This window comes from Sciurus vulgaris (genome assembly GCF_902686455.1).
Source record: "Sciurus vulgaris genome assembly, chromosome: 2".
Taxonomy (NCBI): domain Eukaryota; kingdom Metazoa; phylum Chordata; class Mammalia; order Rodentia; family Sciuridae; genus Sciurus; species Sciurus vulgaris.
The window spans coordinates 181,423,027-181,495,115 of NC_136462.1; the positions used below are offsets into that span (position 1 = coordinate 181,423,027).

At 40.7% G+C, this 72,089-nt stretch overlaps 2 protein-coding genes across 3 annotated transcripts; one reads left to right on the forward strand and one right to left on the reverse strand.

Annotated features, from left to right (window-relative positions):
* Nucleotides 1-2,739: 2,739 nt before the first annotated feature.
* Nucleotides 2,740-28,834, reverse strand: LOC306654524 (ER degradation-enhancing alpha-mannosidase-like protein 2). 2 transcript variants are annotated; one of them, XM_079128235.1, is made up of 11 exons: nucleotides 28,630-28,834; nucleotides 28,292-28,402; nucleotides 26,247-26,286; nucleotides 22,678-22,783; nucleotides 18,210-18,335; nucleotides 15,791-16,002; nucleotides 13,505-13,646; nucleotides 11,902-12,026; nucleotides 8,651-8,795; nucleotides 5,498-5,619; nucleotides 2,740-3,303 (listed from the first exon to the last, which is right to left on the reverse strand). In XM_079128235.1, exons 1-11 carry the CDS (start codon nucleotides 28,734-28,736, stop codon nucleotides 2,806-2,808), a joined length of 1,734 nt encoding a protein of 577 aa, XP_078984361.1. In that variant the 5' UTR covers nucleotides 28,737-28,834; the 3' UTR covers nucleotides 2,740-2,805. The 2 variants fall into 2 exon arrangements, with proteins under 2 accessions (XP_078984361.1, XP_078984362.1); XM_079128236.1 differs by lacking the exons at nucleotides 22,678-22,783; nucleotides 26,247-26,286 and having other exon boundaries at nucleotides 28,630-28,820.
* A 20,712-nt stretch (nucleotides 28,835-49,546) lies between these two features.
* On the forward strand, nucleotides 49,547-55,750 carry PROCR (protein C receptor). The gene is made up of 4 exons (XM_079126504.1): nucleotides 49,547-49,823; nucleotides 51,899-52,156; nucleotides 52,944-53,228; nucleotides 53,478-55,750. Exons 1-4 carry the CDS (start codon nucleotides 49,754-49,756, stop codon nucleotides 53,591-53,593), a joined length of 729 nt encoding a protein of 242 aa, XP_078982630.1. The 5' UTR covers nucleotides 49,547-49,753; the 3' UTR covers nucleotides 53,594-55,750.
* Nucleotides 55,751-72,089: the final 16,339 nt, after the last annotated feature.

Below are 72,089 nucleotides of genomic sequence, written 5' to 3' on the forward strand. Positions count from 1 at the left end.
AATCAAGAGAAAGAAAAGTCACAGTTAATGGATGTACAAATAAAAATGAGCTAGGACAACTTTATGCCAATGCATTTACAGAAAAGTACAACTTCCTAATACAGGAAAGAGGATGGATTTTAAGAAAGAACTCTTGGAGAAGCTGATTGGTATGAAGGGTGTTCCTGCATGTTGGGGTGAGCTGGCCTTGGCCACAGAGAAGACCTGGATAATGGGAAATTCTGTAGTCCTAAGAGTAGTCAGAACTAATGGTGGTTGTTAGTTTGCAGGTGATGTAATTTCCCCCCACCATCCTTTGCTTCCATTGAGACATGTTAAAAATTACGGCAGTCCTCATCTGTGTATCCTGAGGCTTGCCTTTGAACTGCAGAAAATGATCAGCAACTGGATGAACCATAGCTCATGGGCACAGAGGAGGTGGGTAGAGAAAGCCTGACAAGGACCCTGGTTAAAAGTCACCTTAGCTATTGAGGGAAACGGTTGATTAAGGACTGGGACAGGATCGGTACCAGAGGAGCTTGGAACAACTTGCTATGTAAAAAAGCAAGAAACTATCAAATTCTATTGGATTGTGTTAATGATTCAGGACTAATTCTATGAGAGGCTTCCACTGGCCAGAAATTGGACAATTTCAGCCTTGGTAAGGATAATAATTTTAATGGTCTGAAAACCATCAAGTAGGTTTTTTTTGTTTTGTTTTTGTTTTTGGTACCAGGGATTGAACCCAGGGGCACTTAACCACTGAGCTTCATCCCCAGCCCTTTTTAAATATTTACAAACAGGGTCTCATCAGGCGTGGAGGTGCATACCTGTAATCCCAGCAGCTTGGGAGGCTGATGTAGGAAAACAGAGTTCGAAGCCAGCCTCAGCAACTTAGGGAGGTCCTAAGCAACTCAGTGAGACCCTGTCTCTAAATAAAAAATTTAAAAAAGGGCTGAGGATGTGGCTCAGTGGTTAAGCCCCTCTGGGTTTAATCCCCAGTACCAAAAAAAAAAGGAGATAGGATCTCACTAAATTGCTGAGGAGCTCACTAAGTTGCTGAAGCTGGTTTTGAACTTGGGATCCTCCTGCCTCAGCCTCCCAAGAGGATGGGTTTACAGGCGTGCACCACCACATCCGGTCATCAAGCAGGTTAAAGCCAAGAGTTTGGAGTACTTAAAAAACAAACAAACAAAAGCACACTTTGTTGTCACTTTTGGAAATTTCTAGGGAAACTTACTCATTATTTTGGAAAGTAGTAAATAAAGAATCAAGTTTTTATCCTGGCTTTCCTGAATGAACTCTACCTCAAGGTATCCAAATGGTTGCTGAGGGAAATTCTTTCTTTAAAGAATAGTCTAGCCAAATCTGGGTATCATTATTTTCTAAACTCTATTGAAGATGAATATGAGCAATGATCAACCTATAATCCCAGTGATTTAGGAGGTTGAGGCAGGAGGATCATAAATTGGAGGCCAGCCTTAGCAACTTAGTGAGACTGTCTCAAAATAAAAAAGGGGATGGTGATATAGCTCAGTGGTACTGCACCCCTGGGTTCAATCCCCAGTACCAAAACAGGGTAGGAGGGAGGCTGTAATAGAGACACCCAGACCTCATGTGCCTCCTGACTGAAGTTCCCCACAAAGATATGAACCATCTGAATCTGATAACACCTCTAGATCTTAATATCAATTTACTAGAAATAAAACAAAAAACAGCTCTACCTATGCAGCATTACAGGGATGTAATTAGTGAAGTCCATAATATGGGCAATATATAGGATAAGCAAATCAGTTTCTTCAACAAACTGTAATGAAAACAGGGGAGAAGTGGGAAGGGAGGGAGGAGGGAGACAGGAAGATAGAGAAGAACACCTATAGAGTAGAAGACATTGCAGAGATATAGTATCTAATTTCAAATATATGAGCTCTGCTTGGATCCTGATTCAAGCAAACTACAACACAAATTTATAAAACAAAAAAATTTGAGCATTAATTGGATATTTGAGCATTAATTCTTGATTTCTTTGGGGATACATTATGAAATACTTCTATGGATAAAATGATACAATGTTTAGAATTCTAAATAATCTCATGCAGATGTAAATGAAATAAAGTTGACCATGGGTCTACCACCTTTGAATGGATTTGCTACAGTCCGGTGATAAGCCTTTGAGGGATTACTATCCTGTTCTCTCTTCTGTTTTAAAATTTTCTGTAAAATTTTACATAATTAAAAGTTTAATGACTCCTGTCCTCAGGGAGGCCTTCCCTACCAATCCACCTAAGGTACCTTAACTTGCCCCATTATTAGTTAGCATAGCACCCTATCTGCTTCATGACACTTAGTTAATGTCACTTTATATATTTACTAGTTAATTTTTCTCTGGCAGAATTTAATTTATAAATTTAGTTTATGAATAAAAATCATTTGCCTTGTTCACTGCTTACCTTCTGGTTTGTCACTGGCATCCAAAGCTGCTTAAATCTTTGCTGACTGAAAGAACAGATGGATAGAGGGACGGCTAATGGGCAAAAGCACAGTTTGGGGGCAAGAACTGACAAAGAAATACTTCTGTAATAGCACCCTTCCCAAAGATACCAGAAAAGGGGGACTGAACTATCAACCCCTGGGCCTTTGCAGCCAGCTAACTTAGGATTTAGTTATTTCTCTAATTAAGAAAAAATAAACTAGATTTACAATCGTCGTTAGTCACAAGCCTTTTCTTTGAGTGAAAATAATACAATATGAAAAACACAATAGCCCAAAGCAGATTTATTACTATAGTTTAGTTTCAAAAAATAAAAATAAAAAATCATCCAGTGGTTATGAGGAATCGAGGAAAACCTGTCCCAGCAACGCCAACTTGGAGGTAAAGGGCTGACTGGGGCAGCTGAGAAGTGAGATCTTTTGCTTGCTGGCCTTCTTCTCCCTTGCCTGGTCATGGTTTTCAGGTGAGGACAATGTTCCTGGCCCTGCTGGTTCCCAGAGCCCTGAACTCATCCTCTTTTTCTGAAATCTTGACCTATTCCGTTTGAGGGAGTAGAATTCTCTCATCAGGTCTTCCACTTCCCACTGCTCCTCCTTCAGCCTCCAGCAGCAGTGCAGGGCAGCGGGGTCAATGGGGTGTGCTTCTGTGTTGAAGATGTAGCCCCCGGCTCCCAGGATGCACTCCCCATAGGGGGTTATCACAGCATCAAAAGTGGAGCCATTGTTGTGGATGAAGTTGGTTGGGTCAAAGAGAAGGTAGAGGTATTTCACAGTCTCAGCCAGGAAGAAGGACTCCATGCGATTGTCTAGCTTGTGGTCTCGAAGATCTTTGATCTGCCACGTGGGAGAAGGAGAAAAGTCAGATGGCACCATAGTTTGGTAGTAAGGGTCAAGCGACCCTCTTTAAGAATTCCTACTGGGTCACTAAGCAGCTGAGGGACTTTAGGTGACTCACATAGCTTTTCAGAGCTCACTCTTCCAAGCCGCTCCCTCCTCTCACCTGGATTATCACAATGGCTTCCCACTGGGCTCCCCGCTTCCATCCTTACCCTACATTATACTTGTATCATGAGTCTTACTTCATGCAACTCCTCTTCTTGTAACCCTAGGCCGGCACCTCATTTCATGCGGGCTAAAAACCCAAGCCTTACCATGCCTGCCAGGTCCTTCACGTTAGGTTATGAGATTTGATTTTAAAAATTTTAATAAAAAAATAGATACTCTTCCCAGGTTCCCTCATAGCCAGTTCCCTCACTTCCTTCAGGTCTCTGCTTAGATGCTGCCTCCCCAGGAAGGTCTCCCTGATCTTCCTACATGACAGGATAATCTCCAGTGTCCTGTATCCTGCCCTGGCGTAATACCCCATTGTTAAAGTGCATCATCAGTTATTTAGATCCTCCCTTGCTGGGCATCAAGGTAGTTACCAAGTTTTTGCTATTGTAAATAACTAACAATGAGCCTATTTTAGAAAATTTCAACTTGAGTTTACTGCAAAAGATGAGTAAGATGACTTGCTACAAACATTTATTTTTAGCTTCTCAGAATTAGCAAGCATTTAAACAAAACTAATTTTCAGTGTACAACTATCTTACACAGAAAAACCTGTCTCTATGGATATATGCACCAAGACTTATTTTCTTGCCTTGTTTGAAAAGATCAGATGCCTCTTCCCATCATGCACCTTGGAAGACCTCCAAGAGGCTTCATTTACTTGGAAATAAACCTAACATTCCTAAGAAAGCCCCAATAGGCTTTCACAGAACAACACTATGGAAACCAAAACATACAACTGTTTTATTTTCTCCCTAAGCATATAGGCCTTCTCTGTCAAAACGGGAATTCATATTTTACTTACAGAATATAATCACATTATAAATTTTGCAAAAATATATATATGTATGTATTTTTAAATCTTATAACTCCATATGAACTCTGTATATTTTTCAGGAAATTTTTCTTCCAGACTATTTTCCTAAACATCTATTTTTATGTGTCTGTAATGATTATTTATATATTACCTGCTGGGGTCCTATAAGAGTATGTGACCCAGCTCTCACCTGTGACCCTTTCAATCCATTCTCCAAACAGCAACTAGAGTGATAGTTCTAAAATGCCAATCTGATCATGGTCCTGCTCTGCTATAGAGCCTACCATGGCTTCTCCTTCCAAACTGACCCAAATTCAAGTTTTTTCCCATGGCTTGTGTGAGGCCTGCTGTGATACAGTCCCTGCCTCCCTCTGGGACCTTCTTATGGACCCACTTTTCTCCTTGTTCACCCCACTCCAACCAACATTGGCCTTTCTGTCTCACAGATATGTTCACTGTTTTTCTACTAAAATGTAATCTCCACTGGAGCAGGAGCTAGGTCCTTCTGCACCACTATCACCCTTGGGCCTAGTGAAAGACACTCAATAAGCATCTGTGAGACCAGCAGGCTTGTTTTGTTAAAGGGCCCCAGGTTTGAATACAAGGCTATGGATTTTCCTTCTTAAAATCCATTTTATATAAACTCTCAGAAAGCGTTCCAGGAAGGTCACCACAGTGGCACACATCTACAATCCCAGAGACTCAGGAGGCTGAGGCAGGAGAATTGCAAGTTCAAAGCAAGTCTCAGCAATTTGGCGAGGCCCTAAGCAACTTAGTGAGACTATGTCTCAAAATAAATAAATAAATAAAATGAACTGGGGATGTGGATCAGTGGTTAAGTGCCCAGTACATAAAAAGAAAAAAGTAAACTTTCCAGGAAACTTACATTACAAAGTAGCTGATTCAGACAGGCAAGGATCTCTGGTGCAGGGGAATGCCAAGGGCATGGGGTCAAGACCCCTGGGAACCAACCCTGGCTCTACCTCCCCTAGCTGCATGACCATTAGCAAGGCTCTTAGCTTCTCTGTTCACTAGTTTATGTTCATCTCCAAAGTCCCCTCCAGTACTTATATTCCAGCATTCCCAAAACTTCACCCTTAAAGAGGCTCTATAACAGCAAGGGGAGATATTTCCCAATTGGTGGGCCCAGGAAGCACTTACTGTTGCAAATCCGCACTCCACCTTGCTGATTTTTTCAATGGACTCCACAGCATCTCTCCCAAGTTCTAAGAGGGTGGGATCCCCGGTGGCACGATACAGGTACATTGCACTCTCAATGAGCTCTGCAAAGTCCAAAGCAAACCTACCTCACCCAGTGGCTGAGCAGGCATGGCTTGGGGCCTACTCAGAAAAGGCAGTGAAGGATTACTCCCCTCTCTACTTTGTCCATAGAGCCCCAACTAAGAGAAACATGGGATATCTTACCCAACTGAGAGCTTACATGGCCAAAGCTGGAAGTTTAGTGGAGACCAGTATAAGGGTGACCATGAACTCCCGCCCATATAGAGAGCCATATACAACCAGAATATGAGAGAGGAATGAAATTATAACTTTTTTTTTTTTTGGTACTGGGGATTGAACTCAGGGGCACTTGACCACTGAGCCACATCCCCAACACTATTTTGTATTTTTATTTAGAGACAGGGTCTCACTGAGTTGCTTAGCACCTTGCCATTGCTGAGGTTAGCTTTGAACTTGCGATCTTCCTGTTTCAGCCTCCTGGGCCGGGAAATTACATCTTTTTTTTTTTTTTTTTTAGTATTTTTTTAGTTGTTGATGGACCTTTATTTTTATTTGTTTATATGTGGTGCTAAGAATCAAACCCAGTGCCTGATACATGCTAGGTGAGTGCTCCACCACTGAGCCACAACCCCAGCCCCAATTACATCTTGATTAAGCTATTTCTTTCTGTCACTCACAGCCTAACCTAATCTTATATTAAAAAAAAAAAAAAAAAAATTCTAAGGCCCCTGCTGAGTCAGGACAGACAAGAAGATGAAGGTTAAGATATTTAAGTAGTAACCTTCGACCTACCAAAGATGCAGTCCCTGATTCACTGTGCTCAGAAGGTGACAATCTTGCCCTATCCTACCCCATAAGGGGAGTGTGATGTTCAGACATGAGCTCTATTCTGAGATAGATATTAGCCAACAAAAGTGGATCCAGGGGCTGGGGTTGTGGCTCAGTTGTAGAGCACTTGCCTAGCATGCATGAGGCACTAGGTTCAATTCTCAGCACTACATATACATAAATGAATAAAATAAAGGTCCATCAACAACTTTAAAAAAAGTGGATCCAGATGAGAATATTTATTCTGGAAGGCAAAAAAAAAAAAAAAAAAAAAAAAAAAAAAACCTCAGGAAAATGTATATATTGTTTTCAAATACCTGAATACCTGAATAACTATTTTGGAAAAGAAAGATTTGACTTCACTGAGGATGGCCTCAGTGAGTAGAAGCTATAGCTCAAAATGCTTTTCTCCTTGGTCACCCATTTTTCTTAGAGGAAGAACTACTCTTCCTCCTCCACCAATATCTCCCCATCTTCTCCTTTCCTGTTTCCTCCTGAGCTCAATCAGCACGGCCCACCTCCCCAGTCTCTCCTACATTGCCCTCCCTCCACAGGGAGACAATTGATAATCCAATTGATAATTTTCTAAGATACAGATGGGGCACACTTACTGGCAGATGAACACACAGACAGAAAAGACAGCGCTGTCATGGGAGGCTTCCCTTCTGCTTCCAGCATCTGGCTGGGTCAGGGCCATTCTTGTTTTCTCTTTCTCACACATGGATCTAAGTATGCTAGCTATTGCTTTACCTTCCTGTACATAATCTGGACAACTCTGGAGGAGGGCGACAGTCTGAGACTTAGATTTGGCCTGTGCAGGAGGTGAAGTCCTCAGAAGCCATTAGGCTAGGCTCTGTGCTCCCACACTGGCGATCAGAGGCATGAACCAGAGTGCAATGCACTGGCCTGTCTAGTTACAAGGTTGTATCTTATCTCCCAGGGCTATTGTTTTGGGGAAGGAAGGGTGACTGGTCTGAGGCCCTCCTGAATTCCTGGCAGTGGCGCCTTACTTTCCACTGGTGCCTTCCTGCCAGCCTGTCCTGCAAATGGAACAAGGTGGCTTCTGTATGTAGTGAGCTTCCTGCTGCTGGAGGCAACTAAGAAAGGACCAGATAACCACTTGATAGGGCTACTGTAGGAGGATTTCAATTAGAAGACATCTCAGATTCCTCTAACCCTAAGACTGCACAAGTCTACATTTTACATTTAGTCCCATACTGATCATTTCCTCTATAGGTAATGCTAGATATGAAGGATACTTTCTCTTAAAATAGTTAATAAACAAATAAATAAGGACTGGGGTTGTGGCTTAGTGGTAAAGTGCTTGCCTTGCATGCATGGGGTCCTGGGTTTGATCCTCAGCACAACATAAATAAATAAAATAAAGATATTGTGTCTATTTACAACTAAAAATTTTTTAAAAATTTAAAAATAAATATATAAGTAAATAAATAAAGCAAGCCATGACAACAAATGCATGAGAAACACCAAAGAGCAGTTTCTGAGGATTCTGAAATGCCTGATTTGCCCTTTAAAACTGCTATTTCACTCCTGCATCCTCCCAAAGTCCAACAATAATCACTTGAGTTAGAGGAGAAAGGAGCTGGGGCAGAAGAAGGCAGAATGGGCAGAAGTACAAGGAAGGCCTATCACATGGCTCAAAGGCAATTCAGGTGGAAAGCTGTTAACATAACCTACACTGGGGTGGGATGACCGTGCTGACTAAGCTTCCTGCCTCTGTACCCCTTTCCCTCCTTTCTCAGTATTTAACTTTCCTGCAGTGAATCAGAGGACATCAGAGATGTCAAGAAACTTAAGACAATGTTCAGCGTGTGGTCCCTTCCTTGATTCTGAGCTGCCAAAGGAGAGTGGGACAAGACTAGATGATGCGTGAGGTCCATCTCAAAGTTCTACCATTCTACACTCTGGAAGCATAATTTGCTCAACCCACTGACTTGGGAAGTTTGCACCAGCTTCTGAAATCCTGACGGGAGAAGCCCCAAAGGAGGCAATCTGGAAATTTCCCCTCTCTCTGCTTCCCTGAGTTTGAAAGAGTCCAGGAGCCCTGGGTTTAGACAGCCTACCTATCAGTGTCTATACCTGAAAATATGGGGGTGAATAACTCCTAGTAGGAAAATCACCCAGAGCTACTGGATCAGATGGGAAAAAATAGCCTTGCAAGAGCTTATGAGGGATCAGGGTGTGAGGAACCAGACCCTGCCATGGGCCAGAGATGCTGCTCACCTGGTCGAAGTGGGTAGCCCTCTCGCTTCTCCACTGTGTATCCCTGAGGGATGTTGTAGAATTCTGGGAGCCCCCCAAACTGCTTCCATACAGTATAGTAGTTGAGGAAGGTCCTCATGGCATTGTCAATGTCCCCAATGAGGCTCTGTGGGAGAGATGTGGTGGTCAGGTGGAAAAAATGCCAGCCTAAGAATCCATAGACAAAATCCCACATATAGTCAACCTCAGGGAAAAGACAGTACAGTCTTTGGGGCAAAAAAAAGTCATTAACCAAACCCCAAGTCTGCTACTATCTCACTTTGTAGTCCTGAGCCAGACAGTTAACTTCTCTGAGTCTCATCTGTAAGATGTAAAATTCGACACTTATCTCATGCATTGTTGGGAAGAACTGAGATTATATATTAAGTCCCTGAACCTACCAGCAGTTTTTATTTTGACAGCTAGTTCAAAATTCTGAGGGAAGGGCTGGGGATATGGCTCAGCTGGTAGAGTGTTTGCCTCACAAGCACAAGGCCCTGGGTTCAATCCCCAGTACAGCAAAAAAAAAATTCTGAGGGAAAAGGTTGGCTGTGCTTTCACCCTGACCCCACAGCCCATCAGCTGACCATTCTTAGTAGTTTCTTATGTAACTTTCCAGAGTTTCTTTATGCAAACATAAGCAAAAATGAGCATGTTCTTTTCCCATCACTAAACATAGCCTAAATTAGGCATACTATTTTATACCTTCCTTTATTTATTTAACAATGTATCTTGATTTTTTTCCAGGTAAGTACATAGAGAGTGCCCTCCTCTTATCTATATAGTTGCATCATATTCTATTTCTTTTTAAAAAATATATATACATATATGTGTATATATACATAAGTATATATATATATATATTTTTTTTTTTTTAATTTGTTGCTGGACCTTTATTTTATTCACTTATTTATATGTGGTGCTGAGAATCACAACCAGTGCCTCACACATGCTAGGCCAGGGCTCTATCACTGAGTCACAACTCCAGCCCCCCATATTCTATTTCTCAGACCAAAATTTAATCACTTCCTTATTAACAGCCATTTGGCTTGGTCTGATCTTTTGCCATGTGCTGTAACAATCAATTGCTGCAATAAATACCTCTGTACATGTGTCATTTCAAATATATGCAAAATATATCTGTAAGATAAATTTCCAAAATTAGGATTGCTGGGTGAGAGGATATGTGCATTTGTAATTTCTCTAGCTGTTGTTAAGTCACTCGTATTAATATAAGTTCATAGAAAAATAGCTGATGTACCCTATGTAAATTTATGATTACACAAATGGTATGCCTTAACTCCATGTGCAAATAGAGAAACAATGCTCCACCCCTATTTCTTTGCCCTTCTAATATGAGCTTAAGTATCTTTGCTTCGGAGGGGCACCCCAAATACCCTGTCTAAAGCACGTCCCCATGTGGTTTCTTCTACCTCAGCTTCTTGATTCCTACACTGCAAGATATTACTGTATGTGTGTTTAAATTTTTCTTTGTGTCTCCCCCTCATAAACTTCATAAGGACGTGGCTGAAAAACAGTAGGCATTCAAATATTTGCTGAATAAAGCCAGGCACAGTGGAGCATTTCTATAGTCCCAACTACTGGGAGGCCAATATGAGGCCATCTTTGAACCCAAGAGTTCAAGGCCAGCCTGGGCAACATAGAAATCTTATCTCATTTAAAAAAAAAAAAAAAAATGAATGAACAAATTTAACATCTCTAAACTACTTCATCTGTGAAACATTTACCTCAGTGCATTGTGATGATTCTGTGTAAAGTAGCTGGCAGGACTTTGGGTGTGGTGGTGCACACCTGTAATCACAATAACTCAGGGGGCTGAGGCAGGAGAACTGCAAGGTCAAGGCCAGCCTCAGTAATTTAGCCAAGGCTCTAAGCAACTTTAAAACATTTTACACTTCTATGTATATACAACTTCTGTTACAGAGATGTATGATCAATAAATGCTTTCAGCATAAAACATAATAATTACGAAAAAATTATCTTGGGGGAACAGAATGAAAATATGAATTCAAGGAAAAAAAGAATGGCAAGCAATTATTTAAAAATCTTAAAATTAAAAACATGCAAGGGGCTCCATTGTTTTTCAGAATTCTTGTAGGAAACACTCAAGCAATAAAATTCAAAGATCTTAGAAGAGCAATACCAATGTTTGATTTTATTAACCTGTTATTTCTGAGACTTTCCCCATCTGTAAAATAAGAAAATTGGCTAAAAATACACAATTAAGGACTGGTTCAAGAATCACAATCTAGCTTGTATGAATATGTAATAATAAACCTCATCATTATGTACAAGTATAATGCACCCATTCAAAGTCTATCTATTCAATGGAATATATGCAGCTTTTTAAAAAATAAAGTAAAACTGATCCATATGTATGAATCAAAAATGATCTACAAGATACAGGTACCAGAACCGGGGCTATGGCTCAGAGGTAGAGCGCTTGTGTAGCATGTGTGAGGCACTAGGTTCGATCCTCAACACCACATATAAATAAAGGTCCACTGACAACTAAAAAAAAAAAAATTTTAAAGAGAGACATAGGTAACAAAGAATATAACATGTTCCTATCTATGTAAAAAAAAAGGAGGATATAAATATATACATTCTGATGTTTATGGGTTTCTGGAAGGAGTCATAGAAAACAGAACAGGGTCAATGGGGTAAGGGTCCAACATTTACTTTTCACTGTATTCCCTTGTGTGCTTTTCAAATTTACTGCCATTCATTGCATTATTACCTTTCTTAAAATAAAAAACAATCAAACCCACCTAGACTATAACCTATTTTGGTACAGGAAATATCTGGCATACCTAGTGGGAAGATTCAATGCTCTTCCAGCAGTAACTCTATCGGACTGTGGGGAAAAAGCATGAGCAGGCCCACTGTCAAGAGGGAAGAAACCTGACAGAAAGGACCCTGGAGAAACGGCTGTCACCGGGTTTGGAAAGACACCGTCTACATTACTTAGCTGGAACGACATACCATGGCAACCTTGAAGTTCAGTTCCTGACACCTCCGCGCTCCCCTCGGAAAACTCAGCTTGGCAGAATTGTGCACCTCTCTAATTCACTCTAAGTTTCTATTCCATCCCTGTCCACCCACCAATAAAAACGTACTCAAGCAACTGAAGGAACATATTTGACATGTATCAAAATGAGCTTGTTTTGTCATTCTAAAGAAAAATGATCATCATCTTTGATCATTCCTACCTGAAGACCAGGCCAGTAGGCCTCCAAGGACTGGAAGACTGGCATGGACACAGTCCCCTTGTACATCTGCACCCACAGGTACCAGTCATCGAAGCGGGTGTAATTCCGAATGGCTTTGTTATACTCTGTACCACAGGAAATGGGATAATGAACACATGAGTGATTAAGAAGACAAAAGGCAGGCTGGACAATGGAAGTGCGGACTCACACTTCAGGAGATTATATGATGGCTTAGCCTCAACGGGGACTAGGATACAGTATGGCAAGCAGACTACAAAGAAGCAAGGGTGTAGAGTCAAACATTCAGGCTCAAATCCCACCTCTGGCTAAATTTATCACATGCTAGCTGTGACCTTGGGCAAACTTTCCCAGCTTAAGCCTCAGTTTTACTACCTGTTAAAATTGGGAAAGAAATGTTACATACCTTGTGGGATTTTCCAGACATTTATTCACTCAAATATTCACTGAGAACCTGCTAGGTGAGCAGTGGTCAACAAGACAAAGTCCAGCCCACATGAAGCTGACATCCCAGTGGGAACCTGAATTTATACTCCTTCCCTAGATTGTAAATCCATGAGCCCTAGAACTTTTTTTGTTCAGTGCAGAATCCCCAGCACTAGGAGGATGCACAATAAATATGCACAACAAATATTATCTGAATGAACAAAGTGCCAAATACATATGCAAATATATGAGTTAACCTAAAAGAGTGATATAAGAATTAAATGAAATAGTCATGTTCAGAGTTTGACTGCTTGGCACATTTATGGTACCCAATAAATATTTGCTGAACAAATGAACAGTGGCTATAGTAATTATTACTAGGTGCCCGAGAATTCCCTAAGACCATTATTATTAGTGGCTAAAGACTTGGAGGGTAAATGCATTTATTCAACAGGGATTCATCTCTTACCTGCCTCATGCAAGGGCCTGGGGGAAACATAAAGAGGAAGAAGGCATGGGCTCTGTACTGAACTCTTAGACTGGTAATTGCTGATGATAGCTGCCTGCCAGAAAGGTGCTGAAGGCTCTATATTCTGAGGAAGGATAAAACTGTTTCATGGGCAAGGTGACATTTAAGCTGGGCTTTGAAGGGTTAATAAAATTTGGAGGCATGAGCACAGGAAAAATATCCAGGCCAAGGAAACAGTGTTTATAATGGCCAGGGGATAAGAAATCCAGGCCATGTACAGAGAACAGCATGGTTTAACTGGTTCTTGTAAGAAGGCATGAGGAGCCAGGCATGGAGATGCACGACTGTAATCCCAGCAGTTTGGGAGGCAGAGGTAGGAGGATCATGAGTTCAAAGACAGCCTCAGAAATTTAGCATAGGCCCTAATAAAATATAAAAATGGGCTGAGGATATGCTCAGTCATTAAGCATCCCTGGGTTCAATCCCTGGTTCAATCAATCAATCAGAAGGCATAAGGAGGTGCAGTAGGCAGCAAGTGGGAGGTCTGAGTCCATTGTGCCTTCAAATGCACACTCAGGCATTCTGAATTGATTCTGGAGGCACTGGGGAATAATTAATCAAAAGTATACAAATAAACCACACATCAATAGGAAAAGTCATGAAAAGGCCCCCTTACCCTGCCCTGTTTACCTAGGAACATGGCCATGAGCTTCCTATCCTGAAGCAGGATGGCTCCTTTCACCAGGTATTCAAAGTAGGAATCCACACCAGCCCCGATACCTGCATCCTGGGCCACCCATTTGCCAGTGAGCACATCGATGTGGTTGCCAACCTGGGAGAGAGACATGTGGTTCCAAGGGAGGGCTTAAAACCAAAGAAGGATGTATCTACCCCTCAGTGCCCAGTGGGATGCAAGCCCTTCTTGGAGACACAGAGGTAACAGGGGAAGGCGACAAGGCTGAACCATGCATGGTCAGTCTTCCTGCACATCTGTACAGAGGAGAGACATCTCATGCACATTTATGAGGATGTAATTATACACACTGGGCCAAAAATGAAAAAGAAAAATGATCTGGAGTGTTTATGCCCTGCCCAGAGTGTGTGAGATGAGAGATGAGAACTTGCTGTTCCTACGATCTGTGTCAGACTTCAGAGCACTTGGCCTGTGATGCCAGTGTCTAAAGACATGACACATTCTTCATATATTTCATAAATTAACTCAGGAAGGAAAGAAACTGGGCAGCTGGAGGATAGGGGTCAGAGGGAACTTTACCAATGTCTCTGGGTACTTTTACTGGATCCTTTGAATTTTGAACAATGTAACTGTAAAGTCTTTTTAAAATAAATATTAAAAGATTTAAAGGAAGAAATGTATTTTCATAAAATTTAGACCCTCCAGAAAGTAATAACTTTGTCAAATACTCAATCAAAAAGAAATTATTAAGTATTCTATGTTAGTTTGGGTTCCCCCAGGGGCAGACCCTCAGTAAGGGAGAATAAAAACAGCTGATATAAAAGTAAGTCCCTGAAAATACCAACAGAGAAGGAAGGAGGGGGCAAGGGAATCAGGAAAGGGGACACAGCCCATAATGGCTGAGTGATGGAGCAAGTTTCCACCATGGGAATTGGAGCTCAGTCCTTCTGGGGAGCTTTGGGATTCAGTGTAGAGAATATGCCTTGAAATGATCTCACCCAAAGGCAATGGGTGGGGAATGGAATATTTATCCACAAACTTCCACCAGTATCAGTCACTGGTTGAGAACTGCCCCAGAACAGCATTAAGTTCCAGTACTTCCAGCCAAGGCAAGCAAAGAAGGCTCCAGGCACCAGCAAAAGCCTGCCAGCAAAGGGATAGGACTAATGGCTGCTAGAAAACAGGTCAGTGTGCACAGAAATGAAAAGGGCCAAGGCAGGGCATCAACAGAGTTCACTATGGTCCCAGGGCTGGAGAAAACACTGCCTGTGTTGGACTAAGGGTTGAACTCTAGGTTCCCAGAATGGCACCTTCCTAAGGGATTTGAGAAATTTACTCACACAAGCTCCATATTTCAAGCTGACTCAGCATTAGATTTTTCATAACTTATATTTGAATCACTTTCAAACACAGTCTTTAGAAGTCACAATGACTCAGCAAAGGAGGTATTACTGTTGAAGTAACTGAGGACCAGAAAGGTTAAGCGACTGGCCCAGGGTCACAAAGTTTTGATTTAGCATGGCCAGAGCTTGAATCTAGTTCTGTCTAAATCCAGTGTTCTTTCCTGGATAGCTTTGGCTCAATTACTATTAGGTTCACTAGAATATCCTGTTAAGGAGTTGAAAACCATCTTAGTGATCATCTGGTTCAAAGTGTGTTAAATTTCCCGGTGTTAATCGGAATTAGAGGGGAAAGGGAAGTCCTGGAGTCAAATAAGTTTGGGAAATGTGAAGTCAAATCAATTACTTTACCCCTGGATTTCATGACCTTCATTCTGCTCATGTTCATTGTTACTTTTGCAATAGAGGGTACCATATTTAAGAATCACATAACTTAATTGACTGGGAACCTTTTTTTTAATCAACAGAACCACCATTCAATATTTCTTAACACTGGCATTCTAAGAAACACAATTTTATAAATATAGATAGACACCAAAAATGAGGGCCAGATGAGCTGATGATCTATTGATCTATGGTCACTAAGTAAGTCAGAAGCATGAAACATATGACTCCCTAGAAATCAGAGAAGTTCAAGGGCTCAAGCTTAACACAGTCCCTACCCCAAGGCAGAGGATATGCTCTCAGGCTGTTTTCCCTTCTGTGCCAAAATATGAATGGCAGATTTGGTCTACTTTTGGTGTCCAAAGCCCAAGTCCTGGGCCACTCCCAAGGTCACCCTAATTTCCCCCTGGCTTAACTGTAACTTGTTGCTCACAGACCTCATAAACGGGGGCTAAGTTGGCAGACTAACTCACAGAGGAAGGGCAGCAGCTGACCTACCAGTCCAATATCTGACCGGCTCTCCCAGAGGCGCGTCAGGGCTACTCTGGCCACATCTTCGAACACAGGGTCACCAGTGAGGCTGCTCAGGGTGGCAAATTCCACAATGAAGGTCCCAATCCCTGCTGTACAGGTGACAGGGGTCTCTCCAGGGTTCACTCCATGAAGCAGGTTCACTGTTCCATAGGGCATGCCAGTGGGGGTCTGAAAGGCTAAATAATCAGAAATGTATGACTCAGACAGAAGAAGGTTTTGAAGCAGACAGAAGGGATGGTTTTGAAACAGGCCTGAAGCTTGAGACCTCAGTCAGCCCTTCCCTCTTTTTCTCCTGGGTGATCTGCTAAAGTGTGAACAAGAGAAGGATGAATGTCACAACTGAAGGACCCTAAGCAGCCACCTAACCTAGATGCTGTCAAACACTGCTCTGCACAATTCCCGGGCTCCTGTCTGTGATGAGGGCATGGGTGAATTGTGCTCCAGGTTGCCACACTCCACATATCTCACTTCAGAGAGAGCAGCTCTACTTTACTTTATTATTATTTTTCACTATGCCTTCCAAGGCTAGGCAGGTAACTCAGGGTGAAGCAGGCAAGGTTTAAGCTACAGGGAGGAGTGGGGCTTGTGTCCCATGGACCAGAGTATGCCCCATCAGAAGCCTCTCATAAATGTTTTAAAACACTACTTTTTAAAATTTTTAAAAATAGATCAGCTGATACTTAGAAGCCCCAAAGTTGTGAGTTTGAGATCCCTGTTTAAATAATTATTTAAATTATTTTTAAAAGAGAGAGAGAGCTGGGTGTGGTAGCACACGCCTAAAATCCCAGTGACTCAGGAGGCTAAGGCTTTGAGGCCAGCCTTGGCAACTTAGTGGGACCCTATCCCAGATTAAAAAATAAAAAGGGCTAAGGATATAGCCCAGTGGCAAAGCATCCCTGTGTTCAGTCCCCAGTACTCAAAAACTAAAAAATGAAACAAAACAAAAAAACCCATGAGAGAGTTTGACCCTCAATTTGCAGGTGGGGAAAATATGCCTGTAAAGAAGTGATTCAGCCAAAGGTCACACAGGAAAGTCAAACAGAGCTGGGCTGGGAATACCTGCCCTGACTACCCTGACAGCCCCAGCCCAATGCTCTGCCCACCCCACACTGTGCCTTCTGATTCAAGGCAAGAACTTGACAAGGCAGAGATTTCCTCTTAAGGCCAAAAGGTCAAACAATTACAGAACAGCCTGCAGGTCACCAAACCTTGAGCAAAGTTGACAGGGTCCAGCAACCTTGTCATAGACAAGAAACTTGTTTCCTGGCAGGCACAAGCAGCAAGCAGGGAGAACGACAATCACAAGTAAGAAGGACCCAAAAAAATATTTTAGGAAAGAAAGGAAATTAGAAAGTAACAAAATCCTCCTTCTTGACCTAAAGGGTAGATATACTGGTGCTTTCTCTATAATTAATAAATATGTATTTTTGAATATGTATATTTCTGAATGAAAAAATTTTTAATGACAAAAAAAAAAAAAAAAAAAAAAAAAAAAAAAAAAGGCAACTTCCTCTAGGGATGAATCACACAGGACATGATGTTTGCAAGGAGACACTCAGGCAGTGAGCCATAGGCCATGAGTGAGACCCGAACCCAGTTCACCCTCTCAAGCATGAGAGGCAAGTGTTGCATACAAGGGACAAATGAGATGGTCAAGGGGCTGGTGGAAAGCACACTGTGACGTGTTTGGGTGTGAATAGTCCTAAGACCACGCCCTGAAGGGAACACAGTGTCCAGCTGACGATGCTGCCAAGCCTGGTGTGGCTGCCCCACTGGAATCAAACACTGAACTTGGCCTGCAGCCCTGAACATAGTGTAGCCATAAAACAAACCCCTCTTGTTTCAGTGTTTGAGGTTCTCTAGGCACTTTCTCCTGTCTGATCTTATTTTGGCCTCCCTGAAACCCAATGTGGTAGGGAAGCAAGAATGATGACTTCCAGATAGAAGGGAAACCGAACCATGGAGAGGAAGAGTAGCTTGGTCAAGATGCTGGCTGGCTGAGTCGATCTAGAACCCATGGCTCCTAATGCTAGACCACAACTCTTACCCAGAGCTCTGGTATTCCAGCAGCATGTGGGCCTGGGAGGGGGGTGAACGGGCTGGCATGAAATAAGGGTAAGAACCATCTAAGAGCCAGGCTAAACCTCAGCCCATGCCTGTAAACTGTAATGAGGTCAGCTCATCCATCCTGAGCTGGCACCCCAGCAAGCCCTGAAAACACCCAGAGAGCTCCTGATTTCTATGGTAGATGCTCAGGGGTAGGAATATACAGTACTTGAGTAAAAAACACCAGGATGTGATTCAGCATTGCCACTCTCATCTCCAGCAAGGAAGGCGGGGCCTACTGGACTTCATGTTTCCCCCATCTCTGTGTGGGTCTTACCTGGGAGGAGTTTTCGGGCTGCCTCTTCGGCCATCCTCAGGAGAGGTCCAGAACAGGGCCATCCGGCTTCCACTTCCACCCCAGCCTTCCTGGACAGCAGATGAGCAGATAGGAGTCCTCCTACCACTACGGATGGCACAAAATGCAAATGTCACAGGACTAGGACCAGTCTTTGTCTTGTGCAAATTAAAACTAACCACTCTGGTGGGGTGAGTCATTGGGAAGGGGTTAAGGCCACCTAGTCCATGAGTCCAACCCTTAGTCCCAAATATCTGCATAGTGTGAAGGTCACAGTTTCTTTTCTTGGTGGGTCATGAAAACAAGGGTCATCTTTTGAAGTTCCCACTATGCACCAAACATAGTGTGCTGCCACCCCCTCTTCAGATGAAGATACTAAGATTTGGAGAGGCAAAGTGATTATCGCTAGGCCACCCATTTAGTAGGATATAGGGCCAGGTCTGCCTGATTCCAAAGTCCAAGCTCATTCTACTTTGTTACTCAGTCTCCCAACTGCCTGTCACACCTTGGGTGATGAGAAAAAAGTATTACCTTAATCTCATTAATTTATCTATTTTGATGTACTATGCAATATTTAGGACTCATAAAAAGACACAGAGGTTCTATTTCTAGAAATATGGCTAAACAGATATCAGGAATGGCCCCCTGACTAATCTCTGACCTTGAACTTCAGTCTTCCCCTCCTGAGAGAAGGGGGAACACAAGACAAAGGCAGGACCTGGCCAAAGTGGAAGTCACATAAAGTTGAAACTTGAAAGACGTGTGTAAGTATGAATTAAAAACAGACCCTGCATACCTTTCCTAGTTACATAAGGAAAATTAGATGCCTCGAATCTTGGTGCTAAGTAAAAGGAAAGGGGAAATTTTTAAAGAAAAATATCAAAAACCAAAAAAAAAAACAACAAAAACATCTCATTCATAGTTTTACAATCTGAATTTACACTAACTGGATAGTCTGGAAAACCTCAAACCATTAGCATAAAGTGGGTTTTAGTAGGTAGTAACTCCAGCCACATGGCAGAAATCAATAGAAACTGTATCTGGAAGAACTCACATTCATCCCAGGCCTCAAAGAATCCTACAGATAACATCTAGGAAATGAACAGAGGATGAAAACGTAATAAATCAAATTTTAAAACCACAAAATATACAAAGCATTATAGGTAACAGCCAGCAGAAATGACAGTAGAACAAGACACACCAACACTTCATATATTGGAATTATCAGACACAAAACAGAAAACAATTGCATGCAATATACTTAAATAAAAGAGGGTGGAATAAATAAATACACGAATAATAACCGGGTATATTTTTAAAAGGACCCAAAAATGTAATAATTGAACTAAAAATAAAAAATATAATAACTGAATTAAAAATCACAGGGTTAGGTTTACTGGCAGATACTATATAGCTAAAGAGAGAACTTGTGAACTTGAAGTCAAACCAAAAAAATTATCCAAAAGGCAACACGAAGACATAAAATGTTGGGGTTGGGGTTGTGGCTTAGTGGCAGAGCACTTGCCTAATATGTGTGAGGCACTGGGTTCAATCCTCAGCACCACATAAAAATAAAATAAAGGTACTGTGTCTATCTACAACTAAAAATTTAAAAATAAAAGATACAAGATGTTGCCAAACGTGGTAGTGTATGCCTGTAATCCCAGTGACTAGGGAGGCTGAGGCAAGAGGATTGCAAATTTGACCAAAAACATAAGAAGGGACTTGGGAATAGGGAAGAATACATTGAGTTGAAGTTTCTAAAAAAGATGGTGAGAAAAGGGGAGAGGCATTATTTGAAGAGAAAATAATTAAGAACCTTCTCAAAGAAATGACAGCAATTCTCAGACCCAAAAATCCCAAGCAAGATGATAGAAAGAAATCCACAGGGCTGGGGTTGTGGCTCAGTGGTAGAGCACTTGCCTAGCATGTGTGAGGTACTGGGTTTGAATCTCAGCACCACATATAAATAAATAAAGGTCCATTGACAATTTAAAAAATTAAAAAAGAAATAATTCCACATTTATTTACATCATTCTAATACTGCAAAACACCAAAGAAATAAAAGCTCTTAAAAGCAGCCAGAGTCCATGCAATAAAGATCAACTCTGGGAGAGGGTTTGTCAGTTCGTGGTACCATTTTCTCCACTTTTTATCTAAGTTTGAAATTTTTCAAAATAAAAAAAAAAAAAAATTAAGAAGCGTGAAGTGAAAATGAAAAAAAGAAAAGCAGAATATCTACAAAAAATAATGGGTAGTACAGACAGATTATTTCTTAATAATGATGATGAAATCAGGAATGGATTAAAAAAATGGCTTCAAGGTGCTAAGAGAAAAAAAACAGCAAAACTATCCCCTAAAAGGCCAAACAAAGGCAGTGAAATGGAGACATTTTCATATATACAGTAGCTGAGAAGGTTTGCCAAGGACATGCTGCACTAAAGAAAATTCTAAAGTACTTCAGAGAGAAGATAAAGGATCATAGATGTTAAATCCTAAGACAAAAGAAGGAAAGATGGTGAAAACAGTGATCAACATCTGGGAAAAACAAACTTCAACTGTAGAGAACACTATAATAATGTTGAAGGGCTTAAAACAAAGAACTAAAACATGTAACTATATAGAACAAAGGTCAGGGTGTCCTCTGAATGAGGTTTTGTATCATTCTGGCAGAGAACTAAAGACTTTCACTAACTTTAGATTTTAGCAAGATGTTTTTTCTATTTGCTAGGAAAACTATTTTAAAAGTTAGATGTTCTGCATAATTTCTAAATTAGTAAAAGAAAATGGAATGAGGAGGAAATCAATCTATAGAAGGCATGAAAAAGAGAGAAAAAAGGAACAGAGAAGATGGGGCAAATTGCACATTCTAGAAAAATGAGTATCAATGCATCAGTAATTATAGTAAATGTAAATGGATAAAACGCTTGGGTTAAAGGATTGTTAGAATGGATAAACAAACAAAATATATTATACTCTTTACATAACATGTAACTAATCATAAAACTACAGAAAGATCGGCAGTAAAAGGATATAAAAAGGTATACCAGGCAAATGTCAACCTCCCCAAAAATTGGTATAATTATATTCACATCAGAAACAAAGGCATAAGGATGACTTTCATTTACAGATGACAAACTGGGCTAGGAAGCTGTGAGACGCAGCAACAGGCAGAGTCTCAAACTCAGCTCTGATTCCTACACCAGGATTGTATTCCAGGAAGTCCCCTACTTTCTTCTCTTTTTAAAACTTTTATGTATCATATGCAATGCTTCATTGCAGAACATATACAAAATAAGGAGGAAAAACATAATTCTGTCATTTAGAAGTGACAGTTGTTAAACAGTGGTCTGGAGGGTCACAGTAAATAAAAGGTATTTTGTAAGAATCATTGGAAGTCTACTAAAAATACTGATTCTAGCACCCAACCCAGAGATCCCAATTCATTAAGTTAAGGGTGGATTCTAGACATGAAAACTTTTTAAAAGGTCCCAAATGGTTTTTATGGGCCATCAAAATTGGAAACAAAGGTCTTTGACATGCACTATCCAAGACAATAGTCACGAACCACATGTGACTGAAGACATTTAAATTCATTAAAACTAAATAAAGAGGCTGGGGTTGTGGCTCAGTGGTAGAGTACTTGCCTAGCATGTGTGAGGCACTGGGTTCGAATTTCAGCACTGAATATGAATAAATAAAATAAAAGTCCATTAACAACTGAAAAAATATTTTTAAAAAACTAAATCAAATGGAAAATTCAGTTTCTCAGTTGCAACAGATGCATTTCAAATGCTCAAAGCCCAGCATTAGTGGCTATTGTATCAGAAAACACATATAGAAAACATTTCCATCAACACAGTAAGTTCTATTTGACAGAAAATAAGATCTAAGAGAAGCAGAGGCAGGGATATATCTTTCTTTTTTTTTCTTTTTCTTTCTTTTTTTATTTTTGGTACTAGGGATTGAAGCCAGAGGTGATTTACCACTGAGCTACATCCCTAACCCTTTTTATTTACTTTAAGGCAGGGTCTCACTAAGATGCTTAGGGCCTTACTAAATTGCTGAGGCTGGCCTCAAACTTGTGATCCTCCTGCCTCAGCCTCCCAAGTTCTTGGGATTATGGCAAGTGCCACTGCGCCCAGACACATCTTTCTGGATCATAGCACCAGATCAAAGTTATATATGTGCGCAATTCTGGCCTATCTCCTTCTAGTCTTTTCTCCATCTGCTGCTCATTTTCATGTATGAAACTAAAGAGGGATTCGAAGACACTCTCTATGAACACAGCACCACCCTCCAGGAGGGCAGAAGAGCTGTATCAGTCACTGGTTTAGGCCTAGTGTCCTGACAAGGTGGATCCTGAAGAGCCTATTTACCACCTCTTGGTTTACACTGAGGCAACTCCATACTCTCTTCTCTTCCAAAGGCCCTGAAAGGCAGCCCTCACCTCTAATATTAGTTTCAAACACTGAGGCGTTCACGTCGATATCAAAGTCCACATTGTCCTGGAGCACTTCAACCACTCTTTGGAATTCGGAGACATTCCCCAAAATCTGGAAGGAACAGAAACCTGATCAAGAAGCTCTCTCTCTGAGGCATAGAGGCATTGAAGATGCTGGATTCAGAATTTGGGATCTTTATTATTATTATTATTATTTTTTCTTTTTGGTACAAGGGATTGAACCTAGGGGGGCTTAACCACTGAACCACACCCCCAGTCCTTTTTATTTCTTATTTTGAGACAGTCTAGCTAAGTTGCTAAGGGCATCACTAAGTTGCTGGTCTCAAACCTGTGATCCTCCTGCCTTAGCTTCTCAAGGTGCTGGACTTACAGGCATGTGCCACCACACCCAGCCAGAATTTGGGATCTTATAGTGTTGTGGCCCTCACTTATTCAATTAAGACCTCCAGTTTCTGTCCTAAGTCTGCTGACAGACAAAAAAACAATGTGAGCAAGAAATCACCCAGAAATCTGATATTGAGAGAATGGTTAAGTAAATTCCCAGGTACCAATTGGAGCCATTAGACACCCATTTAAATGGATAAAACATAAAGAAAGCAGACTCAGCAAGGAAGCCTTAGCCTGACATCTACAGTGCATACCTGTTTTTAACCCTCTCTTGTTACATTCAACCTTAAGGAAAACATTACAGGTTGTGTCTCAAACTTCTTTACCTCCAGAGAGGTTGAAAATCCAGATGCTCCTTTCTTAGCCTCTTTTGCCACCAGAGGTGACTATACTATCCAGTCAGTTCTGACCCTTACAGAGTCTACTGGGGGCACCTTTGGAAAAGCCTGTTTTCTTAATAATAATAGGGAGACACACTGGCTTGGTTTTTACTCTGCCTGTCTTGAAAGCAGACAAGATTTCTGGAGACATGGCAGTGACAATTCATCCTGAGGCACTGAGCCAATAAACTAATGATGGTAGAAAGGAAAGCTTTAGAGAACCTGAGTCTCTAACATTACAGCTTGAAAATTACAGCTAGAAATTGCCTCCAGAATTCCTTATACTTCTTTCTCTAACCCAACAGCCAAATGCAATTTTGAAACCTTTTATTCTGATAATAGTATCCTGATTTTCCCTGATTTTACTCCTCTCCCATGGCCACTCCTATGGTGTGGGAGAAACTGACCCCATGTCCCCAGCTGTGGAGTGAATGGGTACCTGACTTGGATCAGTCACAGTGCCATATTTCTTTGCCAGATGACTGGTTCAGTGACCGGTAGGTGATCTAAGCCAGCGGAATGAACTCTCAGTCCCTGGAATTCAGGGGAAAGGGTTCTTTCCATGGTTTCCCAAATGAGTGGGATGTAAGTGGAGCTACTCTGCCAGCTTACGGAGAGCCTGGGAACGCAACAGCAAAAACAGCAGAGATAAGAGATGGAAAAAGAGACTCCTAATGACATCGTTTTCATGTCTGGGTTCAGCTGGATCTGAAGTCAGGAGTCTATGGACATTTTAGTTACCTGATTCAGTAAATTTCCTTGTTTAAATCAGTATGAATTGGATTTCTGGCACTTGCAAACAAAACACTCCTGACTACCAGCATTCAAGGTCATCTGTGATTTGGATCCAGCCTTCCTTTTTGATCATATATCACAGGACTCGTCTTCACCTCAACTGTCTTCATCTATGTCAGTAAAACTGCACCAACTACTTCCCCAACTTCTTGACTTCAGACATGCCATTCCCTCTGGGAGAAACCATTTGCTTCATAACATCCCATTTCTAAATCCAACCTATCCTTGTCTAAACGTCTTTAGGATGTTAATTCCTCCTCTAACCTCTTCTTCCTTTAAAAGACCCAAGCGATTTATCCACACAACTCTCTTAGGCCATTTTTTTTTTTTTTTTTTTTTTTTTACATTTAGAAAATCTTTGCATGCACAGAAGTTTATTCATTCCTGAATTTCCCCAGGGTGCCTACCACAGCTCATGATACAATTACTTGACAAATGTTTGTCACATTGCAGTCAGTGATCTCAAGACAGAAATCTCACCATTTTCTGCCTTCTACTTAAGAAATCCCATTGGCTTACCCTTGATCTCAAATTAAAGATCAATATCCTTAACACAGTGAAGAAAGGCTTGTACCTTCTGGTCTCCATCTATCCCTCCAGCTTCACTTCATTTCTTCCTTTTCCTTCTCCACACCAGCCATACTGACCTTCCTTCAATTCACTGTACTTGCCATGCTCTCTCCTGCCCCAAGGCCTTTGCACTGGCTGTTCCCTCCATCTAGAACACTCTTCCCCTCTCACTTTCCCAGTCAATACCTGCTTCTCCTTCAGATCTAAGTGTCATCTCACTTGCTCAGGGAAGTTCTCCCAACCTCCTCCATCTAGGGCATATTCTTTGGTTATGACCACTCACAGAACTGTGCACCTTTCCTATAGAGTACTCACCTTTATTTGTTATTATACATTCTTTAAACTTATTCTTTGATCTTTGTGTCCCACAAACTCCAGGGACACAGGGCCTATGTATAACATTACCAGGATAACTCCAAAGTTCAGCACTGTGTGTGGTACACTGCTGGCCCTCAGTAAATATTTCATGATTGGATAAGTACACACAAATTAACATTAAGTGAAAAAATAAGTTAAACTATATCTATGTAGTGTTCACAGTCACATAAATACTCTTAGTATATAAAAATAAGAAAGGTAACAGAGAACCAGAAATAATGAAATAGGGGGAAAGTTGTTAAATCCTTTCTTGTAGTCTTTTTTATTTTTCAGTACTGGGGATTGAACTCGGGTGTATTTTACTACTGAGCTACATCCCCAGCTTTTTTTACTTTTTTGAGGCAGGGTCTCATTAAGTTGTGTAGGACCTCACTAAGCTGTTGAGGCTAGCCGCAAACTTGCATTCCTCCTGCCTCAGCCTCTTGAGCTGCCAGGATTGCAGGCATGTGCCACTGCACCCGGCTTCTTATAAAGGAAAAGACAGTCAAGATTTGGAGTCATACAGAATCAAGATCAAGTCCTAACTCTGCTTTTTAATAGCTGAGTATCCTGCTCAAGTCATTTTACCTTTCTAACCATGAGATTTCTTAACTGTAAGGAGTAAAAGTGCTTACCTCATGAAGTTGTTGAAAGGATTAACCAAAGTAATATATGTAAGGTGCTCAGCACAAGCCCTACACATAGCACAGTGAGACCAGTTAGTTATTACTTTACTATCACTGCACGTGGCTACTAAGTGTAAACTTCTCAAAACAAGCAGAAAAGCAGAATGTCAAGGTCCTATATTCCTCATAGAGTTATACAAGTCTATCACAGGCCCCTGTCCATATAGACCCTCTATAAATGTTTGTTAAATAAAGGAACCTGAATAAATTGGAACTCATTCCCTCCATTCTACCTGTGTAGCTGGATCCTAATAACTCAGAATCAGAGATGAACATCCCAGGAGAGGAAGTCACTTTTTGCCAACAGTCAAGCTGCCAAAAGAGGAAAGAAGTTGATTGTGCAATGGTGAAGAGGAACACAAACAGACAAGACACTTACCAGCAAGGTGTCCAGAGCATCAATTAATGTCAGAGAAAAACTGTAAAAGGCCAGAAGGAAAGAAAATCAAACACCAGATAGATATCTGGCTGTCCCAGATCAAAGCCCCCCAAAACTGAGTCATGGTAGTGCCTCTGCCTACCTCACTTACTCACAACAGAAAAACCACAGGAAAAACTGCTGGGATCCTGAATCCTCTTAATGTACCTGGAAAAGTGTGCTGCATAGCTCAAGTGTAATTAAACACATCTCCTATATTCTCTGGCATTCTTGTCTACCATGGGGAGGCAGTATAAGATTGTAGCTGAAACCACAGGGTTTTCAGCAATTCTACAACTAGGAATCTACCCCCCAGTGCACACAGTTGTTTAAAAAGGTTCATGACAATACTGTTTAGTACAGTGAAAGGCCAGAAAGAACTCAACTGTCCACCAGTTGAAGAGTGATGAATTAAACTGTGATACAAACAGTTCAAAACTGTGAAATAAAAAGATAGACCAGGAGGTCTATGTGCCAATTAAAAAAAAAAAAAAACTAAAATAATTTTGTTAAATAAAAAAGACAATGTGCAGAATAAATGTTATAGTGTGTTTCCATTGCATTTCAAAATGATGTACTAATAAAAAGCAGATTAGCAATTGTTGGGGTCAGTGGTAGTAGAGGGATTAAGTATAAACGGAGCTTTTTAGGATGACACCAGCATTCTGTAACTTAACTGTGATGGTGGTTACTTAAAATGGGGGTATTCTATTACATGGAAAATACACCATGCTTTTCTCTTTTTTGTGGGGGCGGTGTACCAGGGCTTGAACTCAGGGGCACTCGACCACTAAGCCACATCACCAGACCTATTCTGAATTTATTTTGAGATGGGGTCTCACTGAGTTGCTTAGTGCCTCAATTTTGCTGAGGCTGACTTTGAACTCGAGATCCTCCTGCCTCAGCCTCCCCAGATGCTGAGATTACAGGCCTGTGCCACCACGCCCAGATAGAAAATACACCATTAAAGAGTTAATTCTGAAACGATACACATGCCCACACTTATATAATGGTACAAACCAAGAATATTTCTGGAAGGATATACAGGAAAGGAACTGTGGTTGGAGCTCCATGAAATGAGAAATAATTATTGTTTATGATTTTGTACTTCTTGAATTACTCATGTTTGTATTTTCTATGTTCCAAGTAAAGAGTGAAAATCAGCACAAGTTCTGAGTTTACTTAACTTCTCTAATCCTTAGCATAGGAGGAGATGTTATCATTTATAAATATTGGTAAAATAGGGATAACAGCATTAAACTCCCAGGAGTATTAAGAGAATTAAATAAGATGATACAATAAAATGCTTAGCACCATGTTCAATCAATGTCAGCTTCAGTTAATGCAATGATTCCTCACTCAGCAAGGAACAAGACAGAGAATTCCAACTCTCATAGATTTTTAATCTAATGGAAATGGGAAAGACAAGCCAGCAGATAAGTGAAAATGACAGTATCAGAGCAGTGCTACAAAGAAAATAACAACATTGCAAGAATGTCTTGAAGTGGGAGTGGTTAGGGAAACTGATACTAAAGAGGTGACATATGGAGCTAAAATACGAATAACAAGACACGGTAATAGGGGGAAAGTGTGTTTCAGTTATAGGGAGCACCAACTAAGGAGGTTGTTAAGTTTTGGGAGACTCACAACCCCTTCTGGAACTGTTTGTCCACCTATTAAAAAGAAGGGGTTGGGTTTTCTGACTCTTGGAGCCCTTCCACAATATCCTAAGACTCCAGAAGTTTGCCTGAGTCCTCACAGTTGGTGCCTGGTACTGCTCAGGCTAAGTCCACAGGTCAGGCACAGTCTGCTGGGGTTAATTCTGAACCCACGGCCAGAGGCTGACTGGATCCTGGAGGTGCTGGTCTGCATTGTGGGGAGTGCGGCCCGGCTGGGAGCTTTCAGGAACCGGTGAAGCCACCCAACCCAGCTGTCCCTCCCGCCGGAAACCGGGACTACCAGACCACGGCCGCCCCCTTGCCCCCTTACCCCCTTGCTTGCACTACCTGCCCCAGGTGTCGTGTCCGTCACAGGTGAGAGGTCGCAGCTCGTCGTAGGGAAAGGCATTTTCCAGGTAACTGTCGTAGGCGTGGTAGAACATGGCCTTGACTCGCTCCCTGGTGGTGGGGACCAGAAATAAGGTAGTGGGACGGAACACAAAAAGGCGAGAAAAAGGACAAGTAATAGAGCGAGGAGTGGAAACCACCAGCTGATTTCTACCGAGGGCCCAGCAGCGGGACCCAAGCAAGTCAGGGCGGGGGTCCTGGGACGGAAGGAACGGGAAGGGACCCGGTGCGCGCTTCCCACTCCCCTACTACGAAGGCGGGATCCTGGCCCCCTTCACCTGTAGTGGGCGGAGTCGGGCACAGAGCCGTCGGGGCCTGGCGCACCATGGTGCAGGGGCAGCAGCGCGCACAGGAGGCCGAGCGGGAAGAGCAGCCGGAAAGGCATAGAGCTCGTGTCCTGTCAGTGCCGCCGCAGCAGCTGCAGCCACCGCCACCCGCTCATCCTGGGAGCTGCTTCTGGTGCTTCCGGGGATCCGCGCCACTACGCCTGCGCGCTGGGAAATCAGACACTCGCTTCCGAACTACAAGCTCCAGAATGCAATGGGTGGCGGAACCCAGGCAAAGAGCATCTTGGGATATATAGTCTCCGAAGCAGAAAGCAACGTGTCTTCAAGACAGTGGCTGCTATTGCTACTGTTATCAGTTAATATTTTAATAATACCAGCTAGCGTTTATTGAGCACTTATTTTGTACTAAAACTGCATGGAGCCATTTAAAGGCATTATCTTGGGTCTGTTTGTTTTTTCAACCACCTTATTAAGCATAAGGGCTGGGACCTGCAAGAATTCAGCATTTGTTGAGTGGACGTATGTAAAGATTGATGAAAAATGTTCAGCTTCGATCATTATTAGAGATATTTGGTTACCCAAACCAGTTCCCTGATTATGTAAGTAAAAATTTGCAATTATTTGTCCAATTATTTGCCACTCTTGAGACTTCCTGAAATCCTTCCAGTTCTAGGAATTCATAACATTTTTCCACTTTGGGATGTGGTCACATCATGATGACCCCTTCAGCCACCGTCCCAACCCAGAAACTAGTCCCTCCCAATACCCTGGATTACTTCAGTGACTGCAGCCCTATAGTGTTCCAGGTGAGAATGAAGACCTTGGGCACTACAGCATTCAAAAGTTTTGAGACCCATTTTTCCCCATCTCCCTTCTTGCAAGTTCCTAGAGTTTGGTCAGCACCTTAGGTCATGGCAACACACTTGAATTTGATCGATGTGATGTGCATTGGAGCCAACCCTGGATTTGAAATCAGATCTGGGCTTCAATTACAACTCTATCATTCATATACTACCTGTGCATGTGACTTGAGGCAAACCCCTCGCCTTCTCAGGACCCAGCATCTTCATTTATAAAAGGAGAGGTTTGGCCAAATGGATCTCTGAGATTCTTTTAGCTTAAGTTTTCTGCGACCCTAGAACTGGTTATTCTCTTCTCCTTGCTGAAAGTCAGATGGATGTGGCAGCTCAGTTTCTTGAGATGAGTGAGGGCAGGCTTGGTCTTTTTTGGTCTAGCATCTTTAAAAATATCTCTCAGATAAGAGTCCTGAAATGTCATCAACTGATATCAGAATTGAATCCTGATCTAACCCTGAGATATTGAAGGAGTATGGTAGAGTGTAGAAGATAAAATTATGGACTTTGAATTCAGGTGACCTGTTAGGTGTGTGACATCATCAGTTTTTCTCTGAGCCTTATTTTTTCTTATCTGTAAATTAGGCATAATATCAATACACACTTAATAGGATTGTAAGGGTGCAGCTAGATATTACATATAAAATGTTGATAGAGGAGCCATTCAGTGAATATTAGGATGATTTTGGAAACTCTTCTTGGAGGTGCCAGATGGAAGGGAAAGGAGACCACAGTAAGCTGAGACCTGGATAACACAGGAGCACTGTATGAGTTTTCTGTGATGCTGTAACAAATTACCACCAACTTGATGACTTAAGGTAACATAAATTTTAATTCTCTCAGTTCTGGAATACAGAAGTCTGAAATCAGTTTCACTAACCAAAATCAAGTTTCAAAGGGAAGAATCCATTCCTGGCCTCCAGATCCTCCTAACTGCTGACCTCCCTCAGTTTGTGGTTGTATCACTTCAGTCTCTGCCTCTGTTTTCACATCATCTCCTCCTTTTTGAATGCATGTCACATCTCCCTCAGCTTCTCTCATGTGAGGACATTTTTAATTGCATTGGGACACATCTGAATAATAAAGGATAATCTCTCATCTCAAGATTTTTAACTCAATGACATCTTCAAAGACTTTCTTTGCAAATAGGGTAACATTTACAGGTTCCAGAGATTAGGATTTAAACTTTAAAGGGTTATTTTTCAGCCTAGCACAATCACTAAGTATTTTTCAGGTCTGGGCCTTTCTAGGTTATGAAGCTTTCTCTGGATTAATTGCCTTGTAGTATAACTTTTTGTCTCCCATTCAAAATTCTAGTATGGATAAAATATTTGCAGGGAGGGTGGGGCCATGCTTCCTGGTTTTGGTCATGATATATTTGTCTTTAGGAGCAATATTGAAATATTCATAATTTTTCTTTATTTTTCTATCTTAATGAAAACATGCATTTTCACAAATGAAACCATGACTTATGTTTTCATAATTAATATGACTGATGTCATAGTTTTTTAATGAGGAAAAAATTTATTTTTACTTATGGAAAGCATTAATTTTTTAAAAATATTTTTTAGTTGTTGATGGACCTTTATTTAATTAATTTATTTTTATGTGGTGCTGAGAATCAAACCCAGCACCTCACACATGCTCTTCCACTGAGCCACAATCCCAGCCCTGGAAAGCATTAAGACTCTTCCTTCGATGCTTCACCTTTTACTTTGCATTTATGATACTACATTCTAAAAGGTTGCAATCTACCAGTGAAGTATTAAGCTTGAATATTTACTTGTGAAGAAAAGCAGGGTAAGTTTCCTAACCTCTCTGAGTCTCTCTTTCCTGATTTGAAATGCAAAAATTGGTAAGGTCAAAAATATTTGGGGGGTTAAATGAGATAATGGAGGTGAAAATTCTCAGCACAGCGACTTGTACATATTAAGTTCTTGGAAAATATTAGTTCTCTTTTCCTCCCATATTCCTCTTTTTTAAGCGGGGAGAGTATTTGTTAGTTTCATTTATTAAGCATCTGCTCCTTGTTTTCTAAGGTATTATACACAATAATTTCAAGAGTTTGAAGCTCAATGCTGGGTATATATCCAAGTTTCCAAAATAGTCAAGCCATTGTCCTTTTCTCTTGCAATGCTTGCAGTTTGGTTAGAAAGGAAAAGACATCTGTTGGAGAATACTTGAAATGACAGAGTAGTCAAATCTTCCCATGGTTTGGATCATATCAGTATCCCAGGCCAATGTCCTTGGACTCTGTGTTGAGTGGAGCAAGCCTTGGACTGATAGTCAGTAGCTCTTGGTTCTATTACTGGTTTAACCATTGATCTTGGGCAAGTCACTTTCCCTTTTGGTTTTCATATCTGGAAAATGAAAAAGTGAGACTACCTCTCAATAGAAGAAAAATATTAATGGATCCAGAGTTATTGCAAAAGAAAACCCAGGAAACAGATTTTTTAAAATATTTTTTCAGATGTTGGTAGACCTTTATTTTATTTATTTATTTATTTATTTACATGTGGTGCTGAGTGCCTCACACATGCTAGGCAAGCACTCTACCACTGAGCCACAACTCCAGCCCCTGAAACAGATTTTAACATGCATCAAATGCAGAAATCCCCCCGGACTCCCATGAAACAGAATAAAATATAGGACAACATTCCTTGGAATTTGACAATTTGTCAACTGAACAAGAAGGAAGATGAGGAGGAGGAGGGAGAGGAGGAAATGACCAAATGTATCAGTAATGCATATATTTATATAGAAATTAATTTGCTCCCAGCACTATTCTTTGTACTTTACATGCAAAACACCATTAATCCTCACTACAGCCTTTTGAGATCGTATTATTAGCACCATTTTATGGGTTAAAAAAATCAAAGCATGGATTTTAAAAGTTGAACGGAGAGGTTTGTTGACTTAAGCAATGGCTCTCATACCCAGTAAATAGTAGAGCCAGGATTTGGACCCTGAGAGTCTATTCTCTATTGCAGTGATGAAAATAATGACTAATGTATTAAATAAAAGGTCAATATGGAATAAAAAAAAGTGGCAATCTGGTCAACTTCTGTGGTATCCACTTGCTTTAGCTTGATATGATTCCATGATTCAACATTCCCTTTCTTTTTGCTGGAAAACCAGAGGGAAAAGTTCAATTCCCTGAGGTTGGAAGCTAAAGCCCCTTTGGTTCAATATCCTTGACTTTTAGCAGGGAAGCATCTGGGAATCCCTTTTCCAGCATCTAGGTCAATTGGTTCTAGTGGATTCCTTCAACTCCCCGAGCAGTCTGCATACTACATATTTTTGGACTGCCAGGAAATAACTAGTTTATTCCTGGGAAAGTCTCCATCTGTTGCTTTGTAGGAATGCTTGAATTTCCCCTGTGCCCAGCATGTCCAAACATTTAGATCAACGACTCCCTCGTCAGAGCCCCAGACCATGTTTTTATAATGCTTCTGTTCCCTGTGAACGCAAACCCATCACTAAGTTGGCTACTGGACTGAATACTCAAAAATGGTTAAGAGACGCATTCTGCTATGTATTTTACACTTTTTTTTTTTTTTTTGTACCAGGGATTGAACCTGGAACATTTAACCAGTGAGTAACATCCCCAGCCCTTTTTATATTTTATTTAGAGACAGGGTCTCAGTTAGTTGCTTCAGACCTTACTAAGTTGCTGAGGCTGGCTTTGAACTCACAATCCTACAGCCTCAGCCTCCTGGACTATTAGGTCAAAGAAAATATATTCTTATCAAACAGGGAGTAGAGAAGTAGGAACAGTGCCTGCCTGCCTTGCTGATTCCAAAGCAGATGCTTTCTCTGCTCATTTGGCAATAGGGATTTAACCCTACACCATGCCAGGTTTATAGGGAAGAGACACCTGAATATTCTCAAAGGAGTTACTTGGGCCAAACAAGGAGGTGAGAATCACCTCAAGTTCCCTCCTCAGACGCCTGCTTGCCTCTTCACATCATTTCTTTCTCCCTCCCACCTATTCTGTCCCATATTACCAATTTCTCAAGCTTGTTAAAACTTTCTCTCCTCCTATTCTTTTGCCCTTTCTTCTTCACCTACCTGAAATAACTTTTTCCCATACCTCACTCCCAGCCTCCACTTGTCCCATAGGACCCAGTTTAGGAATCACCTCCTCTAAGAAGCCTTCTCTCACCTCAGGCTCAGTTAGAGGACTCTACTCTCCCCAGGTACCCCCCATACTCCTCATCCTCCTCCACCCTCCCCTAGGTACCCCATCCTAATACTTACTACATTACATTATCTTTGTCTCCTAAGCATCTTTCTCCCTACTCCATTGTTTCCTGGGATTGATCTTGTCTACTTCTGGTCTTGGTACAAAGTAAGTGCTCAATAAATGCCCACTGAATAAAAGAATTAAACAGCATATGAAAAGCTTTAGGGAAAATAAAGGAAAATGAGAAGAGGCTCTCAGAAGTCCTTAAAAATAATTTGTGATCATTGGCAGAAGCACAGAGTGTAGTGGCCATTGCTATGAACTAAACTAACAAAAATAATAGATGTTCAGAGCTGTCCTAAGCAATTCATTTGTATTATCTCATTTTATTCTCATAGCAACTCTATGACGCAGGTGCTATTACTCTTCTCATATCAGGTATGAGCTCAGAGAGGCTGTTGCACATTCCCTAAGTCTTTCAGGAGTTAGTATCCAAGCTGAGCTTTGAAGGACAGGCAAGATCTTGAAGAAAGCTAGAGAACAGTAGAAGCAAAGAATAAGACCTATGTAAAATGTGTATACCTCATTTCATCTTAGCAACACAAAGTTAGTTTACTACTAGAAACAATGCATTTGCTACGTTAACATATTAAAGATGGAAAATTCCTATGATCATCTCATTAGATTATGAATGGGATTTGAAAAACTCACTTATAACAAAAACTCATCAAAGTAAGAATAAAAAGAATCTTTCTTCTAAATGCTTTTTTTTCTATTGGTGCACTGTAATTATACATACAGTGAGATTTGTTACATAGTCATACATGCACACAATAGAACAATACAGAATATTATCTATATTTCTTAATCTGATAAATGGTATATCCATAAACGCACACAGAGAGCAAGTATCACATTTAATGGTAAAACATCGAAAGTTTTCCTTTTTAAATCAGAAAAATGACATGAACATTCTCCTAATATTCTCTATCACCATCAAATCAAATACCTCTATATTTCTATTCAACATTGTATTAGAAGATGTAGCAAGAAGAATAAACAACAACAAAAAAGAAATAAGCACTGTAGAGATCCAAGATGGTGGTCTAGAGGGAGGCTGCGTTCCTTGTCGCTCCGCAACGCTGGATTCAAGCAGAGGATATCTGTTTCTCGGTGAGGCAGTTTTTGCTGTTTATCGATCTCCTGCTCTTTACCCCATTTGTCTGCTGTGATGACCTGCAGTCTGCCAGCATATCGACGCCTTTTTTCAGAGCAGATTGCTCACCGTCAGGCATCTATCATCCGCCATTTGCCTGCCTCTCGCCTGTCCATCGCCTGCCTTACCCCTATCCATCACCCAACGCTGGAGGTTTACCTCCCGATCGTCCGACAGCTGCCAGCAGACTGACCGCAGACCACCAGTGGAGCACCAGCTGCCTGCTGTCACCTGGAAGTTCACTGTCACAGTATCTGCAGGTTTGATAACACGTGGCTGTCACCATTTTGAGACAACAGCCAGGCCCCATAGGAACCCTGGCCGGACTGACTGAGCCCTGTCTCCAGGATCCCTCAGCCTGACCCATCACTCCCTGCCTCTGGGGCCCTCATATCAACTGACTGCTCCCTGCTGCCAGGACCCCCAGACCAACTGACTGCACCCTATCACCGGGACCCCAGACCGACTGATTGCACCCAACCTCCAGGATCCCACAACCACACCAAACACACCGGACCTCCAGGACCCCTGCCGGACCAATTGCATCCTGTCTCCAGGACCTCCAGCTGGCCACGTCCACCCCTGAGCTGCAGCTCCCCATTTGCCAACACATTTGGAAGCCAGAGCAGCCATCTTGGATAATCCTGGAAGCCACAGCTCCGATCTTCTGGTGGGGCAAATCCCACCCTGAGACGCCTGCCAGAGGCTTGAAGCTCATTCTCAGGTACCTCTCATACATCAGGCTACTGAACACTGGGAGGTTTCATTACAATATGACTATTATACAGTAGATTTTCTTTTTTCTCCTTTTTTAAAAAAAATATTTAAGTTTTTATTTCTTTACGTTTCTTGCTTTCTTTTCCTTATGTTTACCTGTTCCCTCAGAGTCGCTTTCTCCCTTATTTACATGATGTTATTGTCCCCATAGGGGCTATTTGGTCTAGGATTGCATAGTGTCTGGTTTGGGCACTGCTAATATTGATCTCCCCTTAAAGAAAGGGTTTTGGAAACCTATAGGGCCACTATAAGCCTATAGGGGGAAATCTGCAATACCCCAGATCTGCACTGCTAGAGGGGAAGATACATAAACAACATGAAAAAACAAGGGAAGAAAATGATCCAAATAAATCTAGATTCTATAGTAATAGAATCCAATGACAGTATGTTAGAAGAAATGTCAGAAAAGGACTTCAGATTATACATGATTAAGATGATTCGCGAAGCAAAGGATGAGATAAGAGAGCAAATGCAGGCAATGAATGATAATACCAATAAGCTGAAAGAGCAACTGCAGGAAGCAAAAGATCATTTCAACAAAGAGATAGAGATTCTCAAAAAAAACCAAACGGAAATCCTTGAAATGAAGGAGACAATAAACCAAATAAAAAACTCAATGGAAAGCATCACCAACAGACTAGACCACTTGGAAGACAGAACCTCAGACAATGAAGACAAAATATTTAATCTTGAAAATAAAGTCGCCTAAACAGAGAAGATGGTAAGAAATCATGAACAGAATCTCCAAGAACTATGGGACATCATGAAAAGGCCAAATTTAAGAATTTTTGGGATTGAGGAAGGCACAGAGATACAAACCAAAGGAATGAACAACCTATTCAATGAAATAATATCAGAAAATTTCCCAAACCTGAAGGATGAAATGGAAAATCAAATACAAGAGGCTTACAGAACACCAAATGCACAGAATCACAACAGATCCACTCCAATTATAATGAAAATGCCTAACATTCAAAATATAGATAGGATTTTGAAGGCCGCAAGAGAAAAGCATCAGATTACATATAGGGGGAGACCAATACAGATAGCAGCAGACTTCTCAACCCAGACTCTAAAAGCTAGAAGGGCCTGGACCAACATATTTCAAGCTCTGAAAGAACATGGTTGCCAACCAAGAATCCTATACCCAGCAAAACTAACCTTCAGATTTGAAGATGAAATAAAATCCTTCCATGATAAACAAAAATTAAAAGAATTTACAAATAGAAAGCCTGCATTACAGAATGTTCTCAACAAAATATTCCATGAGGAGGAAATGAAAAACAACAATGGAGGTCAGCAAAGGGAGGAACTACCTTAGAGAAAAACCATTCAAAGGAGAAACCAAGCCAACTTAAAAACCAAAAATAAGCCAAATGACTGGGAATACAAATCATTTCTCAATAATAACCCTGAACGTTAATGGCCTAAACTCCTCAATCAAAAGACATAGACTGGCAGAAAGGATTAAAAAGAAAGACCCAACAATATGCTGCCTGCAAGAGACTCATCTCATAGAAAAAGACATCCACAGACTAAAGGTGAAAGGATGGGAAAAAACCTACCATGCACATGGACCCAGTAAAAAAGCGGGGGTTTCCATCCTTATATCAGATAAAGTGGACTTCAAGCCAAAGTTAGTCAGAAGGGATAAAGAAGGACATTTCATACTGCTTAAGGGAACCATAAATCAGGAAGACATAACAATAGTAAATATTTATACCCCAAACAATGGTGCATCCCTGTATATCAAACAAATTCTTCTCAATTTCAAGAATCACATAGACCATAACACAATAATTCTGGGCGACTTTAACTCACCACTGTCACCACTAGATAGATCTTCCAAACAAAATCCAACCAAAGAAACCATAGAACTCAATAACACAATCAATAACCTAGACTTAATAGACATATATAGAATATTCCATCCATCAACGAGTGGATACACTTTCTTCTCAGCAGCACATGGAACCTTCTCGAAAATAGACCATATGTTATGCCACAAAGCAGCCCTTAGGAAATGCAAAAAAATAGAGATACTGCCTTGTGTTCTATCAGATCATAATGGACTGAGAGTAGAAATCAATGACAAAGTAAAAAAAGGAAACTACTCCAACACTTGGAGACTAAATAATATGCTATTCAATGAAACATGGATAACAAAAAACATCAGGGAGGAGATTAAAAAATTCTTAGAGGTCAATGAGAATGATGATACAACATATCAAAATCTCTGGGACACTATGAAAGAGGTATTAAGAGAAAAATTCATTGCATGGAGCGCATTCCAGAAAAGAATGAAAAGTCAACAATTAAATGACCTAACATTACAGCTCAAAGCCCTAGAAAAAGAAGAACAGAATAACAGCAAAAGTAGTAGAAGACAGGAAATAATTAAAATCAGAGCTGAAATCAATGAAATTGAAACAAAAGAAACTATTCAAAAAATTGACATAACAAAAAGTTGGTTCTTAGAAAAAATAAACAAAATAGATAAACCCTTAGCCACACTAACAAAGAGAAGGAGAGAGAAGACTCAAATTACTAAAATACATGCTGCAAAAGGAAATATCACAACAGACACCACTGAGATACAGAACATAATGAGAAGCTACTTTGAAAATCTGTATTCCAACAAAATAGAAAGTACCAAAGACATTGACAAGTTTCTAGAGACATATGCTCCTCCCAAACTGAACCAGGAGGACATACATGATTTAAACAGATCAATATCAAGCAATGAAATACAAGAAGCCATTAAAAATCTACCATCCAAGAAAAGCCCAGGACCAGACGGATTCTCAGTTGAGTTCTACAAGACCTTCAAAGAAGAACCCATTCCAATACTTCTCAAAGTATTCCAGAAAAAAATAGAAAAGGAGGGTACCCTACCAAACTCATTCTATGAAGCTAATATCACCCTCATACCCAAACCAGGAAAAGACACATCAAGGAAAGAAAATTTTAGACCAATATCCTTGATGAATACAGATGCTAAGATCCTTAACAAAATATTGGCAAACTGTATCCAAAAACATATTAAGAAAATTGTGCACCACGATCAAGTGGGGTTCATTCCTGGAATGCAAGAATGGTTTAACATCCGTAAATCAATAAACGTAATCCATCATGTCAATAGACTTAAGGATAAGAATCATATGGTTATTTCAATTGATGCAGAAAAAGCATTTGACAATATACAACACCCCTTCATGCTGAAAACACTAGAAAAAATAGGGATAGTAGGAACATACCTGAACATTGTAAAGGCTATTTATGCTAAGCCCATGGCCAACATCATTCTTAATGGAGAAAAACTGAAATCATTCCCTTTAAAAACAGGAACAAGACAGGGATGTCCTCTTTCACCTCTTCTATTCAACATTGTCCTCGAAACTCTAGCCAGAGCAATTAGGCAAACCAAAGAAATTAAAGGGATACGAATAGGAAAAGAGGAACTTAAGCTGTCACTATTTGTGGATGACATGATTCTATATTTAGAGGATCCAAAAACCTCCTCCAGAAAACTTCTAGACCTCATCAATGAATTCAGCAAAATAGCAGGCTATAATATCAACACGCATAAATCTATAGCATTTTTATATGCAAGTGATGAAACAGCTGAAAGGGAAATGAGGAAAACAACTCCATTTGCAATAGCCTCAAAAAAAAAATAAAATACTTGGGTATCAATCTAACCAAAGAGGTAAAAGATCTCTACAATGAAAACTATAAAACACTGAAAAAAGAAATTAAGGAAGACCTTAGAAGATGGAAAGATCTCCCATGTTCTTGGTTAGGCAGAATTAATATTGTCAAAATGGCCATACTACCAAAAGTGCTATACAGATTTAATGCAATTCCAATTAAAATCCCAATGACGTACCTCACAGAAATAGAGCAAGCAATCATGAAATTCATCTAGAAGACTAAGAAACCCAGAATAGCTAAAGCCATCCTTAGCAGGAAGAATGAAACAGGGGATATCGCAATACCAGAACTTCAACTATACTACAAAGCAACAGTAACAAAAACGGCATGGTATTGGCACCAAAATAGACAGGTAGATCAATGGTACAGAATAGAGGACACGGACACAAACCCAAATAAACACAATTTTCTCATACTAGACAAAGGTGCCAAAAATATGCAATGGAGAAAATATAGCCTCTTCAACAAATGGTGCTGGGAAAACTGGAAATCTATGCAACAGAATGAAACTAAACCCCTATCTCTCACCCTGCACAAAACTCAACTCACAATGGATCAAGGACCTTGAAATCAGACCAGAGACCCTGCATCTTATAGAAGAAAAAGTAGGTCCAAATCTTCACCATGTTGGCTTAGGGTCAGACTTCCTTAACAGGACTCCCATAGCACAAGAAATAAAAGCAAGCATCAATAACTGGGATAGATTCAAACTAAAAAGCTTTCTCTCAGCAAAGGAAACTATCAGCAATGCGAAGAGAGAGCCTACAGAGTGGGAGAATATCTTTGCCACTCATACTTCAGATAGAGCACTAATTTCCAGAATATATAAAGAACTCAAAAAACTCTACACCAAGAATACAAATAACCCAATCAACAAATGGGCTAAGGAAATGAACAGACACTTCACAGAAGAAGATGTACAAGCAATCAACAGATATATGAAAAAATGTTCAACATCTTTAGTAATAAGAGAAATGCAAATCAAAACTACACTAAGATTCCATCTCACCCCAATTAGAATGGCGATTATCAAGAACACAAGCAACAATAGGTGTTGGCGAGGATGTGGGGGAAAAGGTACACTCATACATTGCTGGTGGGACTGCAAATTAGTGCAGCCACTCTGGAAAGCAGTGTGGAGATTCCTTAGAAAACTTGGAATGGACCTACCATTTGACCCAGCTATCCCACTCCTCGGCCTATACCCAAAGGACTTAAAACCAGCACACTACAGAGATACAGCCACATCAATGTTCATAGCGGCTCAATTCACAGTAGCCAGACTATGTAACCAACCTAGATGCCCTTCAATTGATGAATGGATAAAGAAACTGTGGTATATATATACAATGGAATATTACTCAGCTATAAAGAATAATAAAATTATGGCATTTGCAGGCAAATGGATGTAATTGGAGAATATCATGTTAAGTGAGATAAGCCAATCTCAAAAATCCAAAAGAGGAATGATCTCACTGATAAGCGGATGATGACACTTAATGAGGGGTGGGAGTGGAACAAGGATGGAGGAAGGAGGGACTGTATAGAGGGAAAAGAGAGGTGGGAGGGGTGGGGGGAGGGAAAAAAAAAGAAATAAGCACTGTAAAAATAAGGAAGAAATACACTGTTATTATCTACTAGTGCAAAGACTATGAGACTAGAAAATCCAAAATAGGGCTGGGGATGTGGCTCATGGTCGAGTGCCCCTGAGTTCAATCCCCAGTGCCAAAAATAAAAAGAATAGAAAATCTACAAGTATCTCCAACATTTTGGGGGATTGAACCTAGGGGCACTCAACCACTGAGCCATATCCTCAGCCCTATTTTGTATTTTATTTAGAGACTCTCACTGAGTTGCTTAGTGCCTCGCTTTTGCTGAGGCTGGCTTTGAACTCGTGATCCTTCTGCCTCAGCCTCCCAAGTCCCTGGGCTTACAGGCGTAGGCCACCACACCCAGCACCACTAAAACTTTGTTTAGCTGTAAATTCCTTATGGTTACCAGATACAAAATTAATGCAAGAAAATTATCAGTTTCTATCTACTAGCAATAAGCAGTCCAACATGGTTTGTTTAAAATACCATTTTCAATAACGTTAATTACTCTGGAGGCTTAGCCATTGCAACATGGAGTTAGGCAGTCAGGTGGGTTATTTGCCTCGTGAAACTAAAGAATGAGAGCCACGGATAAGCGGAGGGTAGAGTAAGATTTATTTCAAGCAAAGAAAGAATCCCGCAATTTGGGAGGGGCTTCAAGGAAGGGTACAGCTAGCTAATCTTTGCCTGGGGTTTTAAAGGCTTATCTACTGGCTCAGCATGGGCGATGGGGGTGGGGCAAACTAATGAGAGATGCCGAAATGGACCAATCAAGCCTTTTTTTTTTTTTTCCCCCCGGGGGGGGGGGGGGTGCTGGGGATTGTACCCAGGGCCTTGTGCTTGCGAGGCAGGCACTCTACCATGTAAGCTATACCCCCCAGCCCCCCAATCAAACTTTTTAACCTTGGGATTTAATAAGCCAATCAGAAGTGCATAATTTCAATCCTTTATTTCCATATTTAAGAGGAAGGAGCTGGGGTGTGAGGAAGGAGGATTGAAAGTTTGAGGCCAGCCCCAGCAATTTAGTTAAGCCCTCAGCAACTTAGTGAGACCCTGTCTCAAAAAATAAAAAGGGCTGGAGATGTGGCTCTTGTGGTTAAGCGCCCCTGGGTTCAATTCCTGGTACAAAAAAAAAGAAGGGTCTCACCTTGTGGTTTGACAGTCAATTAGAAAGAGGAAGCACTTCCGGTAAGGGTCTGCTTTGTGATGGGCCCTTGCTAGGGGTAATGGTAAGGTCAACTAAAGAAGGGCTGTTCTGGTTGAATCGCTGAGGAACAGAAATAGGTGTTCTAACTAAGACCAAGGCTGTGGTGCAAGCTGTGGGGGAGTAGCAAGTCACAGGATGTTCTCCAGACCTGATGGAGGCAGACATGATGTCCCGCCTCCCCACCTGTCCTTCTCCAGGGCTGTTGTCCTGTCTGCCTATGGGAGATCTACCTTTCTGCCTCACCAGGAGGACCTGGACAACATAGCAAAATCCGGTCTCAAAATAAATAAATAAAAATAAAAATATGAAGCCAAAAAAAAAAAAAAAAAAAACTTACAAAGCATGAGCAAGGTATTTAGAGAGACAATTATAAAACTCTTGAGAAATATCAAAGAATATGACTTTTGTTTAAAAGAAGAGATATACCCTATCATGCATTGGATGATTCAATATTGTGAACCTGTCGATTTTCCCCAAAGTCATTTACATACTAAATGTAACAACAATTGAAATCCCATTAACCTGATAAAACGATTCTAAAATTGATATATAGAAGTTAAAACTACAAAAGTATCCAAGACACATTTAAAAATACAAAGTGAGAAGACTTGATCATATAAGATATGAAGACTGGTGGGCACTGTGGTATACACCTGTAATCCCAGCAATTTGGGCGGCTGAGATAGGAGGATTGAAAGTTCAAGGCCAGACTCTATAACTTAGTACGGCCCTAAGTAACTTAGTGACACAATATCTCAAAATAAAAAATAAAAAGGGCTGGGGATGTATCTTAGTGGTAAAGTGCCCTGGGATTCAATCCCCTGTTCCTATCTAAAGAAGGCTTATTCTAAAACTATACTTATTGAAGAAATGGGAAAATGATCTAGGAAGAGACAAACAGGTCATTGAAACAGAATAGATACATTTACTAAAAGTCACAGATAATACTGCAGATCAGTAAGGAAAGGTGGACTTTAACAAGTGATGCGTGGATGATGGATATCCATGAAAAGAAACGAATCTTGACCACAACTTCACAACACACACATAAAAGTGAAAGATAAAACTGTAAAGCTTTTGAAGATAAACAGAAGAACACCATTATGCTTTCATAGTAAGAAAGGATTTCTTAAATAAGGGGAAAAAAGTACAATTGTAAAGAAACAGATTGATGGATTTAACCACCTAAAAAATTGAAGCTTCCAGTTGTTTAAAGATGTGATTTTTTTTTAATTTTTATTGTAAACAAATGGGATACATGTCGTTTCAGTTTGTATATGGGTGATTTTTTTAAAAAGTGAAAAGATCATGTTTGTATTCTGTGTTCAGGAAACCAGGAGGAACAAATTTGGCTGAAACTGGAAAACACAGAAAGATAAAACTGGAGAGAGGCAGGAGTTATGCCAAGAATACCAGACTCACATCATTTGCCAGGGAAGAGGAGAACTGGAATCATTCTGATATTATGGGGCTTCTTTCTGTGTTCCTAAATTGAGGTGTGTTGGAGAGCTACCTACGGGGAAAAATTCTTTTAAGACTTACATCTATTCCCTTCAGAAAATCATTCTTCGTTTTATTCTTTATTCCTCCTGGGGTAGGACTAGTTCTCTTTGCTGTCTCCAAAGCCAAGCTCCAATCTTAAATCCTCCACCTACTCCATACTTAACTGTATGGCACAGATGATTCACCTATTGATCCCCCTAGGATTCTCTAATAATGAAGACAGCATGTTTTGGAGCCCTAAGTCACCCGAGTTTGAGTCCCAGCTCTGCTTTTTTGCCAGCTGGGTCTTGGAGCAGGTCAGTTTGCTTCTGTGTCTGTGCCCTCATCTGTAAAGTGGAAATAATGACTGTTTTTCCAGAGTTTTCATAGGGCATTAGTGAGAATCAAACACATGCACTCACTCTCCTTACTTAATACGATCTAGCATCCTGTGAGCTTTCAGTAAATGTTACTGTTAGGATTTCACATCCTAAGGGGGAGGTGTCTGCACAAAGGACCACACTACTATGTTACCCGAGTTGGGCCGGGTTATCTGTCTTCAGGAGGCAACAGGGAAGGGAGGGGTGGGTCCTCTGAATCCCAGCTGGGCACACTGCCAGTCCCTGGCTCTGTGTGCCTCCTGTGGCCCTGGCAAGGTTCTCTTCACCCACTTGGGCTGCACAAGCACTGACCCTAGCCTAGCTTCCTGTTCCCCTTATCTTTCCCTTGCATGTGCTCTTCGAAGTGGGAAATACTACATCTTGCTTCCTTCACTTCCCTTTGCTCATTAAGACCCTTATTTTTTACGCCTTAGTCAAATCCCAACTGCTGGCCTGGTGCCCACACTGTTCTGTGAGTTTGTGCCCTTCGGCCACACAGGCCAGACGCAGTATGGACTATGGCTCCAATCTCAGCTTTTCTCTTCTCTTCCCCATCCCCGACCCTAGGCTTAGAATGGGAAACCTCTCAAGCTGCCCCAACTCACTGTCTTCCCTACCCCATATTCTTCACTCTCCCTGTGCTCCATACCCACATCCTCTTTGAGTTCAAATTCCTGCTCCGCAGTTCTCAAGCTGTGTGACCTTGGCAAGTCTTTTCTGGGCCTTAATTTTCCTATGTGTAACATGGACACAATGAGCTTGGCTTGCCCCAGAGGAAGTAATTACAGGCCTAGTACATTAGTATACATTTGGGATGTTTTATAGTGTATATAAACACATTAAAAACAAATAAGTTGGAGGTACATGTTCAAAAATGTATTGACAGAGAATGATCAAAAAATTGGATTTATTGTGTGGAGGTTAAATTCACAAACTTGGGCATTGTACAGACAGAGATTCAAACTATACATTTTGCTGTGTGGGCTTAGACAAGCCATTTAACATCTCTGAGACTCAGTTTCTTTATTAGTAAAATGTTGAAACCTACCTTATAGGACTGAAATATGGATAAAGTGAGTTTTTGGCTTCTTATATTTTTATTTTCCACAGTACTGGGGATGAAACCAGGACCACTCAGTAATCTTTAATTTTGAGACATGGTCTAAATTGCCCAGACTGGCCTTCTGTGGGGAGCCATCCATGTTTAGCAGATTCAGGCTTGGTTAAGCCATGGGATACTGAGGTCTGACTCCCAGGACCTGGCAGGCATGGGAGACTGTTTCAGATGGCCAGGAGTAAGTGGCCCTGTACGGAGTTGGTCATCATCTGAGGATATGCTAACTCTCTAAGCAAATGGCTTCCCTAACTCCACCCCATTCTGTTCCTCACAGAAGAAGCCCCTTCCAGTCTGGGCCCCTTTACCTGTGCAACTATAAATAAAGGTGAAGATGGGCTTCTCCATCTGGTTGGAGGCCAGATCTGGTATGACCGGATTCATCATACCCCCTTCCATTTGAAAAGAGTATTGGCTCTTGTGTTTATTGATTAGAGAAGTTTATTAGTAATTAGTTGATCACCAGCATTGTCATCCTCCAACAGAAACTCTTCCCCTTATCCACGTGGGATGTGGAAAACCCCCCAAAACCAGTTTAGGTAATCCTCCTGCCTCAGCCTCCTGCCTAAGCCTCCAAAGTAGCTGACGTTATGGGCATGCACCACAGTGCCCAGCTAAAGTGAGATTATTTATGTAAAGAACTGAACACCATTCCTGGCCCACAATATATGTTCTCAATAAAAAATTAGTGTTTAATTTTCAGGACTCTGGTGTATGAGGAAGGTGCCCAGGAGATAGCTATTACTGCTGCCACCTTTGCCCATGATGGATTGCACCTCAGTAGAGAAGGCCTCTGTGGAGGGTGATGTGGGTCTATTTTAACTCCAGTGGTCCAAGCCTTACCTGCTTCCATCAAAGATTCGCAGCACTCAATTCCAAATTAGCCAATCACATACTTACATTGCCCTCCACCCCAAAACACTCTCCAAGCCTTCAAGGGAGAAAAAAAGCAAAGCAGAAAGATGCACAAGCTCATTAGAATCACAGAAATGCAAGCGGAAACCAAAATGAGGTACCATTTTACATCCAACCATCTGACTGTGCCAAGGGTTGGCAAGGATATGAAGTGAAGGAACTCGCATACGTGGCTGAGAATGCAAATTGGCACAACTTCATAAAACCATTTGGCAACATGTAGTAAAACTGAAGATGCATGCCCCCTGACTCAGCAAGTCCACTCCCTGGCTTGCACCTGTGAGAACCCTCCCATGTACACACAAGGAATAGTGTACAGGAATGTTCATATCAGCACTGTTTGTCAAAAGTATAAAGCTTAAATGTCTAACAACAGGAAAATGGATAAGTAATTTGTGGCACATTCCTAAAATGGAGTATTTTTAAGCAGTGAAAAATGAATAGACTGCGCAGCAACATGGACGGATCTTATTAATATGGTAGGTGGAAAAATGGCAAGTTGAAGAGGAATATAAACACTTTAACACCACAAAATGCAAAGTATCACTATATATTGTGTAGGATATGTGACCATGTAGTTTATGCTTATAGAAATACTAGGAAATATTAAATTTTCATTTGAAACCATTAATTCAAGGGCCAAGGCAAGGCAAGAAAGATGCCATCAGGGAGAGTCCATGGGGGGGCTTCGATTTATTTCTTATTCTTTATTTCAAGGTGGTAGGGGATAGCTATTTATAGTATAATTTTTCAAACATGAAATAATTCTTCAACTATGAAATATTTCATAATAATCTTTTATAAAACTTGAAACAGTACAGTTGGTCAAGCTTTAAGTCACTCCACTTTTCCTGAGTCCCAGTTCTGGGAAACAAGAGTGCTTCTTCCAATTAGATCACTTTAGTGGACTGCAAAAAGAAAAAGACTTGCATGCTCTTTCCTAGTTACTTTGCGAATCCAAGAAGTGAGCATGGAAGCTCTTACAAATCTTCAGTTCAGAGCGTAGGAACCTGATATATAGCTAGGGTTTGCCCCAGATCTCACTATGACGTCAACTCTCTCCAGGGAGAAGTATATACAATAAAAAGTTAAAATCCCCCCATAAGGGGCTGGGTTTGTGGTTCAGTGGTAGAGCGCTTGCCTAGCATGTGTGAGGCACTGGGCTCAATTCTTAGCACCACATATAAATAAATGAATAAAATAGAGGTCTGGCAACATCTAAAAAAAATATTTAAAAGAGAATGGCTTCGAGCCCACCCAGGGAGGCCAAAAAAAAAAAAAAAAAAAAGAGAGAATGACATATCCATACAACAGAATATTATTTGAGGGCTGGGGTTGTGACTCAGTGATACAGCACTTGCTTAGCATGTGTGAGGCACTGAGTTCGGTTCTCAGCACAACGTATAAAAAATTTTAAAAATGAAGGTTCATCAGCAACTTAAAAAAAAAAAAATTCCCCCATAAGCATTTGACCCAATCCTCTACCCCAGAGGAAATCCGTATTGCCAGTGCGCTTCCAGACATTTCTCTATGTATATTCAAATAAAAGGACACATAAAGTTTTTTTAATGTGAGGAAATATGAAATATTATATGAGTAATATAAATGCATTACTTGAATGGAAGTAAATAACAGATGGAATTATACTATCCATATTGTTATGCACTTCCTTTTTAAATTATCAATGTCCCATGGATCCTTCCATAGAAATATTTATTTTCTCATAATGACCTGTCATCCTCTTCCACAGCAGCAGAGTATCAACTATAGTGAGGTACCATAAGTTATTATGTAAAATTGTGTTTATTTATTATTTTTAATTTTATTTATTTATTTATTGCAGGACTGGAGATTGAACCCAGAGGCACTCTACCACTGAGCTACATTCTGGGTCCTTTTTATATTTTATTTTGAGACAGAATCTCATTAAATCGATTAGGGCCTCACTAAATTGCTGAGGCTGGCCTCAAATTGCAATCCTCCTGTCTCAGCCTCCTGAGTCACTGGGGTCACAGGGCTTCACCACCATGGCCTTCTAAATTTTTATTTTTAATTAAGTGGTAAATATATAGTAACATTTTAGATATAAATGTAAACATTTCAAACAATACAGTTAGAGGACTGGGGATATGGCTCAGTTGGTAGAGTGCTTGCCTCACAAGCACAAGGCTCTGGGTTCAATCCCCAGCTCCGCTAAAAAAAAAAAAAAAAAAAAAAAAAAAAAATTGTGATGAACAAACAATACAGTTAGAGTGATAAACCCTTCACAAAACAGAGTGATAAAGGTTTTCACAAGATCACTCACTCCCCTCCACAAATGCACACACACATTTTTATATACTTTTAATCCCAGGCCCCTCCCTGGGATTGCTGTATCAGATACACATACTTCCAGATTCATTTACTTCCATAAACAAGCTGCTTGGTGGTTGTGTGTGTGGTTGGCATATAAATGGTTCTGAATTGTACCTAACATTCTGCACTTACTCAGGGAGATCCATGCACATCATAAGGATCTCATTCATTCATTTAGCTGATATTTATTATGCAATGTTCACAATTCTAGAAACAGTATGGAAGAAGACAGACATTCTCTATCCCCATGGAGCTTGCATGCTGGTGGAACATGTAAAATAATTTCAGATAGTGCTAAGTAATACGATGAAAATAAAGTGGGAATTGGTTAAAGGGTTTTTCAATCTAGTGTATATTCTCCGCAGTGCGAATAATCATATTTTAGGGACTTTCAAACTTCTCTACTTGCTTCATACAGTAAGGACTACATTTCACACTGCTGTCTAAAACCTATAATAGAACTATACATGCACAAGACCCAAACCCTCATACAAGTGGGAGAGTGTTTCATTAGATCATGCTTACTAAGGGTGAGGCATTGCAATTTTTTTTCTGTTCATTTTTTAAAACATGCTAATCATGACTTGCTAAATTGTTTTCATTGCCCACTAATAGATTATGACCTCTGTTTGAAAAATATTACTTTATATAACCAACCCTCTACTGAGATTCATATAGATTGTTCATAATGCTTTCCTGTTACAATGAACTGTTATATGCTCATTTTGTTACTATTTCTTAGAGCAAGATCCCTGATTGTGTAATTGCCATGTACTTAAATTTCTGATTAAATGTAGGCGATTACTCTGGAAAACTAAATTCTAATCCTGGATCTGTCACCACCATGATGTATAAACTTTGGGCAAACCCCTATTCTCTCCAGGCCTCAGTCTCCTCATCCGTAACCTGCTGATCTCTACACCCTGGAGTCTGCTCTAAGTTGAAAGCAGATGCCCCACCCACCCCCTGACTCAGCGCTGGCGGAACTTCTCTGCAAGCCCTTCTCCCCCTTTTCCGCTCCCTGGGAAGCAGTTCTAGGCTAAGGGAAAAGGCAGGTCTGGGCAGGAGGGTGCAATGCTGGGCGGGGCTGAGGGAGGGCAAAGGGAGGCCGGCCCCCTAGTAGGAAATGAGACAGAGTAGGAATAACACTTTAAAAGCCTAACACCCTCTTCCTCCTGCCATTCCCTGGCCTCTTTCCATCCTCCTCCACTGAGCCTCCGCCTGCTCCCAGACAGCCTCACTTCTTTCCCTAGGCTGCAGCCAGCAGAACCCCTAACCCGACGGAGCCCAGAGCCCAGAGGGATCAAGAACTTCAGCCCCAGGATGTTGGCAACATTGCTGCCGCTACTACTGCTGCCTGGCTGGGTCTTCTGTAGCCAGGAAGGCTCAGAGGGTGAGTTGGGGGCATGTCTCCTGCCTGGGATGGTTCTGGAGACTTTCAGTCGGTCTGGGTACCTGGGCAAGACTAGAGGAGAGCTAATCCCACAGCATCTGTGTCTGCAGCCCGCTGAATCTCTCTGTAGAGCAGGCAGGGTCCTGATTTGTGTCCCAAAGCCAAGGCGAGTAAGTACAGTTAAGTCTCTGAGAAGGAGGAACTAGAAAAGCCTCGGGGAAATGAGAGAACTGAAAAAATAGGAATGGGACTGGCAGAGGTGAAGAAACCAGCATCAGAGGGAGGGGAGAAATGACGTGAAGCCTGCAGAGGGAGATCTGAGAGTGATGGAGATAAGGGAAAGTCTAGGGAAGATGGAAAGAGACTCAGATAAGAAGAGAAGCAGAGGAATCAGGACAACACTGGGAGAACTGACAGGCTGAGACAGGTGAGGCAGAAACCAAGACTAGGGAAGATGGAAGAAGACTGGGTGCAGCTGGTGAGGTGGAACTGGGTTGGGGGAGAAGCTGTGATCAATAGGGGAGCTCATGGGGCATCAGACTGCCCAAAGTGATCTCATTTCAGCAGAAAAGGAGAGTTCTTGCCTTGTATTATAATTGTAAGGAGCTCCCCTCTCTTCTCCCACAATCCCTATAGCTTCAGTCACCCCCTCAGAGAAGAAGCAAATAATAACCAGTATTCAATGAATGCTTACTGTTCTATACCATGCACTGATTCCTTTAACCCCACAGTATCCTACAAAGTGGGCAAGTTCTATACGTTTTACAGAGAAGGAAACTGGGTCACAGAGCAGTTAAGGACCATGTCTAAGGTTACTAACACAGAGACACTTATTCACACCTGCAGATACAGAGCACAATTTCTCAAATGCAAACACAGACAAGATCCCCACACACTGATTTACAAACCCACGCTCATTCAAACATTCTCTGGGCACCAATTATGTGCCAGGCCCCTTTCTGGGTGCAGGATACAGAGGTAACCAGACATGGTTCTAGTATGGCTCCATAGCCTGGAGGAGTCCACTGTAGACAGTGTGTGTTTGGAGCCATTCACTTAGGAATTCCAGAAATACATGCTAGCACAAAGTGGTCTGGGACCCTGAAACAGACCCAAGTGTCTGGGAGGATAAAAAGGAGAGGGCAACTGAGCCAGATCTTGAAGCATGAAAAGAAATTTGCCAGGACAAAGGCAGAGGAGGCAGAGCCATACTGACATGGTATTCACATGTCAACCAAAAGTCAGCACGAGGAACAGAAATAGTTTGATATATCTAAGTTCTGGGAAGAGGCCAGAAAATGCAACTGGGACCAGGTCACTGGGCTTGTTCCTGTGGAAAGATATCCTATGGGGAGGCAACACAGCAAACTGGGAATGGGGTGCTAGACTCCAACTGCCTGCATTCCAATCTTAGTTCTGCTATACCATCTTAGCCTGTCTCCCGTTTACACTGGGGTTAATGATAGTAGCTACTCCATTAAGCCATTGGGGGAAGGCACAAATAAGGTAATAATGTGTGTAAAGCACTGTATCCAGGTCATAATAAGCAGTTAATGGATATTAACTATGATTATTTTTTATGGTATGGGGGAGGGATAATGTCACTGGAGGACTTTGAGAAGGACTAGCTCTTATTCCCGGGTCAGGTGGAGGTCTAATCAGAAGGGATAAAACTAAGAAATGAGTGCAGGGGGATGAGGTAGAAGTTACTACCGGAGTTCAGAAAAGAACTGATGAGGCCTGAACTAGGGCAGGGCCATCAGAGAAAGGTAACAGGAGTGGAACTGGGATTTCATTGTAGGTCAGGGTTTGATGTCCAACCAAAAATGGGGAGAGGGAGCTGAGGAGAGACAGGAGACCAGAGAAGGGTGTGTCTTTCAGCTGCAGGCCTCAGTTTCCTCATCTGTAAAACGAAGATAATAATCCCTGTCTTGTCTTCCTGGTTGGGTTATCATGAGCATCAAATGGGCATTTTATAGGGTCAAGTAGGTGGGCAGCTGGTCTTGAGTAGGGGGTTATTATCTCCCGCTGCCAGCTCCAACGCCACTGGCCCTGACGCGCTACTCTGCCCCCAGGCCCACAGAGCCTCCACATGCTCCAGATCGCCTACTTCCAAGACCCCTATCACGTGTGGTACCAGGGTAATGCGTCGCTGGGTGGACAGCTGACACACACGCTGGAAGGCCTGGGCGACAACGTCACGATCCTCCAACTGCAGCCCTTGGAGAAGCCTGAGAGCTGGGCACGTACAGAGAGCGGCCTGCAGCTCTACCTGCGCCAGTTCCATGGCCTCGTGCGACTGGTGCATCAGGAGCGGAAGCATAGCGTCACCTGTGAGTAGGGGGCACTGAGCAGGGTTTGAGCAGGCCTGGTGGGTGGGCCCAATAGGGAGAGAGGCGGGGCCTGAGGGAATTAGGGTGGGACTTTGCGGGAAGGACCGTATTCTGGAGAGGGGATCTTATTGGTGGGCATGGCCCAGTAGGCGTGGTCTTTGTCTGGGCGGAGCTGCTTTGAGTTGCTTGGTGGCATCCTCAGGCCAGCGAGATTGCTGGGTGGGACGGGAGGCTGGGGAGAAGGGTGTTCTCGCTAAGACAGCGCCCCATGAGACCCTCTTCTGGCTGCCATGACCTCTTGGGACGAACCCTGTTGGGAGTTGGTGTTCCTGACCCACTCTGGCCCTGGGAGGTTCAATGAAGACTCCCCATTCCTTGCCTCACAACCCTCCTTTTTCCTTTATAGACCCCATCCTCCCCTTCACACAACCCCAGCCTTTCCTCCTCAACCTTCCATCCTCACAAATGCCCATGATTTTGCTCACAGGTCCCCTCAAAGTCCCTAACTCCTTCCCTTCAAATATCCCAATTTCTTCTTTGGAAGCTTCCACTCCCTCCCCTCAAAGCCCCCACTCCCTTCATGAATAGTCCCCCTTTTCTTCATAGTCCCTAGCCCCTCCTTCCACAGCCTCCAGCAGTCTAACACCAGACTGTTCCCATCTCCTCACAGCCCCCCTAGCCTTTTCTCCCTCCAGCCCCCTACCATGTCTTCTTCCCCATGGTGGACAGCCCCCAGCACCTGGCTCCCTTTCCACACAGCACTCTGACCCTAAATCCCTCTCTGCAGTTCCTCTCATCATCCGCTGCTTCCTGGGCTGTGAGCTGCCTCCTGAGGGCTCAAAGGCCCATGTCTTCTTTGAAGTGGCTGTGAATGGAAGCTCCTTTGTGAGTTTTCAGCCAGAGACAGCCCTGTGGGTGGCAGGCCCCCAGGCACCCTCCAGAGTGGTCACTTACACCCTGCAGCAACTCAACGCCTACAATCGTACTCGTTATGAACTGCAGGAATTCCTGCAGGATACCTGTGTACAGTACGTGCAGCAATACAAACAGATCGCCATAGATAATTCCAAAGGTACCAGGGAACTTGGGCTGGACCTGTATTGGGAGGGGGCAGATTCCCATAAAATGGATGGTCCTGAAGGATGGATACATTGAACAAGAGGCCTTGGGGTTGGTGGTAGGGGACAGAACACACACAGCTTAAGATACTGAGTGAACTGGCCCCTTTACTTTGGGACAGAAATTTCTTGAGGTTTAATTCAACCCATGGATTCCTGGGGCAGGGATTCATTCTTAAGCTAATTCTTTGTGTGTTCTGCAGGGAGCCAAAGAGGCCGCTCCTACACTTCACTGGTCCTGGGTGTCCTGGTGGGCAGTTTCATCATTGCTGGCGTGGCCGTGGGCATCTTCCTGTGCACAGGTGGACGGCGATGTTAATTATTCTCCAACCCCCTCTGAGAAACCTAGATTGATGGGGACTGGCAAGTGAAGGTCTCAGTCACGTGAAGTCAAACAGACTCTCCAATTGGGACACCATATCCCAGAAGGTTTGAAGTGACAACTCCTTTCTTCTTCCAGATCTGCCCACCAAGAGACATGGGGAAGCTAAGGAGATAAAGTACTTGGTTTGTTAAGAACCTAAGAACTTTCCACTTTATTGAATTGGTCTGAGAAGTGAGCATTTATCAATCTTTGTGGAAAACAAACAATGGAGTTGGGGCAGGGAGTGTTTATGACGGTCTGTCCTGAGAAGAGAGACAGAATTGCCTGAGGTATTCAAAACACATAACCAAATAAAACAAGTTGTCCACAACCAAAATAAACAACATTCAATGCTTCCAGGTGTGTCCGACTTAGGAAGGGACACTGGTATTATAGAAGGAAATAACCAGAGGCATGGTGGAAGTGTAAAATCCAAGCAATTTGGAAGCAATGAGTTATTAATCAATTAAATAATATTAATAAATTTCTTGCTGGTGTACAAGACATAATCTCCCCCCTGCTTTATGAAACTTCTGGAATAGTGTCCTGTACACCCTAGTTCTTTCTTCCTCTTCTCCATCTCCCTCGTCAATCCACTTTCTAGTCCAGCTTCTCTAAACTGCAGCAAGATCACCAGTAACCTGTAATTGTCTAACTCTCATCCTCCATGCTATCTGCAACATTTAACTTTATGCATTAGAGAACTTTTTTTTAATTTTAACTTATAAGAGCTCATACTTCTAATTTACAAAAACTGTTCTGGCCACTCTTTTTCAATCTCTTTGATGATGTCATCTTACTCGATTCACTCTGGACATGTTGGCTTCCTTGGAATGTCACTTTTTGACTTCTCTTGTTCACCTTAAAACTATGCCCTTCCTGAGTGACCTCAAATACCATCTATCTGTGGCTTCAGATACCATCTATCTGTGGTGTGGTTTCCATGGAAAAGCAATATTATTTTATCTTTAAGAGCATGTGTTTTGTCATCAGACTTGAGGTTTACTTCTTTAAGCCAGGAATTTAACTTATTCAAGTCTCAGTTTCTTAATTCATAAAAGATATAATAAAATATACAGAAAGGTTGTAAGAAAAACAATACCTACCTCATAAAGGCAGTGTAAGCATTAGATAATATATGTAGCATATACATTGTTGATAAATATAGCAATGGCTGCAGACGTACAAACCTCCCATCTGCCCTGATTCTTGAAAATCACCTCTACCTTAATATTTTGCAGACATTTCAGAGTCAATATAGTCAAAATTAAATTTATTAACTTTCTGCCCAAACTTGTTCTCTCTCTCTCTCCTGCTGTTTGCTGTTAGTAGGTAACAGAATCACCATCAAATCATATAAATGTAGAGACCTAAGTGTTACCCTTTATTTACTCCCTCTTCTTCTATAAAACACAATATCTGTAGAATTCATTCCCTCCTTTCCGCCCTAGTGCTTCTGTTCAAGATATCATAATTCTTTTTTTTTCTGTGTTAGGCACAGAAGTGTGCCACCCAGTTCAACCCTCAGTGAAGACTCACTGTTCACCTTCAGGGAATATAGCTAGCAGAGCGTCTCCTGTTGCTTTAGTGTCTGCCTTAGCTGCAAAGAGTAGTCCTGCAAAAGGGCTACCCTCATCTGGTAACTGAGCAAGACAGGGATATAAAGGTCAGCCATTTGGGCCAACTGCAGGTCAACTCTGATGAGCTGTATTCACTCCAGAGCTCCCTGCCAGGTTGGCTGGGTCTTAACTGGATCTACAATGCAGTTTTAGCTTCTCCATCGGCTCAATCCTGCCTCTTCCCTTTAGTAAACATATTGTACCTCAAACCCTTTTTTACTTCCAGAAAACTTGATGTGTGTATGCATGAATGCACACAGGTGTATGAATATTTCTCTCTCTCTCTCTCTTTATCATCTATCTATCTATCTATCTATCTATCTATCTATCTATCTATCTCTATCTCTATCTCCATCTCCATCTCTATCTCCATCTCTCCCTCTCCCTCTGTCTCTCAAAATTGAGAATTTTCCTCAATATTTTGCCTGGACCATGCTGATGCCCTCATCCTAGGTTTTCTCTTCGTCTCTAGTTTCTCTGTTCTAATGCATCTCTCATGTGGCAACAAAAAAACCCACAGACCTTATGTCATGTTTAAAAATCTCCCATGCTTAATTGAGTTAATTTCAAAATCCTCAAATGATATTCAAGGCCTTGCACAATGAGGCCCCAACCCCAATTGCCTAATTTTATTTTCTACCATTTCTCTCTACCCAAATGTGCTCTGAGTTATTTATCTTAAAAACATATTTCTAGGTGGAAAAAATAATCCAGCAATCACAATACAGTTTACAAATAAAAGGAAAGTCCCCTATTTTCTTTCTCCTCAAATCCTTACCCCACAGATATGCTAAGATGCTTAGTTAAAAGCAACAGAAACCAACTCTGCAAACCTAAGAGGGAAATAAGTACATTGAAAGGTCAGCAAGTAATCCTCAGAGCTAATGGGAAGATCAGCTAATCAAGATCAGAAAATAGAATCAGGGATCACAACCATGCCACAAGACTAGTCTAGTTATGGATACTACAGCAGGAACCACTGCCTCCATCAACAATGCCTGCTGCCATCTCAGTGAGTTCTCCTCTGTCCCCTTTGCCTTCACATCATTTGTTCAAGATTCAGAGTCCTGAGTGGGACTGTCCACATGACCATCCTAGATCATGTTACCTTTGCCTTAGCAATAAGGTGGGAGGAGGGTAACTTTGGTTTCTCTTATGGGAAGTGGGACCCTGTCTCCCATTAAGACTCACACAGAAAACCTGGTATTGTGGCACATACTGTAATCCCAGCAGCTCGGGAGGCTGAGGCAGGAGGATTACAAGTTTAAGGTGAGCCTCAGCAACTTAGCAAGGCCCTAAGCAACTTAGTGAGACTCTGTCTCAAAATAAAATATAAAAAGGGCTGGGAGTGTGACTTAGTGATTAAATGCCTGGGTTCAGCCTGTAATCCCAGTGGCTCAGGAGGCTGAGGCAGGAAGATCACAAGTTCAAAACCAGCCTCAGCAACTTAGCAAGACCCTGTCTCCCTGTCTCAAAATAAAAAATAAAAGGATCTAGGAATGTGGCTCAGTGGTTAAGTGCCCCAAATTCAATCCCTGATTTAAAAAAAAAAAAAAAATTGTGAAAAGGGCAGGAGAGGTAGTTCAGTGGTAGAGCACCCCTGGGTTCAATCTCAAGTATCACAAAAACAAACAAACAAACAAACAAACAAACAAACAAATAATACACAGAGAAAGAAGCTTCAAGTGCTGGGCACCCAAAAAACAAAAACAAAGAAAAACAAAACAGAAAAGCAAACAAACCACTAGTGTTCACTATGTCTTGCATGAGTGTATTTACACATTCAGTAAATGTTTATCAGTAACTTCAATATACAAGTTTGTATTATGTATGTTGGAAATAAAATGATTAGGCCATGGTGCCCAGAGACCTCCTCTGGAGGTTCATCTGAGTTGGGAAGATAAAATATACAAATAAAAACAATACAAGGCAGGATGTTCTACTAGGATACAGGATATAGGTTACAGGAGGTCCTAATAACTGGAAGAAATATACAAATAAAATGTTATGTTGTTGTTAATATTGTGATTGTCATTTGCATATTGCTTTATAGTTTGGGGGTTTATCATTTAATACTCATGAGATCTTGTAAGACACACACATTCTTCTCACTTTATATTAGGGAACATGCTTATTGAGAATAAGCAAAGTAAGTGGCAGAGCCAGGGTTTAAACCCTGTCTTTGTGTTCTAGGATTTATGCTTTATTTCTGCTAAAACTGGCAAATCTGGAGTGAAAAGGAGAGTGGGATTTGTAGATGGGTAAGATATGACCATGCACAGGTAGGAAAGGTAGATGGAATAGCTTTAATAACAGCAAGTGTTAAGAAAAAGCTGAGCAAATTTTATGAAGGACAACTAGCCCAGTGTAATTGGTGATTAGAAAAATTGTGGAAAAGATAGGCTGGGGGCTCATAGTATTGGTCCTCTGAGATCTAGTGAAGCGGAGTTCTTTGGTTAGTCACAAGCTGGGAGTTACTATAGGTCGTTGGACAGTAAGCTGCTGAAGGCTTCTTTACTCTTCAGCTATATTGTAAAAAGAGGACTTCAGATAGGTAAAAGGTTGCTAATCTCAAGCTACAGGGCTTGGACCTGGACACTTTAATCTAGATCAAGGATAGACTAAGCCTTATCCCAAACAAGGGAGCAAAAAGTAAAGAAGATGAAAGAAGCAAGTCCGTAGAGGAGGAATCTCTTGGAGCTTGAGCCAGAGGTACAAGGCTGTCAGCTGTCATCTAAATTAAGGTAGCCACCACATTAGTTCAGGCATGCACCAGCTCTAACCTGGGACACTAGAACCACATCTAATGCTCTTTTAGACCCCTCACAAAGTTGCGATCAAATTGTTCTTTCTAAAGCCTGCCAGCCTTCTGTCCAGAATTCTCTAATTCTTCTGCTGTCCATAAAATTCAAACTCCTTAGTATGGAATTCAAGACCATCCACCATTCAGTACCAACCTGTCTTTTCTGTAGCTTCAACTTCAACCCATCTTCCTTTCTCAACCTACCTTCTAGTCCCTTCAAACTACCCTTGCTTTCCCAAACATACCACATCCTTTCTGTCATGCCATTTCATGGCACATTCTTCCCTCTCTCTGGCAAACTCCTATTTATCCTTTGAAACCTAGCCCAAATGTCATTTCCTCTGTAACGTCATCCCTGATTGTCCCACCCATAGTTCTCTATTCCCTTCTCTATTCTCCCAATGCATGTTTCATCATTACCCTGAATTGTAATAATTCCTGTCTTCTATTCTGGAGTGCGAGTTTATCAAAATGCAAAAATTGTATCATCTAGTCCAGAGCCAGTACAATAGCTACTCAATACAACTGGGGATGAATATTCAAGGCATCTTGGGGAATCTTCCATCCCATGCTGCTTATAGGTATCAATAAACATGTTTTACAGAATGAATTAATATATGAATAGATAAATGAGGCCTGTGGTTCTGATTCTGCCATCTTCTGGCTGGATGACCTTGTACACTCATTTCACCTCTCGGATTCTGTTTTCTCATCAATAAATGGGAACAAAATTCTAGACCTGCTTACTTCATATTGCTGATGTAAGAACAACATAAGGTACATGAAATTAATTTATAAGCTGTAAAGCACTATGCACATCTAAGAGGTGAATGTAATACTACTAAAAAGCAAAAGTTTAAAAATAAATATCTCTGAGGCACATCTTGATGAATTAATGTATGTACTATAGACCCTAAATTAACCACTAAGGAAATAATTTTAAAATATATCATTAAAATCATTACAGGTATCAAAATGTTTCACTATGAAATATCTATGTCATACAGAAGAATGTAGCAAAAGGAGAACAGAGGAACAGAAAAACATGAGACAGAGTAGAAAACCAAAGAAATATGTCCATTGTACATCCAACCATATAAATAAAAATTACATGTGAATGGATTAACCATCTAATTAAAAGGTACATATTGTCAACTGAACAAAAAACAAGATCCAACTGTATGTTATCTGTAAGACACACACTTTAGAATCCAAGATACAAATAGATTGGGAGTAAAAGGATGGAAAAATATATACCACGCAAACAGCAACTATCAAAGAATTGGAGCAACTCCACAAATATCAGATAAATTAGACTTTAAGACCAATAAAATTATGAGTGCTAATAGAGGCATTTATAATTAGAAAAGGGTCACTGTATCAGGAATATATAATAATTAAAATATATATGTTACCCAAAATGGAGCAAAAAAAAATACAAAGGCAAAAATTGGAAGAATTGAAGAAAGAAACATACAACTCAATAATAGACAAGTGCTGGGGATATAGCTCAGTTGGTAGAGTGCTTGCCTGTCAAGAACAAGGCCCTGGGTTCAATCACCAAAAAAAAAAAAAAAAAAAAAAAAAAGCCAGACACTTCAATACTACACTTTCAATGGCAGAACATCAATAATGATGCAAAAGATTTTAACAACACTCTAAATAACTGGGCCCTAACACAGCTATAGAGCACTGCATCCAACAGTGCAGAATGCAGTCTTCTCAAGCACATATGGACCATTTTCAAGGATAGATCGTATGTTAGGTCATGAAACAAGTCTCAGTCATTCAAAAAATTGAACATTAAGGATATATTCTCTTACTACAATGGAATTAAATTAGAAATTGACAACAGAAGGGAATTTGGGAAATTCACAATGTATATAAATAACACATTTCTTAGTAACCAATGTGCCAAAGAAAAAATAGCTAGATAATCTAGAAGATAATTTGAGATGAATAAAAATGAAAAACACAACATACCAAAAATGTATGAGATGCAGCTAAATTATGGAAAGAGGAAATGAATGACTGTAATAAAAAAAAAGAAGAAACAAATAAATAACCTAATCTTCCACATTAAAAAACTGGGACTGGGGTTGTGGCTCAGTGGTAGAGCACTTGCCTACCATGTGTGAGACACTGGGTTCGATTCTCAGCACCACATAAAATAAAATAAAAGTAAAAGTCCATCAACAACTAAAAAAAAATTATAAAAAAGGAACTAGAAAAAGAGGAACAATTTATACCTGAATCAAGCAGAGAAATAACAAGGATTAGAGCAGATAAATGAAATAGAGAAAAGAAAAATGATAAAGAAAATGAACAAAACTAAAAGTTGGTTCTTTGAAAAAAATCAACAAAATTGACAAAACTTTAGCTAGACTGAGGGAATACTGTAAACTATATGCCAACTAATTAGACAACTTAGGGTAAACAAACAAATCACTAGGGAGGCACAAACTTTTGCATAGACTCAGAATAAATAGAAATCTAAATAGACTTATAACAGATAAAAGAGATTGAATTGGTCATTATAACCCTTCCCACAAAGAGCCCAGGCCCAAATGAAATATTTCACCAAATATTTGGTGAATTCCAACAAATATTTAGAGAATTAACTGCAATCCTTGATAAACTCTTCCAAGAAATAGAAGAGGAGGAAGCAGCTGGATATCAAATGGAATCTCAACCTCATACTATACACACAAATTAACTTTAACTTGAAATGAATGAAAGACCTAAATATTAAATCTAAAACTATAAACTATGTAGAAGAAAACCTAAGTGTAAATACTGATCTTGGATTAGACAATGGTTTTCTTAAATATGATACAAAAGAACAAGCAACAAAAGACAAATAGATTGAGCTTTATCAATATAAAATCCTTTTGTGCCTCAAAAGGTACTCTTATTATAGTGAAAAGACAACACACAGGACAAAAATATTTGTATATCATATATTGGTTAAGGGTTTAGTATCCAGAACGTATTTAAATATATATGCTCTTACAACTCAAAAATAAAAAGACAGATATAAACTGGTTTTTAAATGGGCAAAGGATTCAAACAGACATTTCTCAAAGAAGATATGCCAGTGGCTGATAAACATATGAAAAGATGCTCGACATGATTATTCATTTAGGAAATACAAATCAAAATGACAATGAGATATCACTTCACACCAACAGGAATGTCCACAAAAAAAAGACAGGAAATAACAAGTGTTGGCAAGGATGTAGAGAAATTGGAACTCTTACACATTGCCAGTAGGAATGCAAAATAATATAGCCACTTTGGAATATAGTTTAGAAGTTTTACAAAAAGTTAAACATAGAATTATCATATGACTCAACAATCCCACTATTAGTATGTACCCAAGAGAATTGAAAACACATATCCAATAGGTACATGAATAGTCATAGCAGCATTATTCATAATAGTCAAACGGTAGAAACAATTAATCTCTTGCTATTAATCATGCTAAGAGAAATCATAAGTTGTAGAGGTAATAGGATTACTTGGAGAGTGTCATAGTCTACTTTCTGTTGCTATAGCAAAATACCTGAGACTGGGTACTTTATAAAGAAAAGAGGTTTATTTAGCTCACATTTCTGGAGGCTGAAAGTTCAAAATCAGGCAGTCCCATCTGTTTAGCCTCTGGCAAGGGCCTTCTGGCTGCATCATAACACAGTGAATGGCATCACATGGTGGAAGTATATGCAGAGGAGGTCATATGGAGAGAGAGAAAACAAGAGATAGGGAAGGGTCAGACCTAACCCATTCCACAAGACTAGCATTAATCCCTTCCCATGGTCAATTATAACCCCATCACTCCCACTAGGCCCCACCTCTTAAAGGTCCCACCACCTTTCAATACCATGATGCTAGGGACTATACTTCAACCTAAGTTTTGGCAGGGATTAACCAAAGGATCCTCTGAGAGTTCATGTCTGTGTCCAAAGGCAGGAAAGGTAAAGAATCAAAAAATCATGGGATGAGTCATTCTGACGTTTCAGGAAGAAGGTCTGATCCTCATTTCCAGGAGTTTCTACACAGTGTAAAGAGTAAAGGGAAGATTCATCTGCTTCTGCTTACGCATCCGAGTATTTCTTCACAGCCATGTGACCTTGGACGAGTCAGTGCCCCTTTCTGGGAGGGAGTTAGGAATTTCTACGATACCTACCAGTTCTGATAATTAGGATTCTAGTTCCTATCTCCAAACAGCTGACATTTGGATGGACTTTAAGGGTCCTAGAAGTTCCATTCCTCTTCTGGGGAATGACCTCAGAATGTTTGGCTTGGGTCTGGCCCCTGGTGGCCAGACTATTTGAAACCCAGATAGAGTTTACTTAAGAAATAAACAAATCCGGAATAAATTTAAACAAGTCACTCCCCAGAATATTCTAAAAACCTCCTTCTGGGTGGCCTGACTTACCATATTCCGCATCTTTTAGTTCAATTAAACATGGGCATCTTGGTGTTATGCCTCCTGCCAGGTAGTCTGAGGTTTAAGTTTCTGCATCCCAAAAAATTAAACCTACCCCATTCAGCCAGTGACTGCTGAGACTTATTTTATGCCAAGCATTGTGCTAACTGCTACTGGGGATGCAGAAATGTGTAAAAGGGTGCTCTCTGTCCAGAAGCTCCTAGTCTGGAGGGAGAAGTAACCAAAACAGCTCATTTTAACACAGAAGGAATGAAAAAGATACAAAGTAATTGTAAGTTACATACTGAGGGAAAGGGGTCAGCAAAACTACACAGAGGCCATAGATTTCATCTGGGCCTTAAAGAAAATGCAGAATTTCAGTCTGTGAATCAGGGAAAGATGTTGCTCTTCTCTTGGACTAGATCTTTGAGAGCAGTGATTATATTTGATTCATCTCTACATTGCTGACATCCAGCACAGTGCCTAGCACAAGAAGAGTCCAGGGGAAGAAAGTGCAACTCAGTAGTAGTGTGCCTGCCTGGCATGGGCAAAGCCTTGGGTTTGATTTCCAACATGAGAGAGAAAGAGGGAGAGAGAGAGAGGGAGGAAGAAAGAAAGGAAGGAAGGAAAGAAGGAAGACTCCAATACCACCTTTGGTAACTGAATGAATGAGTGGACTCTGGACCGATATAAAGCACAAAGGCAAAGAGGGTAAAAGCGTACCTTATCTTTGGGTACGCTTTTATCAAATGGTCTGATACAGCTGCTCTGAATATAAGAAATGTAAGAACATGTTGTGGAAGATTAAATGAGACTTTTTTCTACCAGATTAATAATACCATGCTAAGAATTTTTACTGAATTCTGTAGGCAAAAGTTAACTGTTTCATCCCAGGGGGCAATAACACCTTTCTCCGTCTTTCTATCTTTAGAACCTAGGACAGGAATTATTTATTTTTATTTATTTTATTTGGTACTGGGGATTGAGCCCAGGGATACTTTATCACTGAGTTGCATCCCCAGCACTTTTTATTTTATTTTTTTTATTTTGAGACATTACTTAGGGCCTAAATTGCTGACATTGACCTTGAATTTGTGATCCTCCTGCCTCAGTCCCTCAAATCGCTGGAATTAAAGATGTGTGCCACTGTGCCAGGCAACAGCTCCAGGAATTTAGAAATTAGTTTATACATGAATGGATGAATGAATTGAAGATTTTTGAGATGGAAAGTTATTTGATTCAATCTTCAGTTTACTTTAGTAATAGTAATCTCTCACTTTTACATACAATTTGATAGTCACAGAAACATTTGTTTTATTATTAATTTTTTTATTGATATAGTTGGGCACAGTGGCTCACACCTGTCATCTTAACTACTCAGGAGGTTGAAGCAGGAGGATTGCAAGTTCCAGGCCATCTTCAGCAATTTAGTGAGAACTTGTTTTAAAATAAAAAATATAAAGGGCTAAGGGTGTAATTCAGTGATAGGGCACCCTGGGTTCAATCCCCAGTACCAAAAACCAACTTTTTTTGTTGATATGCCCAAAAGTTTATTAGAAAAGGATCATATTATCATTTCCTGCAGATGTTATTCTCATGTCCAGCATAAAAAAATCTAAACTCTATTTCTTTTAATAGTCCTTCCCATAACTGAAAGACTACTTCATGTATACCTGCATGTGACATTTCTCTTATCTTGATCTTTCCCCACACTCACTGGGCTCAGGACTTCTGTGTATCTCAAAAACTAGACCCAACTCACAATGCAGAGATATTTTACTGATTACTTCATGCAGAGCCTGAGAAAGGGTTCATTATACTCTGGCACAGAAGAAATTTTCATTCTCAGTCATTTTTGTTCTTTTCTCCAAGCTTCTTCTCCATAGCCACCAACTCATCCCTCTTCCTTCTCTTTCCTTTCACAGTCTTGTGACCCTTTCCCACCAAACAAAACAAACCCCTTCATCTTCTCAAGTCTCTCATTTTTTAGGACATGTATTCTTTTCTGCAAAATAAAATTCTCACAGTTTTCTGTTTTCTGATTTCCTTAAATGTACCTCTGGTGTCCATTTTATCCCATTGCAAGTGAAGAGAGGATTAAACCTGGTCTGAACTCCAGAAAATAGATTAATGAATAAGAGGAAGTCAAAGAAAAATAAATGTTAGTTTAAAATAACTTTCTGATACATTAATTCAGTAATGGAACTGGCTGCTTCATTCACAAAGTAGTGAGTTCTCCATGACTGGAAGTAGCCAAGCATATCAAGTTCATGTTCAGTCCTTTGAAACCAAATGCAACAACCCCATATATTTCTGAAGACAGTTACCTGTTCCCCCAATTTTTTCTTCTCTCCGTTCAAGATTCCTAGTTCCTTCAAAGTTTCCTTATTTGATGCAACATTTTGGAACATGGTATTATTCTTCTAGACTTGCCACAATTTGTTGATTTATCACACATTTAATAAAAAATCTTTTTTTAAAAGTATCTTTTAGATGTTGATAAACCTTTATTTTATTCATTTATTTATATGTGGTGCTGAGAATCAAATCCAGTGCTTCACACATGCTAGGCAAGTGCTCTACCACTGAGCCTCAATCCCAGCCCTTAAAAAATCTTTATTGAGTGACTTCCGTGGCTCAGATGCCACTTAGGAAGTGGGTACATAGCTGCGTAGCAGCGAACAAAACAAAGTCCCTGTCCTCACACATTTATTATCTACTGGGAGAGAAAGACAAGAAACAAGTAAATTTTTTAAAAATGTCAGAGATTATATTCTAAGCAGATTAGTAAGGGAGGTAGAAAGGACCATGGGTGCCAGGAACCAGTGAGTGCTGTTCTAGATAGCACAGTCAGGGTGGGCCTCTAGCATACGATAACTGGGCAGAGATCTGAATGAAGTGGGAGAATGGCTTTGGGAAGAACAATCTGGGTAGGCAGGACCAGTGCCACACTCTTGAGAAGGAAGCTTGGTTAATTTGATGAGCAAGGGGGCCAGTTTATCTAAAGTGGTATAGGCAAAGGGGAGAGAAGTGGCAGGGGGAAAATCATTCAAGGTCTTTGTAAGCCAATTATGAATGCTTTGGTTTTTATTCCAGGTGAGATGGAAAGTTATTGGAGGCTTCCAAGGAAGTGGTGACATGATCTGATTTGCATTTGAAGAACATCACTATGATTACCATAGGAAAAATGGAGCTTAGGGGACAAAGTCAAACTAAGGGAGCTCCAAGGATGTACATACAGTTAGAAAGGAGGTCTTTAAAATATGGGCAAAAAAAGATGGTGGCATGGACCATGGTGTTAGTAGTGGAGATGGCTAAAGTAGTTGCATAGTGGATATAGTATGAAGATAGAGTTGATAGATGGATGTGGATATGAAAGAAATAAAAATGACTCTAAGAAATGCACATTAAAGTCACAATATGATCCCATTATGGTAAAAAGAATACTTAAAAAGAGAAAGACAAGCCAGGCATGGTGGCACACATCTGTAATCCCAGTGACTCAGAAGATTGAGGCAGGAAGATCACCAGTTTGAAGCCAGCCTGGGCAACTTACATCATTTCTCAAAATAAAAAGGGTTGGGAGCCAGGGGTGGTGGCACACACCTGGAATTCCAGCAACTTGGGAGGCAGGAGGATCACGAGTTCGAGGCCAGCCTCAGCAACTTAATGAGATCCTGTTTCGAAACAAAAAATAAAAAGGTCTGGGATGTAGCTCAGTAGTAGAAAGCCCCTGGACTCAATTCCCAGTACTGAGGATGATGAGTAAGAGGGGAAACAAACCTGTAAAGAAGAGGCTGGGGTTGTGGCTCAGTGGTAGAGCTTGCCTAGCATGTGTGACGCACTGGGTTCGATACTCAGCACCACTTAAAAATAAAATAAAGGTTCATCAACAACTAAAAAAATATTTTAAAAATCATGTAAAGAAGGAAAAAATGTATTAGCAAGTATATAGAATAACTAGAACATTTCTTATACCACTGTTGGTAATATAAATTGGTACAACCGAAACCACTGTTTGGAGTATCTACTATAGTTAAATATATGCCTCCTAGATACACACTATACCTAACAGAAATGTTTTCCTATGTTTACTGGAAGACATATGTAAGATTAGTCATAGAACAATTATCTCTAATAGCCCTGAACTGGAAAGTACCCAAACACTCATCAAGAACAGAATGATTAGACAATTTACATGGTATACATAATGGAATACACAACAAGAATGGAAAGATTTAAACTACATGCCTTAATATAAACAAATATGATGCTGAACAAAAGAAACCAGAAAGATTCTATTTACATAAATTTCAGGGATATACAGAACTAACATATGGTGTTACCCTTGGGGAGCTAATGACTAGAAGGGATACACAGGATTTTGGGGGTAATGTCTATTTCTTGATCTGGGTACTAATTATATAAATGTGCTTACTTTGTGAACACTCACTGAGTTGTACCTTATAATTTGTGCACTTTTCTGTATCAGTATTGTGCTTCAGTAAAGTACATTAAAAAAATAATGATTCAGAGATTTTTGGTCTGTGCAACCGCAGGCTATGGTTACCATTTATTGAAATGGGGAAGCTATAGGAAAAGTAGGTCTTGGTAGGAAATCCATTCATTCTATACATATTGTTTGACACTTATTAGAAATCCAAGGCAGTCAGGCGCAAATGGCACATGACTGTAATCCTACCAACTCCGGAGGCTGAGACAGGAGGATCACAGACCAGTCCAACAATTTAGAGAGAGACCCTGTCTCAAAATAAAACATAGAAAAGGACTGGGATGTAGTTCAGTGGTAAAGCACTTCTGTGTTGTTCCATTCCCAGTATAAAAAAAAAAAGAAGAAGAAAGAAAGAAAAAGAAAAAGAGGACTAAGGCAAAACAGTGATGGGCAGTTGGTACACAAGTCTGAAGTTAAGGGCAATGTTTTAGGAAGAAGGACTAAATTTTAGAGTTCACCAAGAAAATTCTATTTAAACCTATGAAGCTGAGTGGGATTGCTTACGGCATAGTATAGACAAAGAAAACACCCCAGGACTAAACCCTGGGCATGCTCCAACATTTCAACCTTGGGAATTGAAGAGAAACCAGCAAAGAAAATTGAGAAGAAATAACCAGTGAGTTAAGAGAACGAAGAGAGTTTTATGTCAGAAGCCAGGTGAAAAAAGTGCTCCCAGGAAGAGCTGATTGATGGTAACAGATGCTGCTGGCAGGTAGGAGAAGGTAAGGGCTGCGAATCGATTATTGACAAAGGCATTGGTGACCTGAATAAGAGCAGATAGTATGTTGGGGAGGGATGAAGGCCTAATTGGAATGTGCTCAAGAAAGAAAGTGAAGGAACTAGGAGACAGCAAGTGTAAATAACTCTTCTGAAGAATTTGACTTTTTTGATAGTAAAGCAAAGAAGTGAGGTATTAAGTCTAATATTGACTGAAGTTATTAAGGAATTTGGAATTAAGTAGCTAAAGAAGGTTATGGGAGGGTTTTTTCGAGAAGGTAGATAATATAGTATGTCTATACTCTTATAGGGATAATCAATAGGGAGGGAAATTTGGATGGCACAGGGAAAAGAAAGAGGGTAGTGGCGGGAGGGATGTCCTTGAGCCGTCAGGAGAGGATGAACTCTAAAGCAAAAGTGGAGAGATGGGCTATACCAGGAACATGAGCACTTCATCCGCAGTCACTGGAGAGGAGACAGAACATAAGGCAGAGCTGCAATAGGTCAGTAGGAGCAGGAACTTCGGATCATTTCTGTTTCCCCAGAGAATTAGGAAGCACCATCGTTAGCCAGGAGTGAGGGAGACAGACGTCCAAGTCATTGGTGGTTTGTAAAGAGAGGTGTGAAGTAGTCCTCAAGGAGACAGGGAGAGCAAAAGTGTGAGTATCAGCATTGGACAATAGTGGGGCTGGGATTGTGGTTCAGTGGCAGAGCGCTTACCTGGCATGTATGAGGCACTGGGTTCAATTCTCAGTACCACATATAAATAAATAAAATAAATAAAGGTCCATCAACAACTAAAAAAATACATTAAAGAAAAGAATAGGATAATAGTTCTGCAGGTTGCATTTGGTAAGTGTGGGCTATATTGCATATACAACAAAACTATTACTTTCTGGGTTTTTTATACAGTAGTTTCCTTCCACCAACTTGTCATTAGTCAAAATTCCACTTTTACTTCTGGTCCTAGTAATGTGGAGTAACCCTATGGCAGTCTTTCCCTCCTAATGGCTACAACTAAAATCATGGTCAAAATACAAAACAAAGTAAAACAAAACATAAACTATTTTAAGACTCTGAATAGTAAATGATAGCAGGCAGATGGGGGAGGGAAGTCGAAACCTGAAGAATGCCCTCTTATGGCAATGGTAGATTTCCTGGTTTTTGTTGTTTCCTCCATTGCCGCCTGGTCTCCTGGCTTCTGCCCAAAGGTGGGCCAAATCTGGGTACTGCACAATAGGTCAGAACCAAAACTGCTAAGAAATCCCATCTTTCTGTCCAGAGAAACAGGGAAAGGGACCCCTGTGAGCTGGAGAGTGTTGGGAGAATCTCCATTTTCTCACCCAGAGCTGACCCAAGGCCACCTCAGTTGTGGAACTGCGCTGTTAAGGGGTGGTGTTGTCATCATTGTCATCTCAAACTCTATAAAGAAAGCCCATCTTTCTCCATGGAGGAAGTAGAAAGTGTGGTCGCTGTTGAGTAGATGTTTTGAAATGTAGACTTGATTTTATTTGGGTATGATGAGGCCCATGGTTCAGATGATTGTCACTAAAAAGATAGTTTATGACTCACAGTTTTCAAAAGGAAGGCCATGCCCCACTGTGCAGGGCCATGAAAGAGAATATGAGGTCTGTTGCAGGCAGAGAGAGTGGGAAACTAGAAGACAGCCCGTAGTGTGGTTTTTGAGGAAGGAATGGGTGAGGCAGGGAAAGCAGGTTAAGCGGGTTTAGAATCTGCTAGATAAAATAATTTCAACAGGCTGAAGGTATGGGGACTTTCCTTAGTTGTTTAGTGCCTAGTGCTAGAGTGATAAGGGCAGAGAAATAGAGGCCAGGAGTATAAAGTCTGATAAAAGAGGCATTTCCAGGGAATAGGCTATGGGTTGGTTAGTTTGCTTATGAAGAGCACATATGAGAAAGAATCATTTGCTACCTCTAAGTATCAGGTGCTGAGAAGGATAGTCCCTTCCTGATCATCAAAGTCCCAGATGTCAAAGCATCAAATATAGAAACTTAGAAATGGTCAGTACAGAGAAGACTGTGATGGAAATTACCTCCCATTTTTGTCTCAAATTAAACCCCCTTCTTTTGTCATTTCACCTTAGTTGTGGGTTGGTTCATACAAAATTATGGGAAGCTAAAATTCTGAGAGACAGAAGATTAGGAAAATGGACCACTGAAAGCCCAAAAGTGTGGAAGAAATTCCAAGGAGGAAAGGATTGGAAAAGGGGATCCTTTAATTTTGAACAAAAATCCTGGGTCGCTCCTAAACTGCATCTTGGCAGAACACACCCAGAGAAACTTGCAAATGGCTTTGGGAACTCAACTACAACATAAACCACCACCTGATTCCCAGACTAACCCCTGACTGGCACAGGAAGGGCAGATCCAGTCCCCTTCTCCAGCCCTTCCCTCCCTGGAATTTCTCCCACACTCTTTCACTTAAAATGGACTCACACTACAACCACCACACCTAGAAGGTAAAACAGAACTTTTAGTCTGCATCTGAGTTGATGGCCTGCTAAAATAAAAATAATCAACATGCAGAGGATTTAAATAGGACTCAAAATCCGAATAATAGTTAAAATTGCCAAGGTACAATTCAAAATTGCTTAACATACCAAGAACCAAGAAACCAATCAATTTTCAAGGGAAAAAAATAAACAAATGCTAATCCCTGAATGACCCAGATGTTAGAATTATCTGACGAAGACTTGAAAGCAACTATTATAACTATTCTCTAGGAGATAAAGGTAAACATCCTTGAAAGGATAGGTATATGTTCTCATCAAAGAAATAGAAATTATAAAAGAGAACCAGATGGAAATTAGATGAAGTTAAAAAAATTACTTAAGGGGCTCAATAGTGGAACGAAGATGATAGGAATAACTGAAAGATCCGACATAAAGATCACAAATCTAAAAATACTTTTACAATGAACAGAGCACTAGGCATGATGGCACACACTTGTAATTCCAGCAATCAGGAGGCTGAGGCAGGAGGATCACCAAGTTCAAGGCCAGTCTCAGCAACTTAGACCCTGTCTCAAAATAAAAAATAAGAAGTACAAGGGATGTAGCTCAGTGGTAAAGTATCCCTGGGTTTAATCCCCAGTTGTAAAAACAATTTAAAATAAATAAATAAATAAATAAAATTAACAGAGCCTCAGAAACCTTTGGGATAATATCAAAAGGTCTAAACTTATGTCATCAAAGTTTCTAAAAAAAAAAAAGGAGAAAAAAATACATGTGATAAAATATTTAAAGAAATAATGACTGAAAAATCACAAATTTTGAGTCCAGAAACTCCAAACAAGATAAATGCAATGAAACCTCACCCAGTGACATCCTAATCAAACTTCTGAAAACCAAAGATTAAGGAAAAAAAAATCTTAAGAACAGCCTCCCCCCAAAATTGACAAATTACATATGGGAGAATAATGATCCTAATGACTACAGATCTTTTATTGGAATAATGGAGACTAGAAGACATTGGAACAATATCTTTAAAGTGAACTGTCAAATTGAATTCTCTATCTAGTGAATATCCCCTTCAGAAATGAAGGTAAAATAACATTCTTAGAAAAAAGAAGCCCAAGAGAAGTTGTATCCAGGAGATCTGCCACAGAAGAAATACTGACAAAATTCTTCAAGCTGAGGGGAAATGATACCAAAGGAAACTTGGTGCTTTAGGAATAAACAAAGAGCAACATCTTTGTCAATATCTGGGAAGAGATAAGTTATTTTTCTCTTATTACATATCTTAAAAAAAATATGTATGACCACTAAATATGGGCATGGTGGCAGACATCTATAATCCCAACAAACTGGGAGGTTAAGGCAAGAGGGTTGCAAGTTCAAGGGCAGCCTCAGCAACTTAGGGAGACATTGTCTCAGAATAAAAAGTTAAAAAAAAAAAGAATAAACTTAGTGGTTAAGTGCTCCTGGAGTAAATCCCTGATACCAGAAAAGAAAAAAATAGTACAACCATTGAAAGAAAAGTTTATAAGGTAACCTAGGAGAGTTTCAATGTGTGCATATATAATACATATAGGACAACTATTATAGCTTGGATCTAGAATGTCCCACCAAAGGTTTGTGTGTTGAAGGCTTGGTCCCCATTGCAGCAATGTTCAGATGTGGGCTTTTGGGAAGTGATTTGGATCATGATGACTCTAACCTTGTTGATGAGTTAATCTACTGATAGATTCAAAATGGAATGGACTACTGGAAAGTAGTCCACTACTGGAAGAAATTATAAGAGGTGGGTCCTAGTTGAAGGGAGTGGGTTCTTAGGGGCATGCCCTTGGAGACTATCTTGTCCCTAAACCCCTTTCTATTTCTCTGCTTCCTAGCTGTCATGAAGTGCCAT

Coding starts and splice junctions, on each gene's coding strand:
- LOC306654524 (XM_079128235.1), bottom strand. CDS start 28,736: ATGCCTTTCCGGCTGCTCTTCCCGCTCGGCCTCCTGTGCGCGCTGCTG. Junction 22,784..26,246: donor ATGCTCTGGACACCTTGCTG/GTAAGTGTCTTG, acceptor TGTTCCTTCCAG/ATTTTGGGGAATGTCTCCGA. Junction 18,336..22,677: donor GTTTGAAACTAATATTAGAG/GTGAGGGCTGCC, acceptor TGCCATCCGTAG/TGGTAGGAGGACTCCTATCT.
- PROCR (XM_079126504.1), top strand. CDS start 49,754: ATGTTGGCAACATTGCTGCCGCTACTACTGCTGCCTGGCTGGGTCTTC. Junction 49,824..51,898: donor TAGCCAGGAAGGCTCAGAGG/GTGAGTTGGGGG, acceptor CTCTGCCCCCAG/GCCCACAGAGCCTCCACATG. Junction 52,157..52,943: donor GCGGAAGCATAGCGTCACCT/GTGAGTAGGGGG, acceptor CCCTCTCTGCAG/TTCCTCTCATCATCCGCTGC.